The sequence below is a fragment of the Mesoplodon bidens genome, assembly GCF_964165515.1.
Source record: "Mesoplodon bidens genome assembly, chromosome: 6".
Classification (NCBI taxonomy): domain Eukaryota; kingdom Metazoa; phylum Chordata; class Mammalia; order Artiodactyla; family Ziphiidae; genus Mesoplodon; species Mesoplodon bidens.
Window position 1 is genome coordinate 93,711,358 of NC_138162.1, and position 72,089 is coordinate 93,783,446.

The following is a 72,089-nucleotide window of genomic DNA, read 5'->3' on the forward strand; positions in this document are numbered from 1 at the left end:
GACTTGCCCTGGAGCCCTCTACCATACCTGAACTCCTGGTCTAAGATCTTAGGCTAGAAATCCTCATGCCCACTCTAACCCCTCTCTGGCCTGGCTTTTCCCTAGAAGGATGATGTTCTATACTTTTCTGAGAGTTCCCATCTCAGGAGTCTCTCTACGTGGTTTAGAAAAGTGGAGGAAATAAGAATAAGAAAAAAAGAGAGAATCTCTGCTGGGATTAAGCCAAAGGTTTCTTACCTTCCTGATGTTTCTATGTTTCCTAGGTGGTGCTAAGAATAGATTACTCTGGAAGCAGTGGAGTAACATTAGGAAGAGCCCTAGTCCACACAGGAATCCAAGGATGATATCAATCACCCAGGAAGTTGGGCTGGATCTCAGCCAGATGGCAACAGTGTTTTTCAAAAAGAGATTCTCCATCTTCTGGACTGCATTGCTGCCCTCAGGCAACAGAGCACTGGGAGTTCGCTTGATGGCAGAACCCCAGGCCTGCATCACAGAGCTGTGGCCTTGTCACAAAGGGCTCCTGAGTGTGGGGGAGGGGCAATAAGAGAAATAGGCTGAATCACTGCCCCTCCTTCCCATCCAGACCCACAGACACCTGCACCCTCCTGGGGCTTCCAGATCCTTCCTTCCAACTACTCTCATCCTGTCAGAGAGACCTTAGCCAATTTTCTCTTCATTCCATCTGGAACCTGGCTCCTTCATCCATTAGAGACCTTTACTTGAGGCCCACCAACTTGATAACTCTTGAACATCTTAAGCTGACCCTGGAAGACTAGCTGTTTCACAGACATTTTTACTCAGGATTTCCTTTGTCCTCAGCTCCAACTTTCCCGCATCATGTTTGTGTCTTGTGTAAACCCAGGGATAGAACTTGAATTTCTTTTACACTTATTTAGTTTTGTGAATTTTGAATAGTGTATGTTTTGCCTCATTTTCTATCAGAGGGAACTACACACAAAAATTAAAATAATTTATTTTTCAAAATTCATAAGTATGAAAGAATTATAAATAGCTATGTAATAGGGAAGAACAAATCTGCCTCCACATGAGATCTTTTTTACTTTAATCTTTATGCTTTGTTGCCTGAGCTAACTCTGTCCATCCCTGTGATCCAGGCTGGCTCTGCACTTTTTGTAAAACAATGTTGCCTAGAGCCTGAAATATACAGGATAGACTATTTCTAAGGCTCTGACTTTTAAGAGCCCATTCATGGAGATAAAAAGTTGCAGAACAGAGAATAATAATTGTTTTCTTGGAGGTTTACAGGAACACATGACCTGACCAGGATCTGACCCATCTGGCCAGCCTCTAGAACAAAGGATCCAACACCAAGATATTTGCAACAATTAGTCATGCCCCTCCCTCACCTTGCCTTTAAGAAGGCTTTGCTGAAAGCCTTCAGGGAGTTTGGGGTTTTTCCTGGGCATGAGCCACATGTCTTCTTGCATGGCACTGTGTAAACCTTTCTCTGCTTCAAACTCTGATGTTTCAGTATTTAGCCTCACTGTGCATCAGGCACACAGACTTGCATCTGGTAACAGTTAAACCTTCAAATGATGTTTTTGTAAGTTTGTAGTGTTTATAATTCTGGAGTTAGTAAATCTTTAAACTGCACAAAAACTTTTGGGACACACTGCAAACACGCACACACACACGTACTCATTTTCCTTAGCCAATCTAGTACTTTCAAATCCAATAATCCATACTTTTCTACTTAAAAAAAAATCTTTCATATGTTGTCTCAACCCAACTTCTTAGTTTGCAATGATAAGACAGTCCCCACTCTCCAGATAAATTTTGAAATATGTGGTCTTAATCCATTAGGGCTGCTATAACAATATACCATAGACTGGGTAGATTACAAACAACAGACATTTATTACCACAGTTCTGGAGGCTGGGAAGCCCAAGATCAAGTCACCAGTATGGCCACCTCGTAGTGAGAGCTCTCTTCCTGGTTCACAGCTGGAGCCTTCTCTCTGTATCCTCATATGATGGGAGGAGGCTAGAGATATCTCTGGAGTCTCTTTTATAAGGCACTAATCCCATTCATGAAAGCTCATAAGCACTTTTGCACGGCCCCGCCTCCTATCTTTAAGAGGTAGGATTTCAACATGTAAATTTTGAGAGAACATTAACATTCAGACATGTGCACTCATTCTATACCCGGAAGCTAGGAATGGGTTAGGGTGAGCCAAGGTCCTGACCCTAAAGGGCTGTAGGGTGAAGAGTAGGACTAGGGGTCAACCCTTGGGGCTGAGCCAGGTCTTGAGCAGCCTCTTCAGATATTCCTAGTGTGTTATGGATGTATTCTCTTTTCTGAGTGTGCCTTGACTTTCCTGCCCCATCCTCCCAGGCCCCTGAAGCTTCAAGTCCAGCCTGAACCATATAGAAAGGGAGCTTTGAGTCTTACACAAAATCCCCTTATGACATCCCTTAGCAGTAACACAAGATTCACTGAAGGATTCACATGGTAAATATGTCTTAATGCCCCATGAGGGCTTTAAAATAATGTGTATTCTCTGCTTGTTGGTCATAATTTTATACAGTTTTAGTGGGAACGTGGGCATGTGAGGTTATTTGGCTATATTGCCATGAATGTGCACTTTCACAAACATATCTCCTACATCTACTATTTTTCCTACAGTCTTTTCCTCCCATATGATATTCTCACCTTAATTCAACCTTTTATCAAAATTTAGACTTAGGTCTGTCACCATGTGGACATGCTTTGTAACAAAATAGCTTCAACCGAGGAGGTCAGTGGAAGGCCTGGACCAGCTATCTTGGTTCCATGATAGTAAGCAAAGGATCGCAAACTACCATGTTAAGCTTAAGCACAAAGCGAAGTTGATTTAAGCATAGGTACACTCTCAGAGAGGGAGAGAGAGAAGGAGAGAGAAAGAGCAGGCTGTTTCTGAGAACAGGCTATTTCAGCGAAGTTAAGCAAGCCCAAAGCAAAGTATATCGAAGCAAAGGTACACTCTCGGGATGGCGGGGGGGATGGGTGTACTGTTTCTGCAAATTGAAAGCAGAATTCCTATAAAGGCTTACGAGCACTTTTCTTTTTTTTAAAGAAGATGTTGGGGGTAGGAGTTTTTATTAATTAATTGATTTATTTTTGCTGTGTTGCGTCTTCATTTCTGTGTGAGGGCTTTCTCTAGCTGTGGCAAGCGGGGGCCACTCTTCATCGCGGTGCGCGGGCCTCTCACTATCGCGGCCTCTTGTTGCGGAGCACAGGCTCCAGACGCGCAGGCTCAGTAGTCGTGGCTCACGGGCCTAGTTGCTCCGCGGCATGTGGGATCCTCCCAGACCAGGGCTCGAACCCGTGTCCCCTGCATTAGCAGGCAGATTCTCAACCACTGCGCCACCAGGGAAGCCCCTTACGAGCGCTTTTAAGGAGCATTTTGCAGAGAGGCGGGGGTGAGTGACAAGGATCATTATATGATTGACAGTCCTGAGCTATGTAACAAGTTTTCTGCTGCGCATGCTCTCATCCTTGAATCCCCAAGAAATGCCTACTGGGTGGGGGGAGGGGCAAAACCACATGTAATTTATTGTACTTATGGTATAATGAGTTTGGATTTACTATAGGGTATACGCCTGTCTGGTCTGGGCATGCAGAGCCTGGAGAAGTCCCCTTGTGTTACTGTGCCTCTCTTTATCAGGATAAGCTGCCCACCACCAGACCACAGTGTCTCCCGTTCTGGGTGGAGTCAAGGGAGAGTCCCCAGACGGCTGCGTGTGACTCAATTTCTTCTTCTTGTCTTTCTCACCACCCTCACCTCCTTGCTGCTAACGTCTGACTAACTACCTAACAGGTCTTCTTTGCATTCATATTTGCTCCCTAAATTTTCTCTATTACTTTATTTTCAATATGTTTTGTTTGATGGGGGTTTTTTTTGGAAATTTAAAAATCTTATGATAACATTTACCTTGATTTCTTTAATTATTGTTCTACTGTTATTGATTTCTGCCATCTTAGTTTATGCTTTATTTTCTACATTTTCTTTATTGTTTCTTTTTTTCCCTTCTTTGGCATCTTCCATTTTACAGGTCAAGGGTACTTATGTTTGTTTGACATTTGGGAATTTTTAATATTGTAATGGTTTTATACCTTGAATTATGTTAATTTTCTCCTCAATTTCTTACCCGTGGATGAAAAATGTTCCCTGCCATATCAGTAGACAAAGGATGTTGCAGTCATCAAGTCAGATGTCAAAGCAGGAACCCTCAACTGTGCACCTTGAGGGGATTCGGGATGGAGAAAAACAGGGTACTGATTCTAGAGTTAAGGTGCATATCAAAGGAATGATTTCACGGAGCCCAGATTCTTTCATCTTCTCATACATAGAAAAGTGCTACAGTCCTTAACTTGAGATGTCTAGTTTTCTTTAATTAATAGTAACCTTTTGATGTTCTGACTACCTGGTTTTGGTTGACTCCTCCCTTAGGTCTTCTGAGCAGTTCCTCAGAGTGATCTGACAGGCTGTGTTCTGGGCTTAAGTCCTCAGAAAATCTGCCAAATAAAACATAATTCTCCTTTTGGGTTGTGCATAGTTTTCAGTCAGCAGTCTTGGCAACCAATGAAGGGGCCCAGAGCAGACTTTTCTTCCTTGCCTGAACTCTATGAGGATCCAGAGTCCTGGCACCAGCAGAGGCTTCTTGGGCCTGTCCGCTTTCTCAGAGAGTCCAGACAAATTTGGGTGAGTATCTCCTGGTTCTTGGATCTCCAGTTTTGGTTGATGATCCTAAGTTTTATTCAGTGGTGTTCAACTCTTCTCTTGAGTAGTAGGTTATCCTTGAAACTTGGTTTCAAGAAGAAGTACTTGGGTCATCCTCAGTGAAAGACACTGGGAAGATTTTTACTCAGTTTAAACACTGAGAGCTTATCCTCAGTAGAAAAACACTGGGAAGACTTCTGCTCAAGTGGGTTAGCCTCACTTAAAAGACACTGGGAAGATCTTGCTCAGTGTAGACACTGTGGTTTATCCTCAGCTGAAAGACTGGGGAGACTTTGCTCACGTGAAAGACACTGAGTAAAAGTTGGACTGGGTAATTAGGTGGAAGACTAACCTGTCTTCCTTGAATTGGCTACTTTAATAGAGTTTGTCAAAATAAAAGTGATCTTCACAAATTGAACTCAGAATGGGGAACTTAGCTTTCAATACAAAAGAAAAGGGAACAACAGATTTCCAGCCTCCAACGGATATCCTGGCCAGGTTTATGTCCATACAAAATTTACATTTACAAGTGCTTACTTACTTGGGACTTAAAGAAAATCTTGCCCTAAAAATGACTAAGATAGGACTCTTTTATTGCATATGCAGTTAAGTTAGAAAAAGCTGGCTCGATAAAAACATCTTTTCAGAATTCTGACTTCAAAAAAACAAAAGGCTTTCTAGGGGAAACTTGCATTTCTCTTCCTGTGTCTTTGAAATGTAAGTGTTCTGATATTCTTCTGTGTGTGTGTGTGTGTGTGTGTGTGTGTGTGTTTTGAGAACTTGGTCACTACCATCCAAAAGTACTTATATGGTGTACATTTGGCAGCCAGTCAAATAGACTGGGATTCTGAGCAGTCTTTTGTCTGACTGTACAACTCTCAGGGGCTTTTTGCCATCTTAACCTTCATTGTGTCAGCCTGTACAACAAAGACCATTACTTTCTTAAACTACTTTTGGGAGTAAACTTTCTGCATCTTATTTAGCCAGCATCCTTTACACTCTTTTGTGGGGAAGCCTCTTGCGTCTTATTGGTTTGAGTCACTATTAAGGTATACCTCATTTATGGCCAGATGATGGATCCTTCAAATTGGAGAAACTTCTAAATTGGTAAATTTTTAGAGAGCTCTCATTATAAACAGCTGTTTCATTGGCTCCTATGGGGGGGCGGAAATGCTGGAAATTAGTCATATAATGGTTAACCTAAAAACTCCTTTAGTTTCAAACAAACCCAAAAAATTGGTTTGGGAAACCTTATTTGTGGTCTCTGCTTCCCCTAAATGGGTCTTACAGATGCTAATAAAAACATTAGAATAATTATTGTTAATTAGGTTAAGTAACAGGGAAAAACACTGAAGGAAAAGCCTAAAAACTTTTTCCCAACAAGGTGGAAATTTTAAAGGGACTTCTCCTAAATGAATAAGAAATCTTTAGATGGTTATTTTAAAGTGGGATAAATAAAACAGACATTAATGAGATAAATCAAAGATTGGATACAATACTACCTAAGATTGGATGGGCCAAAGGGATCTCCTACTTGTCATCAACATTAAAGGGCCAGACCCAAACAAGTCTGCTCTATTTACCCCAGTTTAAAGTACGTATATTTTATTACATGTAAATTTTATACACGTAAAATTACACTGAGATACCTGACCAACAATTACTTGGGGCAAAAGTTAGACCAATTAATCAAGTTAAAAGATTGACAAAAGTGCCTGAGTCCCTTGGTTCAACCACTCTCTGGGGACCCCAGAGTCTTTATAAAAATTGGTATGTTTAAATGGGCATTGTGTAAGATAATTACCTCTCTTTTGCCTAATTATATTGTGTGGGATAGACATGTTTCACTGGGGAATTCTTCCCCTGCCTGATATTATAAGACGGCATATGAAGGAAATATTAATTAAACATACTAAAGGAAACCAGTGGGATTACCTGAGCCTATACAATATAAAGTAAGAACTGACAGCTAATATTTAAGGGATAATAAAAATAAATAATGGAGACTTTACTCTGGGTCTAACCTGTGCACTCAGAAAGAGGGTCTTTGTTGAATGCCTTATGCAAGTTTAGAAGGTATGATCAATTAAACCATAAAGTTCTAGACTATAGAATTCTGAAATTTCAGTCTAGTTGGAAATCTTCTCACTGATACAGAAAAGCAAGTTAAAGAAAACGTAGTTGGGCAAATCAATCTTTTAATATTATTTAGGTGACAGGCCAGTTCTTTGGGGAATTAAAAGCAACTGTCTTTGTCTCGCAAATCGGTACAAATCAGAAATGTAAATACAGACCACAATGACCTGAGACTGAGCCTAATTAGCTAAATTAGGTAGAACCTGAAACCAAGGTTAACAAAGGGGAAAAAGTGGCCTTTTAAAACTCAAACTGCTGATTAGTCAGTCAAGAAGACGGAGGAGTAGGAAGATGTGGAGTTCATATCTCCCCACAAATGCATCAAGAATACATCTACAAATGGAACAATTCTCCCAGAGCACCTGATAAACACTAGCAGAGGACCTCAGGCACCTAAAAGGACAAGAAAGATCCCCACGTAAGCAGGTAGGACGAAAGAAAGAAGAAGGGAAAAGGAAGAGCAGATGAAGTGGGACGTGACCTGTGACCCTGGGTGGGGGAGCGGAGCTGAAGGTGAGAAGAGGTTCCCCGCATCTGGGGAAGCAGCGGGGAGAGAAGCTGGGGCAGAAGGAGAAATTTGATGGCTCAGAGAACAGTGCAGCAACCAGTCTGTGGCAGGCAGGAGAGAGTGAGGCCTACACAAGTGGTCTGGCCACAGCTCTGCATGCCCCAGCCACTGGGGACCACTGGTGCACACGGGGGCTGAGTGTTGGAATGTGGGGTTTGAAGAGCAGACCCAGGAAGGGGAATGATGTTGGCTGTGAGGAGACAGCTCAAGGGGATAGGAGTGAGGAGCTCCACAACAAGGAATGCTCCTGGAGGAAGCCCAGACCAGCAGAGAAGCAAAGTGCCACTGCTGCGTGATGCACAAAGGGCGGGGCCCCCATTGCAGCCTCTCTCCTCACGCACTGGCCCCTGCCTCCACAGGCACTAGGAAGGGCTCCTGCCAGAGTGGCTCACAGGCCCCCAGCCATCATCACCTCAGCACTCTCCTGCTTGGGTGGCCCATTTGCCCAGTTTGCCACCTTGACTCCCTCCTGCCTGACAGGCTCGTACATCCCATAGCCACCCAGCACCCTCTCACCTGGGCAGCCTGCCTGCCCTGATTGCCGCTTCTACATCCTCCTGCCTGACAAGCTCGTGTGCTCCAGCAGCCTTGGGAGCAGACGCCAGTGGGTGGCCCACATGCAGAGATGGGGCTGAAGCCACAGCTGAGTTCCAGGGAACATGCAACTAAGGAAGAAGAGCTGAAATCTCTCCTCATGGCTGTGCAAATCATGGCATTACACTTCCTCTGATGGCTTCCTAAATTCAGCACCTGGGAACATCCCAATGGACAAGTGCTCCTGCAGCTGAGACAGGTCTGGCTTTAGCAGCTGTGGGTTTTGTGGGCACATACATGCTGGGGTTTGGCCAGGCCAGAGTCTGAGCTGCCTCCGTATCTCACATAGTGGGTCCAGGTACATAATTACTGCAGTCCTGGGACCTGACCTCAGTGGATCTGGGCCAGTGGCCTGGTGAAAATGATGCCTGAGTCACCAGGGCCAGTTGCCGCCATAACCACGGTTAAGGTGGGACTGAGAGCAGTACCAACAGCAGTGTACTTTGTAAGCCTACACAATGGGCGGAAAGGAGACAAAACAGAGCATACCCACAGGTGAACACCTCCAGAGGAGGAATACTCAATGGCTTCTATCCCAGTGGGGGTGCTCCAGTCCTCCCGACCTCACACCGCAGATCACAAACACAGCTAAGAAACAGACCTGAGGGCCTCTGCTCCAACGACTAGGGATCAGAACCCAACCCTGACAAGGCAGTGACAGCCACAGAGGAAAGGGAAACTTCTGCTGAATAAAAATCAAAATTAAGAAAATCAACAGGAAAGATCAAACTTGGAAAATGTTTGCAATATCAATATCTGGCAAAGAACTCATATACAGATTAAAGAATTTTTACACTTCAAAAATAAAAAGACAATCCAATGGGAGAAAATGGCAAAAATATATTTATGGATATGTTTTATATATATAAATGTAAAGTATATGTATCCATGAATATATGCCTATTGGCTATTTGCATGTCTTCCTTTTATTTTTAAGTGCCTAATTACATTTTATATATATATACACACACTATTACATATAAAATAGGTAACTAATAAGAACCTACTGTATAGCACAGGGAACTCTATTCAGTACTCTGAAATGACCTATATGGGAATAGAAACTAAAAAAGAGTGGATATATGTATAACAGACTCACTTTGCTGTACAGCAGAAACTAACACAACATTGTAAATCAACTATACTCCAAAAAATTAATTAAAATATTTACATATATTGTATACAACATATATATTAACTATATATTATTTATATATATTAGAGATTGCTCCATCAAAGACGTACAAATTATAATTATGATGAGATACCACTACGTACCACTATAATGTCTAAAATTTAAAAAACTGTTAATATCAAGTTTTGGTGTGGACCTAGAGAAACATGAATACATTGTTAATGGGCTTGTAGCATGAAAGCTTTAAAGTTAAATATACATTTACATATGACCAAGCAATTACCTAATAGTTCATACTTATCCAAGAGATATGAAGTCTTAGGTCACACAAATTTGTTCACAAAAATGTGTAACACCATTATTCATAATAGGTAAAACTGGATATGACCACAATATCCAAGATTTTTTCTTAAACATCTTTATTGGAGTATAATTGCTTTACAGTGGTGTGTTAGTTTCTGCTTTATAACAAAGTGAATCAGTTATACATATATATATGTTCCCATATCTCATCCCTCTTGCGTCTCCCTCCCTCCCACCCTCCCTATCCCGCCCCTCTAGGTGGTCACAAAGCACCGAGCTGATTTTCCTGTGCTATGCGGCTGCTTCCCACTAGCTATCTATTTAACGTTTGCTAGTGTATATATGTCCATGTCACTCTCTCACTTTGTCACAGCTTACCCTTCCCCCTCCCCATATCCTCAAGTCCATTCTCTAGTAGGTCTGTGTCTTTATTCCCATCTTACCTCTAGGTTCTTCATGACCTTTTTTTTTTTTCTTAGATTCCATATATATGTGTTAGCATACGGTATTTGTTTTTCTCTTTCTGACTTACTTCACTCTGTATGACAGACTCTAGGTCCATCCACCTCACTACAAATACATCAGTTTTGTTTCTTTTTATGGCTGAGTAATATTCCATTGTATATATGTGCCACATCTTCTTTATCCATTCATCCGATGATGGACACTTACGTTGCTTCCATGTCCTGGCCATTGTAAATAGAGCTGCAGTGAACATTTTGGTACATGACTCTCTTTGAATTATGGTTTTCTCAGGGTATAGGCCCAGTACTGGGATTGCGGGGTCGTATGGTAGTTCTATTTTTAGTTTTTCAAGGAACCTCCATACAGTTCTCCATGGTGGCTGTATCAATTTACATCCCCACCAACAGTGCAATAGGGTTCCCTTTTCTCCACACCCTCTCCAGCATTTACATGGTACTGGCACAAAAACAGAAATATAGATCAATGGAACAGGATAGAAAGCCCAGAGATAACCCCACACACATATGGTCACCTTATCTTTGATAAAGGAGGCAAGAATATACAGTGGAGAAAAGACAGCCTCTTCAATAAGTGGTGCTGGGAAAACTGGACAGGTACATGTAAAAGTATGAAATTAGAACACTCCCTGACACCATACACAAAAATAAACTCAAAATGGATTAAAGTCCTAAATGTAAAGCCAGACACTATCAAACTCCTAGAGGAAAACATATGCAGAACACTCTATGACATAAATCACAGCAAGATCCTTTTGGACCCACCTCCTAGAGAAATAAAAACAAAAATAAACAAATGCGACCTAATGAAACTTAAAAGCTTTTGCACAGCAAAGGAAACCATAAACAAGACGAAAAGACAACCCTCAGAATGGGAGAAAATATTTGCAAATGAAGCAACTGACAAAGGATTTATCTCCCAAATTTAGAAGCAGCTCATGCAGCTCAATATCAAAGAAACAAACAACCCAATCTAAAAATGGGCAAAAGACCTAAATGGACATTTCTCCAAAGAAGATATACAGATTGCCAGCAAACACATGAAAGGATGCTCAACATCACTAATCATTAGAGAAATGCAAATCAAAACTACTTTGAGGTATCACCTCACACCGGTCAGAATGGCCATCATCAGAAAATCTCCAACAAGATTTATATGGGTGAACCAGTTGTGGTCTATCCATACAATGTCATATCATACAGCAGTAGAAGGATAGAATTATGAGGAATGCAAGAAGGATGAATCTCAGAAACACTATGCTGAGAAAAAAGCTAGACACACAAGAGTATGTACTTTATGTTTCTGTTTATATGACTTTCTAGAAAAGGAAAAATGAATCTATGGCGACAGAAAACATATCAGCAGTTGCCTGTATCAAATATGGAGTAGAGAGTGACTGCAAAGAGGAAAGGGAAAACTGCAAAGGGGGGTAATAGGAAAATTGTCTACCTTGATGGAAACAGAGTTACAAAATATTTACATTTGTCAAAATTCATTAAAGTGGACATTCAAGTTAGTATATTTTTTATATTATACCACAATATATTTCTTTTAATAAAATAATTATGAAGAGTAGGTAAGTGGGCAAAGGACCTGAACGCCAGCTTTAGCTATGTTAGAGCTGTCAAATCAAAAAAAGATCAAGTTGCCCCTAATTTAAAAACCAAGAAAATGCATAGAAGTTGAGGAAGAGAGATTTTAACTTATTTTAAGAGTGAGTTTTCTAACAATTCGAGCTTCCTAAAAATGAAACAAACTTATTTTGAGTTGGCAATTTCTTTCTCAGTGAGGACATTCAAGTACAGGATGACGATCATTTTTCAGGTATGTTGTAGAAGTGCCTTAGAGATTGAAATTTGCATTAACCAATATTTAAGATGATTCAATAACATCAGAAAATATGCTATATTTATATATGCTCTTTTATGGTAGAGTTCTGTCTATAATGTTTTCTAAAATATCCTTTGAATTAATATTTCAATAGTAGTCTCCAGTGCTGCAAATGTAGGCCAGAAGGTTAGATCTGTGCACAGTCTATTTTTTAAGAAGCTTGTAATCTGGAAGAGAAGATAGACAAAAACGTTGTAGCAAAATGCAGTAAGTTTCATAATAGAGATATCCTCATGCTCTTATATGACATGGAAGCAGTGTCACATTCTTAATATGTCATTTTTCTGAAATACTTCAGTATTAATTTCTAACAATGATAATAATTAATTAAGGCATAAATTATTTACGGAGAGATACTAGTTATTCCTAAAATATTTGGAGATTGTTTTAACATGAAGGTATTTCTTAGAATACCTCCAGTAAAGTTCCAAAACGTGTCTTTCAAAGCCTAAATGTGTTTGTACGATCCTGAAAACCTCAAGGAAAAATGTGAATGTTGCCGATTATCCACCATTTAAAGTTTTCTAGGCTTTGGCATTTTTCTGTAAGTATAAATAATTGACTATGAACTATGCAGAGAGTTGTTTTACCTGAATTTCTTTGAGATCCATCAGATGTGGCCATTAAAATGAGCCAATCTCCTCCATTACAACTACTCACTGTGCAGGCTTCTAGTCAAGCATTGGTGGAGATAGCGCAGCTCAATTTAAATGTAAAATTCAAGGTAATGTAACTAAACAAGTTAGTCCTATCCTTTTCCCCTTACTTTCCCTTAGAGAGTTTCTGAAGTTAGGGATTTGTAAAATGAAAGTATTAAACCAAATTTAATAGCAAAATGTCATTGATATCATGAGTGAAACCAAGCCCAGTTTCCATTTACCCCAAAGTATAAATTGCCTATCTGAGAAGCAGTTCAAATTTAAGTCATGTCAGATTGGTGGTCTTTCTGAGTTTCAGTTTGGAACTCTTATTTGAAGTCATTGTTTCATTCAAGAGCATCTCAATATCAATAGCAGGTTTTCTACTTCAGCAAAAGCCTTGATGTACATCAGTGCCATTGGGTCCAGAGGATAGCCTCTTTGTACGTTTTTTTCTCCCAGTCTCACTGCAATGTTAAAGTCACTGATATCACAGAGCACATTTCTAATCCTAACTGTATGCCCTAATTTGGGCAGAAATCCACTCCTCCACTTTTATGCAATGTATTAACAACCAGAAATTTAATTGTATTTGTTGAGACTGTAATATCAACGTGAAGCATTCCTTTTTTGAAGCTCAAATTCTTAACACTTGCTTTCCCCTTTGCAAGAAATACTTACTCCTTTACTCCCTTGTCCCCTTAGGCTACCTACGTCATAGTTCAGTTAAGAAGACATTTCACAAGGGATGCCTTTCCTCATCCTTCCAGGTGAGAAAGGCTCCCTGTTCCATGGCTCACAGTACCCTGTCTATATTTACTACAATTAGTAATTCTTCTTTAGACTGCAGGCTCTAAGAAATATGGACAATGCTTGCTTTTCCACACCTTGTATTACCAGCACCTAATGCAGTGCCTGGGACCTAGTAGAAGTTCTATAAATATGTAATGATTGCTGAATGAATGAATGAATGAATGTGTTAGTAACAAGATAAATGCATAAATCGTATTTGTAAAGCACAATACAAAGTAATTTCATTAATATTCACCCACTTATTTGTACCTTTATACCCTTCTCCTCATTTATATATCTTAGAATTACTTTTATCAGCAGGGATACAGGATTTAATGATGAAATTTTGAGGAAATGTATTAGAAATATTTGTGAGTGAGTAAGCACTATGCCATGGTGAGAGAGAGAAAAAAATAAAAGCTATTGCTATATTCTTGACTCAAGTCATACTCAATATTATTTGTTACATATTATATTACACACACAAATGCATTCTCACTGGCATGGTATCACCTACATTATTATAATTTCCATTTCCTTCCCAATCCCTCTAAAGCCCATACCTGACCCTTAGACTTATTAAATTGCATTGTTTTAAACCACTTCTCCAATTTGTCAAGGTCATATTACGGTCATGTTGAATTTTGATCTTGACAAAGTATTAATCAGTCTTATCAACTAAAGAGAACTGTAAATGACTAAATCCACATGCTTTTCTATGATCCTAGACTTGATGAAAATATTAAATAGCCTCTGTCCCAGGACTGACCTCTACATATAAAACTTCTGTCCACTTTGGTTGAGGAGGAACTATAAATGAGTTTCATTGTTCTACCTACTTTGTTTCCAATAAATAGGTCTCTGGTGCTGATCTATTTTTATAAATTTGTGAATGAATTCCATTTGTAATATTTTTATAATATTAATATTTAATGTCTGATTTCAAGTCGTGGATGAAAAAATGCTAACATCAATGAAAACTACCACTTGCCCAAATAGATTAATAATAGTAAGAACAGGTAAAGTAGATTTAAAACCTACTGTCATCTTTATTTACTTTCCTGAATTGTTCCCACTGTGCCACTTCCTTACTTTCTGAATATGACAGGTTCATGCATGACGTCCTCCTCTAGATGCTGTGCCATTAAGAAATCTCACTGATTATAATAGGTGATCATCTATGATGGATAATAAATATGCTTGTGCATTTTCAATCACAAATCCACGTCTTGCACACTGAAATGATTTTACTTGTTGCTTGATCACGGGGACTTCTTCCTCTGAATAAATAAGACTTGACTTTGCCTCTTTATGCAGTCATCTGTTCACAGTTCTGCCTCTCTCCAGTAGACTGTGTCTCCTTAAAGACAAATGAATATTCATTCATCTTTGATCCCCTTTGCTTAGCATGCATAGTAATTGTTCAACAAATATTTGTTTAATAAGTTAAACACCAATATGCCGTGAAGTAGGAAAATCTGGAGATGTGAGTGGTCAAGATGGGGGGTGTGATTAAAGGACCCCTCTGAATTCTAAGAACAACATACTTAGGAGGGAATGCATGAATAATCAACGGGGCTGACTACTTGACAACTAGTATGTATTCAACTTTCAAATTCTATATTATAAGCATCCCTGAGTGTAATTTGAAATGGATAGACAGGAATTTTTATTTTATTTTTTCTAATGAGGAAGCAGTGTAGGTCTCTATTCTCATGGCCTCTGTTGCTTCCTATGAATATTTCTCCAATATCTTGACATAATCATTTTCAGGAAGCCAAGAGAGTCCAAAAGAAAATGACAAACAACAGAAATTGCTTTCATTTTCTAGTGTTTGGAAAAACATAAAAATAGGTTTAAGTTTTTCAAACATACTTAGATTTCATGAGATTTTACTTGGTTTATAATCAATATGATAAGATGCATATATATGTATATAGAATCATCATTCATTTTAAATTGGAAATAATGTGTATCCCCATGGCTGATCTGCAAACTGTCCATAATAAGAACCAAGCTTATGTCCTCCTAAGTCTTTTGTAGCCCCATTTTAACACATTTTCTGAAAGTTATTTCACTTCAACCACTCTAGATACTTTCTAAAACAACAATAGATGACTTTTTAAAATTTTCCTTTCAAAATGAAAATATTAAAATATGCTACAAATTGGTGCAATAATGGAAGCTACAACTTACCATGTAAGTTTGTTTGTAATTGAGCAAAATATGTTCCAATAATTTTTGCATTGTATTTGCCTTTCTCTCTGTAATTACTAACCCTTTTTCTTTCACTATGGAATGTGAATTTTGATTTCTCATCTTCAAATTTGCCTTTAAATACATTTCTACCCTTATTTTTCTTCCATCTGGAAGCTAAGTTTTCAAGAGAAAATTTGTTGCCACAAATACTGAATGTCTTCATATTAGGAATAATTCTAATGCAACTAATTTGTACTTGGAAATGTGCCACTGTGTTTAGGAAGGCTAAACACATACTTTTGGGTAAGTTCAAAAAAGATTACTCCAATGATTCAACCAAGTATATTTCAAGCATATTGATAAGAAATTTCAAACTAATTGTGTGTGATAGCCATCAATTAAAGACGTAAAATGAATGCCTGCTATTTTAAAACATAGTTAAGCCAAGGAAAAGCTGTGCATAACTAGCATGTTCTGTAAAGATAATTGGCTCACTAACTAAATTCTACCAGCCCATTCACATTTCTAGATTTTAATTGAAGAATGGATGGAAATAGTAAGGTGAGCTCATTGCCCAATACACATAAGCATGGGACAATTTTAATTTCTGCAGAGATGCCCATATTGTGTGAAATCTTCTTAATATTGTGATGGAATACAGTGAATCATGCTGTGAAAGAAGCACACATTTGCTGTACGTGTGTTCACACACACACACACAAACACACAGATACACACACATTTCTTTTCTCTCCTCTCTATTCTCATTTCAGTCCCATTTTTCCTCTTCTTAGATAACTGGTATCATGAATTGAATATAAATACTTTGAATCCATGCTTGAACTTTTTACTATATGCAAATGAATCCATGAAAAACACATGATTGCTTTGAGTTTTAAAAATTTGTAGACATGTCATCATGCCAAATATGTAATCTTAAAAATCATTTATCATGTATATAATTAATTATTTCGAGTGAAGTATTGCATTGCATCTTAAAAATAGTTTATATATGTCTTTTGTAAGCAGCATAAACTGGAATTTTTAAATTTATTTTTATTGTCTCTGTGATCAAATGTATTGTGATTATTGATCTATTTCTCCTTTATTTTTCCATGTTTCATCCCTCCCGGTACTAACTTCGTTTAAACACATTTTTCATTCTCTTTTTATGGTCTACCTTTCTATGAATCATATATGAAGTATTCATTATTAGTGTTTTCTGAAAAATTTGACATATATTTCTAACTTGAAAAAGTCTAAAACTAATTATCTCATCTTCCTCCTAAGCGGTTCATGGACCCCTCAAATTTTAAATCTGATCTCCAGTATTTCAGTATATTATCTAGTGTTTTAGTTTTACTTTGTACATACCCCCATTGGCTATTATGTTTTACACTCAACCGTTATTCAGATTCATTCCAACATTACAAATTTCTTTGCTGGTCACTGTTCAGTGCACCTTCCTACTTCTTTTTATTATGCTTATTTTCTTTCTTACTGAAGAACATTCTTTGTACAATGGTCTCCAATCTTGCCTAAAACACATGAGAATTATGTGAGAACTTTTTAAAGCTCCCATTATTGAAACACCGCCTAGATCACTGGTTAAAAAAAAAAAAATCTCCAAGTATTGGCTTCAGGCATCAGAATATTTTTTAATGCCTTCAGACAATTCCAATAGCTGCTGCTACTGCTTTAGTCATTTTGTTGTTGTTGTTGTTACAGTTTGTGGGTGGTAATTCCTCTTTGTCTATGAATGAAAATTTCTTTACTTCTTGTTCTTGAGTAGTTTTTTAAAATGAGGTGTAGAATTTTAATTTGGACAGCTATATGTGCTCAGTACTTTGAAGATATTATTCTATTGTTTTCCAGCATCTACCTGTTTTCTGATAAGACAACAGCATCTACCTGTTTTCTGATAAGACAACAGATATTTAAAGCCAGCCCTCAAAAACAAGGCTTATTATTTCCAGGGCCCCCTTGAATTTCTTGGTTTCAACTCCTCCTCACTATTCTAATGTTGAATTTGTTTTTTCTCCTTAAATCCTGAGACTGGGGATCCCCCCCCCCATTTTTTGTAAGCTTGTTCATTTTCTTTTTATGTGTTGCTACATGTAAAAGCAACATATAAAAGAAAACACAAGTATAACAAACTGTGTGTTCAGATTGCAAGAAAGGATTCTCAATATCAGTTCAGCCTATCCTATTGACTGAAAGCATTTACCTTGTTTCTTTTACAACTAACTTGAATATTATGAGTCTTACATCTAATATACAGTACTCTTCACCCTTCTTGGAACGTCTATGCTCAATAAGGACATTAGTTGATTTGTCACTAATATTGCTTTCCCTACATGTGAGTGCATTCAGAGTTCTATCCTGTCCCATATACATAGCATAATCTTATAGTTTGTATCTAACTGGCATCAGTTTTCCTTTTTTTTTTTCGATTTACCTTTAAGGTTTACTTTTAGCAGGACTGTACTGAAACACTCTTACACCTTAATAGATCTAATTGTCTGGACTTAAAATAATAGATTTCTCTATCACAGGGGCATTTGTCTGTACAGATACTGATTTCTGTTCTCTGCACATGTTTTCATGTTATATGCCCAGTGTAATATGAAGCGAGTTAATTTATTGTTTTGCATATAGTAAAGAATCCAGCAGAATAATGTTATTTAGGGTTTTTTTTTCATTATTTCTATGAATAAAAACAACATCAACAATAATAGTAATAGAAAAATAATTTCTACCTATAGCAAGTCTCAGTTTTTTCTTAAATGCAGTAGAAGGCCCTTCACACTCTATTTGTCAGCTTGGCTTCAGGTTTTCATATTGTTGGCTAGAAGACAGATAAAGGGGATTATGGACAGAACTGAGCCTGGTTTCTGCTAATCTCCAACTTGAATTCTTTCAAGGGTTGCAAAATATGATTCAAGTATTTCACAGGCCTTTATAACCTTTGTCATCTGTCTGGTATATGTGCCATCATGGGTGGATTTGGAACTGACATTTTATATCTCTGATCTCAACTGTATAAATATTTGTTTAGACTGACTATCAACATAGAACACAGACATTCTCTTCTGATGTATGGATGATAGAATAGTCCTTAACTGGGCCCCTAAGGATGGGGCAGGCACAAACTAACAGAGGGCAATGAGGCAAATTTTCAATGAACTCAGATTTTATATTTTCCTTTAGGTAAAAGAGTGGTTGCTTCTATACCAAAAAACTATTTCTTATAATTTGGGTTACATTAAAAATATCTCAGATATACAACCATTTATCGGAATCTATAATAGTGACTTGGTTTTCTCAAATACATTATATATGGAGTCCTTTAGACTGGAATTAAATTAATCATGGTTGTCATTTTTTTTTTTCTATAGACTTCCCAGCTATTTTCCCCTAGGAAAACTCTCTTAAATAATCAAGAGAAATATTTTAGGCAACATTATGTAAATCATCACCCTTATTAGATGAATTAATATTCTTGAAGTTATAGCTCATTTCATGGAAATCAGATTAACCTGATGTTATGGGCATTGTCATTTATCAGTAAGTTATTTGTTCATATGCTCAGTATGTGACATAAAATATGTAACTTTAATAAGAGAATGGATCACCTCAAATAATTTAGCAAATCTTGAAAATGATAAGGATTAAAATTGTGGATGTATAAAGGACACAGAAGCTTGGAGAACTTTAAAACCATCTATTTCTCTCCTGTTTCCCTCACACAAGGAAATGAAGGCTGACACTTTAGCATGGTTTGGAAATCCTTCTAAAAATTATCTGACTTTCTCTTAGAATTAACAAGTAATTTAAAGTTTTAAGAACTGCAGAACTGATCACATGAATTACCATAATTTAGTCAAGAATTTTTTTGAATATCCACCTTTTGACAAACATTGTACATATATATATACCAGGTTGTAGAGATGAATAAAATCATCCTTAGTCTCAAATAACTGAAAGAAAAATCCCCCAGTATTAGTGAATACTGAGGAATTAAGGATGATGCTATGAGAAAATTTTTATAATGTGAAATTTATTAAGTTAAATAAAATATTGTGCTTTTGAGATTAGAATGACTTGGTTTTGTTCTAATGATACTGATGATAGACAGTGGTTGTATTTTGCAGAAGTTTTATGGGAGCAAAATAAAAACTTGATAATGTGATATAAATTTGGTCCCCCAAGGCGATTTTTATTGTTATTTCTATTGGTGTTGTTAATGAGAGAAATTTCTGTGAGCTATTAGAAAAAAAATGTGGATATCAATATCTAATCAAAAAGAAGGACAAAATAATGGATAATTAGAGAATATATATAACCAGTAAGTTAAAAATATACTCACATGCTAAGGAAGCACAGTGGTGGAAGTTTTGCTCATCATAAAGCTTTAACAGTGAGTAGAAGGTATCTTGGTGTCTTGGGTGTGGGAAGATATGCTAACAACCAGTGATAGATCCGTTGTAAAATTTGGAACTGTTCCTTTGGTATTAAATTTCACTTAAGACCTGTGCTTCTGGACAGGATGGAGTAACAGGAACTGGATTTACTCTCCTGGCTTAAACTGCTAAAAGTAAAAAAATATATATATATTAAACAATACTTTTAGACATTGAACAACAAACAGCACAAGACAACGGTTGTATAAAGCTGTTAATTATAATGATAACCCATAAAAACCAGTGGCATAATGTTTTGTGTAATACAGTTAAATGTTGGTGTTTGAACAAGTCCCTGGTCACCTGTGAAAAATAAAGGTGGATTCTCTTTTCATATTTATTAACAAAATGAATTTCATAGGGATGCAGTATTTAAATATGTTAAAATACTACAATTACTAGAAGAAAACATTTTTGTTTTATTTAATAAAAGTTAATTTTTAAAATTTTTTATATTTTTATGTGTTGCATTTATTGCTTTAAGATTATACAAATATGTTTTGATATAATTTAATACATGCAGCATCAACTAGAGTATTCAGTACACAGAGTATTCAATGGGTATAGGCTTAGTAGTGGGACCAAATTAGCCCTAGACTAAATTGTTTCACTTGCAGCCTAATAAGGCTTACAAGGAAGCCTCAAAATGATCAAACTATTTCTTAACTACCTCTTTGAGCAAAGTTACAAATATTTACAAAAATACAAATACGCCCTGCAACCAGTAAAGTAAAATTCACAATATCTGACATGCAATCTAGAATTACTAGGGATGCAAAGACGAAGGAAAATATAACCCATAACAAGGAGAAAAATTAATTAATGAAAACAGACTGAAAAAGGGTACAATCAGTAAACAAAGACATTCAAACAGTTATTATAACTAATTTTCATAGGTTCAAAAAGTTTAAAGGAAAGCGTCAACATCTTAAATAGACATACAGAGGATATAAAAATAACCCAAATTGAGTTCCTAGAGATGAAAAATATAGTTTCTGAGATGAAAAATAAACTGGATGGGATTAAAAGAGATGAGGCAATGCAGAAGCAAAGATTGACCTCCCTGCAAAAGCAAAATTTTGTTATTATAATCTGTCCCACTGAGTAGTCCAAATATAAAGTCTGAAAAGCAAAATGCCTGCTTGGTCATCTTTTTCCATTTCAAGTTTGGTTTACCCTTTCTGGTTTGTGCTTCCAAAAATAATTAAAGTATAAAATTATGAAAATTGTATTCAATGGTATTAAAATTAAGCATCTATCCATTTTATGGATTGCCCTGCATAATGCAAATATCTAAAATCTAAATATTATGTGTATATAAACATATATGTATACGTACATATATGGATATATATCTCACTAGCAGAATGAAAAGAAAATATGAAAGTACAACACAAGTTGTGGAGGAATATAGTAAAGGAAAGTAAAATGATAGTATTTTTGTTTTTAGATATAGTTGCCCTACGCAGTGGAAAAAGGATATACGGATTAGCATATTTTATTTTCTGAGAAGCATGAATCAATTTAAAAGATGAATTTAAAGAATCATTAATTTAAATACATAATCAGTCTTCAATTTTTTTGTTACTGACAACATCCCCTTTAAGATTTTCAAAATGCTGAAAGGTGGGATTCCAAGATTTTTAGTTGCTATAGAAGCAATTATTAGCAAATCCTTTCTTCTAATCTCATTACAGAAAATAGTGCCCTTTGTGCCCAGAGAACTCCCATTAGAACAGATAGCTAGTGGGAAGCAGCCACATAGCACAAGGAGATCAGCTGGGTGCTTTGTGACCACCTAGAGGGGTGGGATAGGGAGGGTGGGAGGGAGGGAGACGCAAGAGGGAAGTGATATGGGAACATGTGTATATGTATAACTGATTCACTTTGTTATAAAGCAGAAACTAACACACCACTGTAAAGCAAGTATACTCCAATAAAGATGTTAAAAAAAAAAAAAAAAGGAACTGCATTTCGGAGCAGCTCAGAACATAGGGTGTACCACTCTGGAGCTATCCGACATTTCCTGTGTCTGATTAAATATTGTGTATATATGCTATGTATTTATATCTCCATCTAAATATACATCTGTATCTCCTAAAATACTCTCTCACATATAATGAAGTCACAGTTTCCAGATAGTTGTTCTGGTAGTCATTAGACAAAATATAGTCTCATTTATTTAAAAAATGTGAAATGAGAGAAATGTATGAAAAACTTGATCCATCTTCTGACTGAATTTGTGGTATTGGTACCTTCAGAAGAGGAAATAATTAATTTATTGTAAATTATTTTATTCCTCATTTATTAGAGAGGAAATTTATAAACTGAAACTGTTAGGGCTTAAAGGGTTTTTTTCCAGAAGATAATATCTGTGGTTCTCACCTTACACTGAGCAGTATATCACTAGTAAACAATCAGACAAATAGGTACATTATTAAGTTATTTTATTTTCACCTGGCTTTTTAATACTATCATCTGATATACATCATATTAATTGACACTGCAATTTCTTCCTTGATTTGTATATTTTTTTCTACAAACACTTTGCATTCCAACTTCCACGTATCTGATTTACTCATCCCTGTGATGGTCTTCATCTTCAGACATCTTGCTGTCTGGGCTGTTCAACCCTGTGACAGTAAAAGCACACTCACTAGGGACTAGGAGTTTGAGAAGGACTTAGAAAATTGTTTGGAACCTGAAAAAAAGGGCTCCAGAATATGAAAACAAATCTGCAAAATGGAGATCAAAACTTGTGTAATTAATATTTTCAACTAATATTACTACAACAGCAATGTTACTCAGCTTTCATATAGTTATCTCTAAATTATATTGGATATGTGACTTGGGCACATTTTAATGCATTTGATAACATTTAGGGTAAAGCTTCTAAAAGGGCAATTGCCTAGGACTGAGGAAGGTTTAAAAATGGCCCTGCACAGAATGAACTAGAAGTGACTTCAATGGGAGGCTGAGGCAGAGATGCTGGACCCGGAGAGTGACAGAGCAGGCGTACATTGGAGAGAGCTTTCCTATATAGGAGAGCCAAGAATGTGTTACTTATTGAGGGGGGAGCATGAAGGTAGTGGACCCTATAATGAGAATCCTAGAATTGCTCCTAGATTTCTAACTTGGATAAATGACAGGACGGTACTCTTTGGTGAATACTAAAGGAACAGCAACAGCAGCAAAAGTCTAAGAATGGAACTTTAACATATCACAATGCCACCTTTAAAGTAAATTTGGCATTCTTCCCTTTTTGAATGAATGAAAATACATTAATTAAAGACATACACGGGCTTCCCTGGTGGCGCAGTGGTTGAGAGTCCGCCTGCCGATGCAAGGGACACGGGTTCGTGCCCCGGTTTGGGAAGATCCCACATGCCGCGGAGCGGCTGGGTCCGTGCGCCATGGCCGCTGAGCCTGTGCATCCGGAGCCTGTGCTCCGCAACGGGAGAGGCCACAGCAGTGAGAAGCCCGCGTACCACACACACACAAAAAAGACATACACATTCACACACCTGCTAATATCTGCTCTTCTGCAATCGTGTTTTCTGTATAGTGTCTAAATATCTCTTCCAGTTGAAGTAGTGCTTAAACACTTCAATATGCCTCTTTTCAGCCAAAAAGAAAAACTGTCTATGACTGTTTCAACATATTTTAAATATATGTATAATCATTGCCAACTTGTCTGCTTTGCAGATTCTAGTTTCCTATACAATATTTAATATCTCCCTTTATTGAAAATGTCATTGCTCAGTATTATGATTGTTTTTCATTTTGATTATATGTCTGAATATTAGAATTATTGATTAATCTCTTTATTAATGGAATAATCTCAGCACAATGTTCAATACACTTCTTCTCTACCATTATTATATGTTATTTTAAAGATTTTCCATACAGTTACTTTAAATGGGATTTTCAGATTTTTCAGGCTTTTTGAAGTCAGTAGGATAGGCTCCAGTGAGTAAAAGAAATGCTGAAGAACAACAATATGAATTAAACAAATTTAAGTAGTTAAGAAAGCACTAATCTAGTCATTGGGAAATGTATACTAATATTTACATAGTATGTATATATAAATCAATAGTTTCTAAATAAGATAATCTACTGAACAAAATATCTTAAAATATGAATGAAAAGATGTTGTAAAATCTCTATATGATTAAAGTACAAAAATTTTTATAAGCTTGGAAGATAAATAATAAGTGCATTTTTGTCTGGGAGACAAGTTGTTATCTGGGAAACCTCAAGACATTTTGTAGATTATTGAAATCACTTTACTATCAATCTTGAGCATTTCTCCTATCAACTCTATAATTAGTATTGGAAATTACCATGATGACTCTATTTCACTATCAGGAACATTGAAGAAACTATTTAAAGTGCTAAACATTGGTTTTAACAAATAAAAAACAATTCATCTGAAGAAGATGTTACAATGAGCTGAGGAATTAAAAGATCTCAAAGTAGAGAAATTTCACTGACTGCAGTATAAACAACTTGAGGGTAGAGAGTGTCTGTTTTTCCTGTTTGCCCTCCAAATTTGGGAACAGTTTTATATGCACGGTGCAGGGTAATAAGCAAATGTTTAACAAATGAAAAGTACTGAATTCATTACCTTGTGGTACAAATTAGGATTTCTTTTGTACTGTAACTAGAAGATTTTAACTTCAGCATTATGAATTATTAATGTCTTTATCTGATTCCCAGTTCTGTGTCAACCAAACTTATTTGAGTGATAATTAGAGGACTTCATGTTTATCCTATCTTCTAGGATTTCACTTTTGCATATCTGTTAATTCATAATTTTGACATTTTTATAGCACAACCAAAGACTATAAAAACACATAGAGCAAGCACTTGCCAAAGAACTCTAAATAAAACACATCTCAGATATGAAATTAGATCCATGCTTGGTTCTACTTCTAAGTGCTTCATCTAAAGAGAGACGTGCAACACTGCTGCATGAATTAATCACCTAGGGTGACTTTTAAACCTACCAACAGCTGGCCCCTCTATCATATCTGATTTTATTCAATAGTCTAAGTGATAATAATTTCTGGATCAAGAACTTTATTTTACTGGTTGTAAAGGTGGGCACATGCACACGCACACAATCCCCAGTGCTTTTAAAAATTGTGGGACAGAATTAATCATAACTATTGAGTTTAAATGCCATTTATCAACTTATTAAAGTGCAAGCATGCAGGGAAAATAAGCTAAAGACAAGACTTTCGTTTTTCAATTTATTTTTTAAAAGTCTTGTAGAAATCTTTATGAAATTAACACAAAATGGTGGTACCAAAAATCTTTTTGCTTTGTTTATTCCCTAGTCTGTGGCAATGTAAAGAGTGGAAGTTAACCTGGAATTTAAGTTAAGGAAAGCTATATTGTATTAAGTTTAACCAAAATTCTCTAACTTGCCATATTTTTTCAAATAAATAAACTTTCTATTCTCTTCCCTCTCTCCTCATCTCCCTTAAGGTATGTCAACTCTAACCCCGCCCCCCCATACACACACCTTGTTGCCTCTGATATTATCTCCTCTACTAGAGGCGCTTTTGTACTTATTGCTACACGATAGTTCAACAATAAAATGTGATAAATGCAGGCAAAGGTGTTTCAAGAAAGAAGGTAAATGTCCTTACACGTTTTCAACATAGAAACAAAAAGTTTACAAAACAGCAAAATTAAAAAAAAATAGTTATAGATAAAGTTTGCAGATAATGTTGTCATCCCTCTTAAAAGAAGAGGGATAAGGCACAGAAGAAATGTAGTGTTGAGGACAATGAAAATCAGCAGTTATTGAAATCTATTTATGCTGCATTCAATGGATTTAGAAGACAGAGGCTTGAGTGCTGTCGTTATTACTTGTTTGCCATTTGATGGTGGGCAAAATATTTAATTTCATTGGGTTTCTCTTTCTATGCCTCTAAAATGTGGATTCCCAGGCTAAGAAAATATTTCACATCTTTTCTAGGTCTAAAAGTCACAGACCTTAGTGTACCCTTTCTAAAGGCCACATTTTCACAAAAGATAGCATTCTTGTAAAACACCTTTATAGAAAGAAAAAGCTATAGTTAGAAAGCCCACTCAGTGTCCAGGGTTTTCTGAAGTCGTACTGCTGTTTGTAACCAGGTGTAGGCCAGTAGGACAACACATTTGCTTTAATAACTGTCCAGATTTCTTGGAGTTAAAGATAAGTGTTTCATTATTCTAAGTGTTGACCTAAGAAATTATTGAAAATAAGAATTGTTCTAATTTACTTCTTGAATTGCCCAGTTCTTACATGGCCTGACACGAAAGGCGATTTAAAAGATTGCATTTAAGTTTGGACATATAGCCTTCATCCTGCTGTTTCATCACAGACCTCTTACAAGATAAACACGTGCAACCATTTTGAGTTTCTGAATGGGAGTGCTCCTTATAGTATTTTCCCCTAATAAATTTCTTGCCAACTTACTCCAATTTGAATGCAGGTAGAAATGTATAAATTTCTCCAAGAACTTATTTTTATTTTTATGAATCTTACTGATTTTGTGTTAATACCGAGGACTTTATCAAATTCATAGACATTTGATAGAATAAAAAGCAAAAGCATAATTCGGAAAAATCCAAAAACCTCAAATAGAAAATAAGATGCTATGTTGTTAGTAACAGAAATTAGCACAAATAGACTGAAAAACTGACCACCATTGTAAACTGAGCTTTTAACTATGGCAGTCGCCAGGAAAAGGAGGGTTACTCCTCTTTTTTTTGCCTTCTTTTAACAATCTCGAAAATTAAAGAAAGATTGAAATGACAATAAAAATAATTTATTTCCCAAACCATTTGAGAGTAGTTGCTAACACAATGCAATGTCTCCCCCAAATCCTCTAGTATTTCCTACAAACACATATCCAAATATAATCATGAAAATAAGGAAATTAACACTGACACATGACACCAGAGCTACTAATCCTCAGACCCCTTTCAAGTTTTGTCAATTATCCCCATCATGTCCTTCATAATAAAAGGATCAGCCCAGTGTCACATGTTGCATCTAGTTGTCCTGTCTCTTTAGTTTTTTAATCTGGAAAATTTTCTCAGGCTTCCCTTGAATCTCATGAACTAGAAAGTTTTAAAGAATATGGATCAGTTATTTTGTAGGATTTAGCTGTTTGTATTTGTCTCATGATTATTCAGGATATGTGTAGTTGGCAGGAATAACACAGTGGTGAAGCTCTGTTCTTCTCACTGCTTCCTATCAAACAATTTTGGCAAACTTTTAACCTGTAACCTTACTGGAATATCATGTGACTCATTTGATTAAGGTGTATCACCCAGTCTTCTCCATTGTAAAGTTATTTTTTTCTCCTTCATTATTAATAATTTTTGTGGTAAGGCACTTTGTAATTATGTAAATATCCTGTTCCTCATCAAACATAATTTACTCAATTTAATTATTTAAATCAGTATGAACTCATAGACTCCTATTTTATTCAATTGAGTATAATACATTTCTGCCATTATTTATTTTGAGGCTGAGATTGTTCAAGATTTGTCCAGTGGAAACCCCTTCAGTTTGGCTTCTATATCCTTTGATGTTTCCCAATTATTCTGTGATAACTCCCTTCTTTTTTTTTTAACATCTTTATTGGAGTATACTTGTTTTACAATGGTGTGTTAGTTTCTGCTTTATAACAAAGTGAATCAGTTATACATGTATCCTCATATCTCTTCCATCTTGCATCGCTCTCCTTCCCACCATCCCAATCCCACCCCTCTAGGTCACAAAGCACCAAACTGATCTCCCTGTGCTATGCGGCTGCTTCCCACTAGCTATCTATTTTACGTTTGCTAGTGTATATATGTCCATGCCACTCTCTCACTTTGTCACAGCTTATCCTTCCCCCTCCCCATATCCTTAAGTCCATTCTCTAGTAGGTCTGTGTCTTTATTCCCGTCTTACCCCTAGGTTCTTCATGACTTTTTTTTTTTTTAGATTCCATATATATGTGTTAGCATACGGTATTTGTCTTTCTCTTTCTGACTTACTTCACTCTGTATGACAGACTCTAGGTCCATCCACCTCACTACAAATAACTCAATTTCGCTTCTTTTTATGGCTGATCCCTTACTTCTTGAAACAATAATATGTTCTAGGGTCATCTTATATTTTCCCTGTAGCGGTTCTAGAATCAGCCATTTCTCCAAAGACCTTTAGTTCCTTCAGTTGGAGAGCTGTATTTAGAAACCAAGATCTGGACACTAGGTGTATTCATTGCTCTTGGGAAGCAGTGGTCCCAGGTACTCTCAATAGGCAGAGCTAGGGGATTTATGTACATATATACATACACACATATGAAAACACATATTCATAACCATTTACACATATTCACAAACACATTCATAAACATATGCATACATATAGTCTATGTTTTTTCTATAATGTCTCTATATTGAAAATCATGTGTTCACATTAACATCCTCCATTCCCTTTCAACACCCTTTCATTCTAGTTTTTGCCCTTTTCATATTTTAACTCCCTCCACAGATATTAAAATAACACTGATTACCATATTCTTAATATCCTTAATTATTTGATCAATCTTCCTGTATTTAAGTAAATTCTTGTAGCTGCCACTTTCCCACCCACACATTTTCTCCACCTGGCACGGGTTAGGACAATCTGTACACAGTGGTTGCCAAGGCCACTTCCTCATGTGGATGCCCTTTCACACGAATCAGACTTCAGCAGTCAACTCCAGGCTCCCTTATGCAGACATCCTCTCCCCTTTCTCAGACTCTGAGACCCAATGCCAAGTCATTTGGTCCCTTGAATGCCCACCTCCCCCATGCTGACAAAGGGTTATTTTACCTCACTTAATGGACTAATTTGTTCAAGAAGGGAAGGGATCACAACACTATAAAGCAGTTATACTCCAATAAAGATATAAAAAAAAAGGGAAGGGACAAGGAAGGGGATGAAGAAAGGGAGGTGGACAGGGATGAACAGGTATCTTTCCTTTCTAAACAATATTTGAAGAGGCCCTTCATTTAGAAGTTGCAAAGACATTATGAAGTAGCAGCTGAAGAACTGAAACAATGACATATTTACACATCTGTATCCCTACATCTATGACACACAATGTACACCTAATTTTATAGCAACCAAAATATAATTTAACAAAACTTATGATGCTTAGCCATACACTTTAATACTCAGCAACTTAAAAAAATGTGCAGTGCCATTTGGCTGTTAACTATCATCCATTTATATGAATGGATGTGTAAAACTCCTAGCCAAGAGTGCTTGGGATAGCGTCTCTACTGATCCTTACTGGATCCTCTTCTTCTTTTGTCACTCTTTTCAGTCATTTGTTGATTCTCGATTGTATCTCATTGGTGACTTGCATGACCATTGGTAATCATATCTGGGCAAATACCCCAGCTTGGTGTCTCTCAAAGGGCTGACTGAAAACCACCTGCAACAGAATCAACTGTAGTACTAGATAAAATTCAGGTCCACAGGCCCTGTTCTGATTTCCTGCTCAGAAGCTCTTTAGAGAGTAATGAGTATTTGGAAAATACCTTAGCTAATTCTCACACATTAACACTGAAACCATGGTGGAGTTTGCATGTCTACAATTCCTCAAAGTTCACGGTTTAAAACACATAGGTCTCACCAACTACAGTTCTTTTATTTTAGCTTCATCAATTCACATTTGTTATTTAACCAACTTGGAAATTGCCAGATGTGTGAATAGCCGCCAAAGTAAAATGTATCTATCTTTTGCAAAAATGTCTTCTACCAAATGTCTCTACAAAATGAAATGTAAATACCTTCTAAGATCTTGCTTGGAGGAACCTTACAGATTTTTTAAATCTTCCAGGTTTTAGGGAATAGCAAGTGCAAAGGCCCTGATGTTGGGAAAGACACTGCAGAAAGAAAATCTGGATGTGTGTGTGAGAGAAGAGTAGTAGTAAACGAGCTTGGAGAGTAGGGCAGAAGAAATACTGAATAAAGCATGTGGGACAGGTAAAAAGTTTAATTTTTATTCTAAAGTGATGGGAACAGGTTTTGGGAAATAATGTGATATGATTCATGTTTTTTTGTGATTATTCTGGCTCTTGTATTGGTTATAGACTATAAGGATTGGGGCAAGAGGGGAGGAAGCAAGGAGGTTGTGGAAGAGGCTGCCTATTGCATTAGATGAGGCAAGCAATGATGGCTTGGAGTAAGTAAAGACGGCAAGAGTAAGGTGAGAGGTAGGTGGATTCAGGATGTATTTTCAAGTTAGACTGGCAAGAATTTCTGATGGACTGGACACAGGAATTGTGGGAAAGTGAGAGTTCAAGGATGAATCTAACATTTTTGGCCTGAGCAACTGGATGAGTTATGGAGCCAGGAAAAACGGGAGTGCAATGGATGGATCAAAGCAAAATATTTAGTTTTATTTGCTAAGTTTGAAATGTCTATTATGCATAGATTGGAGATATTTAGTGGGAAATTGGAATTAGGAGTCTGGAGGTTAGGTGAGTGCTTAGGGCTAGAAGTACGAATTGGGGAATCATAAGTCATCTTCCCATTCAAGTAATGGGACTAGATTAAAACTCATGAGTAGTTAAGGTAGATGGAGAGTGAAGGGGGCCAGGAATGAGCCTTAGGGCATTCTAAAAGACATTGAGGGATGGGAGGCATCACCAAGGGAGACTGCCAAGGAATGGTGAGTGAGGAGGGGAGAAATCTAGGAGAGGATGGTGTCCTGGTAGCCACTGAAACAAAATATTCATTCTGAAAATGATGAGGTTCATTTCCCAAAGTTTCTTGAATTGATGATCATTTGAAACTTGGTATTTTAAAAAGAGCTTTAGCAAACAGAAAAGAGAATAATTTTCTATCATGAGTGATTGATTGCAGTAGCATGGGGAATGGAAAAGTTGTGAAAAGGGAATCAAGAATCTATGTAAAAGACAATTTTAAACAAAAGTATTCATTTAAAAAACAAGTACACAATATTTAGACATTATATTTTGTCTTTGTGTCAACAGCAGCTACAGCATGCTGTAAGTGAAAGATGAAGGATTACAGTTTAATATCAAATCAGGGAAAAAGGTGAAATAGTTGAATTCTTTGTAGATTTTTAATAGATTTCAAACCTCTATTGGTTTTGAAGAATGCCATATTTCAAACATACTTTTCTAAATAATCATAACAATTTTAGAATCAGAATAAACCTTATATAACCTTATATAAAACTTATTTAAATGCACATATAGTTCATTTTTACGGGTAAAACTAGGACTCTGGTCTTCTGATTACCAGTACTATTTCTTATTGCAACACACTGTTTAAATGTATAGATGATTGAAAAAAAGAGCATACCAGTGATCTCTTAAATGTTTTACAAAATATTAAGTAATTACAATTAGGGGAAATAAAGCTCATGAGGATTAAATTACAGGAAGAGTTTATAAGAGGGCAAACAAGTAGGAGATGTTTTTCCACACAGATAAATATGAGGTTTTAGTAGAAAATGACCAAAACTGCATTTATAAGGTCATGATACTAGCTAAATGAAATAAAGACAACCATCATGTAAATAACATATAATTTTGAAGGTGAATTTTGAATATGGAGACTGGTACAGATTAACATCTGATTATAATAAAAATCAGACAGGCAGGGTAACAAGGTCTTCTTCATCCAATCACAGCTTATCAGGAATAAGGGAACCTCTTGATACTTTGGTATGTGCCATTTTAGGACAATGAACTTGGTACAAAGTGAACACCTGATACAAGAAATAGTTTAGAAACATAAATATGATTCAAGAAATTCATGGATGGTGAAAGCTATGTTGCATTATTTCAAAAAGTTTTAGACAAGAAATATGCTGTCATTGGAATTGGTGTTTCTCAATAAGTAATGCATCGTTTCTTCCTGTCCACTTTCGAGATTTTTTTTGTCTCTACTTTTCAGAAGTTTCGTTGTAACGCGTCTTGGCAAGGATATCTTTACGTTTTTCCTCTTTGGGTTTGTTCAGATTCTTGAATTTGTGTTTATGTGTTCTAAAAAATTGGGAACTTTTTAGCCATGATTTCTTTGAATACTTTGTCAGTCCTACTTGCCCTGTTTTCATTCTGGAACTTTGATGATATGAATGTTAGTGCTTTTGTTACTGTTTACAGGTTCTTGAGATCCTGTTCTTTCTCCCATCTTTACCCCTCAGTCTATTTTTCTCTGTACATTTGGTACATTGTATTGATCTCTTCTAAGTTCATGATTCTATGCTTTGTAATCTCCAGTCTACTCTTGAGCAAAGTTTTTTTTTTTTTTTTTTGAGCAAAGTTTTTTGATTGTTGTATTTTTTAGTTCTACTGTTCTCATTTGTTTTTATTGTTATAGCTTCTAGTTCTTTGTTTACATTTTCTATTTTTCCCATTTCTGTCAAGGAACACATAATTGCTAATTGAAGCATTTATGTGACAGCTTATTTAAAATCCTTGTCTGATCATTTGAATAGATGTTTTATCTCAGTGTTGGTGTATGTTTATTGTCTTTTCTCATTTATTCTGTGATTTCCTGGTTCTTGGTGTCATAAGTATTTTTCCATTGTATTCTAAACATTGTGAGTTATTATATGACTCTGTAACCCATTTAATTTTATTATTACTTTTTAGAAGGAAGTCATCCTATTTGAGGTGTAGTATGAGGACTGGGGGATTACGTACAGATTTCCATTGGGCCCTACTGACAATACCCCAGCAATAGTGGGCACTTACATTGTCTCACTGCAGACAGATCAAGTAGAAGTGCAGCTATCCTACTGGCCCTTCTGACACCTTCCTCCCAAAAGTGGGAACATTAGTATCATTGTGTTGCCTTTTAGTAGGAGTGGAAGTTCATCTCCCCAGTAGATTTCTTTTTTTTTTTTTTTTGGCAGTATGCGGGCCTCTCACTGTTGTGGCCTCTCCCACTGCGGAGCACAGGCTGCAGACGCGCAGGCTCAGCGGCCATGGCTCACGGGCCCAGCCGCTCCGCGGCATGTGGGATCCTCCCGGACCGGGGCACGAACCCGCGTCCCCCGCATCGGCAGGCGGACTCTCAACCACCGCGCCACCAGGGAAGCCCTCCCCAGTAGATTTCTTGACATAGGGGAGGGGAGAAGTGAAGTGTTTGCTGTCCTTCCTCCCACTTCATTCCTTCTTGTTGATGCCGGGTGTGGGTAGAGGGTCAGCTACGTGCTGGCCCCACTGACACCAAGGTAAGAGGAAGAGAACTGCCAACTAGCCCTGCCTCAGGATGGTTATGGGGATTCAGCACCCCACTGGGTCTCACTGACATCATGTGTTGGGGGTTAGTGGGGTGCCTACTCCCTCCAACCTGTAACATCCTATTCTTATTGATGTCAGGGAGAGATGGACGCTATGTCCCACCATTGGACCCCACGACTGTGTGAGGGCAGCCCAGTGTTTACAAGCCTGTCAGGCACCACCTTTTTTTTTTTTTTAATAAGTAAATTTATTTATTTATTTGGCTGTGTTGGGTCTTCATTTCTGTGCAAGGGCTTTCTCTCGTTGCGGCGAGCGCGTGCCACTCTTCATCGTGGTGTGCGGGCCTCTCACTGTTGCGGCCTCTCTTCTTGCGGAGCGCAGGCTCAGTGGCTGTGGCTCATGGGCTCAGCTGCTCCGTGGCATGTGGGATCTTCCCAGACCAGGACTCGAACCTGTGTCCTCTGCATTGGCAGGCAGATTCTAAACCACTGCGCCACCAGGGAAGCCCAGGCACCACCTTTTAAAGTCTGTTTGCTAATGGAAAGGGGTGGAGGCTCAGCTCACCACTGGACCACACTGAAACAACCCTGGTGGGGAATCAGAGCGCTGGCTCTTCTGGAGGGCAGGAGTGGGGTGGTGTGGAAGATCAAATCCTACCTTGGCCCAACTGAAACGACAGGACATAGGGGATGGGTGCAATATTCCACTGGCACTTGGCTCGAGTAGTGTGTATATTCCACTGGCACTTGGCTCGAGTAGTGTGTATATTATTGCCCAAATGGTCTTCTGTCTTTAGCAACCCCTTTCCTCATACTTTGGCTAGGGGGAACAGGGTTTTGTGTTTTTTTCGGAAGCTTTTTTGTCTGTTGTTCTGTTGGTGGTTATTGATTGGGGGTTCCTGTAATACCCTCTCCAGGATGTATGGGAAGCAACAGGAAACACAGGGGACTCATCACCATGTTATTCCTCAAGTCCCAAAGTCCCTAGTTAAGTCTGCCTTCTCATTTCCACCTTTCAGCGTCTTCCTATGTTTGTTTGTTGTTATGTTCAGGGTTTTAGTTTTAAGTGCGAGAACCTGGGAGAAATGGGCTACTTCATCTTCTTGGAAGCAGAGGTCTGGAGGCCTACTGATGTTAAAAAGTACTGCTGACTGTAAGTTAAAATTTGATGATATACACCTTGCCCTTTAAGAATTATTCTGCTAGATGATGTGGCTTCCCAAAGTTGCTACGATTTGATTTTCATACTTCTAAAAGCCAAGTGTTTTGCTGGAGTTGAAATTTAAAGATAAGCAAGAGATGAGGCTAAGATGATCTATGTGGTAACAGATTAAAGTTGGAAACATCAATATACGTTCATGTTTAGCTTAATATTGCTTCATATTACCTTAATACACATGGTTATGTAGAGAGATACTTATAGATATGTGCCTATACATGGGTCATGTACACACATATTATCTCTTTGCTCTGTCAGCTGAGAAGATCTAGAAGCAATGACATCCGAGCAGCAATTAGCACACCCCACACCCAGATCCTGCTGTCTAATACCGTTCTCCACTAAAAAGACCTAGTTATCCTTGAAGAAATAGCTGATTCTAGGACTAGGGCAGTAAATATACAAGATTTATAGACAAGACCATCTTATAGTGTCAGAAAGTAAGGAAGTTCCAAAAAAAAAAAAAATACAGGATGGGGATACCTCAGAGTGGCACAAGAGCCAACTGAAAAGAGTTCTCAAGGGTCAGGACTAGAGCAATTTGAGGAACTAATTCTACTAAAGTAGAATTAGATTATAACCCAAAGTATAAAATAAAAATCCATGAGTTCTTCTGATATAAATAAATAATTGGATACATAAATAAATGCAGGAGAATAGATACATCTCCAGTGCAAAGGAATTCCAAATAGTTTATGTAGTACTCCATCTGAAGCATAACTCCCTATTCCTTAGTTGTGGGCTGAGCATATTGACTTCCTTCCAAAAAGTACAGCATGAAAATGGGAAAACAGTAATCTTACAATGGAGAAACCTGAAAAACACTACCTCAGCCTGGTGATCAAGGTCGACCTCAGCATTCAAAATGCATATTGATACTTTGTACACTTGATGTGATCTGACAGAATGACCCTTCTACTCTGTGGTCTTCCTCCCCAAAACACATAATCCCAATATTATCATGAAAAATGCATCAAACAAATTCTAGTAGTGGGTATCCTACAAAAAACTAACTACTCAAAATTGTCAAGGTCATCCAAGGAAAATATGAGAAGCTATCAAACCCAAGAGGAGCCTAAGGAAACATGGCAACTAAAGGTAATGTGATGTTTTGGATGAAATCCTGGAATAGAAAAAGGACATTAGGTAAAAACTAAGGAACTGGACTAATGGATGGGCTATAATAAATGATAATGTATCAATATTTGTTAATTGATTGTAACAATGTAACATACTAATAGAAGTGGATCATCATAGAGGGAAATGGGTATAGTGTATATGGAAACACTTCTTCTCAATTTTTCTGTAAAATTAAAACATTTCTAAAAAATAAAGTCTATAAAAACATCGTGTTTCTTGTTTTATGAGTATGTGCCTGTACTTCCTAAAAAATATGTAAATTTGCTTTACCTTCCTTGATACTCATATTAAAGAAAATACTAAGTAACCCTGAAAGAATTTGTAACTCCAATTCAACAAGCAATAATTCTTGGTATTAACTTTTTGGAAGAACCCACTGAATAAATCAAAGCAAATTGTCTTTAAAGGCTGAATTTCTTTTCAGTGTTTAATCTTTTATATGATTAATGCATACCACAAGCATGATTCTGTTTCAAAGGGCAGAAAACGTTGATTGTAGGCAATGTCTAAAGTACAGTGAAATATTAACGCCTGATGCTATAACAACTTTAATGTATTTAATGTTTTCAAAATGATGAATTGTTATTTCAGTCAACAAAGTATTCACTTTTATACATTTCCTACCCACCTTTTCCGAAAACACCCACAAGAAATGATACTATCCTCTGACATTAGGTTCATCAAGTTAAATTAGCGTTTTTGGTAGCTGTGGTTGCCAATGGTACTGGAATGTGTGATACTTTTACAAAGCCTCTCCATGGCAAAATCTGATCTTCACAAGGTAAATCACAGTAGGTGCCTAAAGCCAAATGACATATAGCCAAATGACATATAGCTTTGTAGCTAGATTACCAAGCATTTTACTTAGAGGCACAATAGAATGTAGAAAAGGCCATTTCTCTTTCTGTCTTTTTCTGCTCAAAGGTCACTCACCATCTTACTTTTTATCAGCCATCTCAGAAGTTTTCCACAAAATTAGACTATATAATGTCACTTAATGTGAATGTAGCTCAACCTTCTGTTTTAGTACAGCTAATCTCACATTATTTTATTGGTGCTAAATATGTAAATCATCAGCAAATTTTTGTACTTAACTTTTCTTTTGATGTGGACCACTTTTTAAAGTCTTTATTGAATTTGTTACAATACTCCTTCAGTTTTATGTTTTGGTATTTTGGCTGCGAGGCATGTGGGATCATAGCTCCCCGACTAGGGATTGAACACACACCCCCTGCATTGGAAGGCGAAGTCTTAACCACTGGACCGCCAGGGAAGTCCCTGTACTTAACTTTTAAAAATAATTAAAATAAGCTATTCAACACATTTTCCCTTAAAAAAAAAAACGCAATTCTTCTTAGGCTGGCCCTGGGCACATATGTGAGTTTGCCATTTTTTCCATGGACTATTTTCTAATCTGTTCTACTGTGTCACATTTGTTCTACCTTCTCAAAAAGAAGCATTTAAAAATTCATCTATGCATTCATGCATTCATACATTTATTAAATAAATCTATTGAACACCTACATACGGCACAGAAAAAAAGGCAGAAAACTAATCTGGGTTGCACAGAAAGTAATGAACTCAGTTAAAATTTTTGGTGAAAACAGGTGTTAATCTACTGGAAATTACGTTTCATTATGGGGACTCACAGACTCAAGGAAAATCAAGACCTAAATAATAATAAAGTGATAAAAGCACTAGCCATTTACTGAGTGCCTGCTTGTACCTGACTCTGAAACTCTAAAATCATTACGGATGTTTTGAGGATTGTCTGATATGATTATAATGTCCATTTTACAGATGAAAATAACAAGGTTCAGAGACATTAGGTTACTTGCCTAAAGTGAAGTGGCCCAGAAACTACAGAACTGGAAATTGAACCTTAGACTTCATAATGCCAAAGTCTGTGCTTTTAATCACTGTGTGTGTGTGTGTGTGTATGTGAGAGTGAGAGAGAGAGAGAGAGAGAGAGAGAGAGAGAATGTGTTTAATAGAGAACTTCTGAGTAATGGCAAGAAAACTGCCAGGTATCCATAAAACAATAATTTAGGAGCTTCTTACTATACAAGTAATTGTTAATCATATGGCTGGATTAAGCATCTCTCACTTTTGAACTAAGAAATGAAAAGCTTCCAGAAGTTGAGTCTAAATTTTACACTTACATAAGATACTTCATACAGAATGCTCAAGTATAATAACTAAAGAGCTCTGAAAATACTGGAAGCATTCATATTAGTATGGTTTCATATTGTGGATAATAGAGGATTTAAGAAATTGGCAGAGGCAACTGCAGACTCATTGGTTATCATTTCTGTGAATAACTGAATAAAATGCCAAAAATGAAAAAAGAATGGCTAGCAATTTTAGGTAGTTTGCTTAATCTCCATACTAGGAAAGACTGAGCAAAAAAAAAAAAAATTCTCGAAATTTTATTTTGAAAGCACCTACAAGTGTATATGGTCTTTTTATACCAAATAACTTGGAATTATGAACTGTCAAATAAGTCTAATCTTCTCTGATGATAAAATTGCTGACTTTATTTGAAACTATGAAATGAAAAATGAGGTAATAATCAGAAATTCTTAAGAAAAGGAGTAGAAAAAACAAAATTATAAGAGTTATGTTAAAAAATATTTTGAAAGAAACATAAAATCCCCATTACTGGTACAGAGCTTTTAAAACCTTATTTTGGTTTTAAGTTTTAATAAATATTTATATGTTTACATAATTACTGTCATAAGGAAGACACAATTGTAGGTCAGCTTTCTTCATTCTTTCTTTATTAAGCATTATTCTATTTTGCTCCATCATCTTGTAATTATACTATAGTAACTGTGTAATTTTCTACTAAGTGGATATAATTTCCTAAACTGTTTTCCTACTGTTAACAAGTAAAGGTGTTTCTAATTTTTTGTTATTGCAAATGACATGACAATGAGCATCTTTATATAATAATTTTCTGGATTATAAAGTATTTATTGGCATAAGCATCCAGAATTAGAATTAATGTGTAAAAACCTATTAACATTTTTATCTTGCTAGACATTGCCAAATTACTTGTCAAAAGATGGAACCAAATTATATTGCAAACATCTTTGCCAACAGAAGACATTATATAAAATTTTTCATTTTGCTAAATTAATAAGTGGGAAACCTATGTTACATTTCTTTGAATTCTTTGATAACAGAGTGCTGCTGGAGGCTGGGAGGGCAGCCATGTCCATGAAGGCTCCCCAGAGTTGGAGCTGGGAAGTAGAAAAAGGTAAAAAAAATACTAATTGTATTTTCCCTCGATTGTTATCTCTCACTCTCTTCTGCCTCTGTGTAACTTATATCCAGGTAGCTGGAGAAAAATCATGTGGCAGGGCAAATTGGTATTCCAATAAATTAATAATCACCAGCTTCAAATGGATTTTCAAGACTGGAAATAGTGCTCTGACTTATAGTACGTTCTTTCTAATTCTCCTTAAGGGCTATTTTCTGAGAAGCTTTACCTGCCCTCCTCAAATGTTCCTCCATCCTCTCTACTTCCTTCATTCTGAGCCGGTGAGGTGCTTCATAACTCATTAAGAACACAGAAGTCAGTAAATAGTCCACTGCCAAATCCATTAATCCATTAGCATTTGCATTGATCTTTGTATTCCCTTTTACTACAGGAGTTAAAGTTAAAAGTCCATGTGCACTACAGATAGCATTTCATTTCCTCTCATCTTCTCAAGTACTTCACAGCACTGCATTTTCTACAACCCATCTACTCCTTATGAATGATTCTTGCCAAAATTCAACCTCATTCTAGACTAGTAACTCCAACTTAAAATGTTAAAAACTATACGTGCAACATGAAAGCCTCCCTCCTCCCCTAATCCCTGCATATCTTCTTTAGCCAATTCATGTCTGAGCTTTTCAAAATTGTTATCTTCATATATTGTTTCCATTTCCTCACGTCCCATTTACTCTATAAGTTACATCCATCTGACTTCTCTCACCGTAATCTCTTTGCCCACTGTCCTGAAATTTTACTTATGGAGGTCACCAGCGATCTCCATGTCAGTATAGCCAACGAATAGTTTTTGTCCTATTTCTAGGCTTTTTCCTTCTTTAAAAAAGAAAAACAAAAACAAAAACCGTTTTTTTTTCTTCTATGCTTTTACACTCTCATCATCTTCTGTCTTGGTATATTTTACTGGCTTTCTGTGTTTAATCTGATTTCTAATATTCTATTAGTTTCCTTTATCTTCAGTGGAATAAAGCAGTATATGAAGGATTATTCTCAACAGTTAGTTCTCATAATAACAGTACTAGTAGCAGCAGTCAATACTCTGTAATGCTTATCATGTGCCAGACACTATTCTAAGACACTGTTTAAATACATATATATAGACACACACAAATATATATGAGGTTTTCCTCCTCATAGGCCTATGAAATAAGCCTATTATTATACCCATGTTACAAATGAGAAAACTGAGGCAATGAGAGGCCAAGGTCCCATGATCAGTACATGGTGAAGCCCCGCCTGCGTTGATGCTGGAACTTTAGAGTAGACAGGATAAATAATGTCTCACAGATTGGCCTTAAAAGTGAGCAACATTCAATTAATGACTTGTTAAGTATCAGAAAAAAATGGAACATTTTAAATTGAATGGGAACTACTGAGTCATGTATCAGTAACTAAGAATGACTCTTATTGAATGAAATTATTTTTCATTATTCTTTTGAAAGAAGAATATTCTTGTGTAAGTGTTTCACAGTTGTTTTTTCATTCACATATTTATTCAGTTATTGGACCCACATTTCCTACACACCTTCTATGTGCCAGTGTCTGCTGCCAGCTGTTTTGCAAAATCAGAAGAAAAGGAAAGGTAATTCCTTCTCACCATTGCCTCAGCCAGTATTTCTTCTGTAAATTAAAATTGAAAGCTTTCCCCAACAGGTTCTCAGAGGCTCTCCCAGAGGAACAGATTTCTCTTTTCCTGTATAATTAAGCACAAATTGTAAGGTGCAGGGCTTGGCCATAGAGGGATGGATGGTCAGAGGTGTTCCGTGCAAGGCTGGGGGACGCTTTTGTGTTTGGTTAGCTGTTAGGAAGTGCTAATTTCCTTTTCTCTTGTCATTAGGCACTAATTCCCTGCTGTGCCAGAATTTTTTTACAGGCTGGGGCCAGAAAGGTGAAGGGAGCTGTACAGCACAAATGCCAGAGAATCACCTGCACCAGGAAACTGCTGCTGGGCCAGGAAGGTGATTGTTCACCCAGCGTTTGTGCCAACAATGTACCTCAAAACTCCTTTTCTTCTCGTCCTTGGGAGCAGGCCTAAGAGTAGGTACTAAATTCGGTCTCTGTCTCAGGTCGCTAAGCGTGTACCCTACACACGAGGTTCCAATAGCAATTAAGCACCTAATCAAAATCTCCTAGCTCAGGAACAAAAGCCAAGGCTTAACTCTTTCCTGGGCTGCTGACTGCAAGGAGATCCGTGTTGCCTGCCCGTCAGAGCCACGTGTCTGCCCCCCCACATCTACTGCTCTGAAGGGGAGACAGCCCACAGCAAGCTCCCAAGCCCTACAGCACAGATACCCTGAAAGCTCGCGGAGGCCAATGTGTGTTCCTTCTGCTTCTCACAAACACAAGGCAAAACGGGCTGCACCCACATCACCCTAACACCTCTGCCTCTGCAGGTCTCATCCCAGAAACGCCCTTTCCTTTCAAAGAACCAGGTGGCCAGAACTGTGACCACAGATGACAATTTTTCTGCCATTTTATTTTAGCCCTATGCAAAGAGCCTCTAGCGTGGCCCTATGACTCTGTTCGCCTGGTGTTGACACCTTGTATGATCACCACCTCCCTCTGAGCATAGACAGGACCTGTGACTTTTTTCTAAACAATTGAGTATGGCAAAGGTGAAGGGGTTTGGCAGATGTTATAAAGGTCCCAAGTCAAAAGGGTAAATCAAAAAGGAGATTATCCTGTGTGGCCTTAATCAGGTGAAAGCTCATAAAAGAGGCACCGGGCCTTCTACAGGCCAGAGACCCTCCTTGCTGGCTGAAGCAAGCAGCCACACCGAAGCAGCCCACAGGGAGGAACTGCATTGCCTCTAGGATCTGGGGTGGCCTCCAGTGACAATCAGCAAAAAGCTGGGGACCCCAGTCTTGGAGCAACCAGGATATGAATTCTGCCAACGACCTGAATGAGCATGCAAGTGCATTCCCCCCCAGGCTGATGTCCACATGAAAATGTGGTCCACCCAACACGTTTATCAGAGCCTGGTGAGACCCCAAGCAGAGGACCCAGTGCCTGGACTCCGGACCCATAAAACCTGGGTTGTTTTAAGCCACTCATTTGTTACTCAGCAAACAGATAACTAATACAATTCCTAAGCATTCAGATCCTACATTTTTAAATGACTGGTGACTCAGCTGTATTGCAGCCATGGTCTTCATCATTAATATCTTCAAATCACCAGCCAATTAATATATTCCTTCTATGCATTGCCCCTTGGGTCCATGGTGCATATTTTTTGAGACCATTGAGCTCTTGAGATCTTCTGTCAATCATTTCTCATTTCTTCTCAACCTTGCCTTTTTAGTCACTGAGAGCCCATATTGCAAAGAAAGATCTTAAAGTGAGTAGAAAACTACATTAAACAAAAAGATATGGATCCTATGCTTGACACACAAATATTACAAAAATATATTCTTTTTCTTTTAATCAAGCCTTCACATGCACAAAGAGAACATCATATTTTATTCCTGCTTGTCTTAAGCCTCATGAAGCCTTCAGTTCATAAACTTCTAGAAAACTTTCAAAGTTCTCAACAAATATGTTTTGTAGTTCAGATCATTTTAGAAATCAACTGCCATATACCAATAGGATTTTTTTCCCCATGGAGTTTGACAAGCTGAACCTATTTATATGGAAGAGCGGGCCAAGAAAGGCTAGGATACGTCTAAAGACTCCAAACGCCAGATATGAAGAATTATTATAAAGTGATACTTTATAGTATATTATAAAGTATGATGTTGGCACAATGATTTAAAAAAATAATAAACCAACAGAATAAAAAGAGGTGCCCAACACAGGCCCATGCATGTATTGAAATCTGATATATGGAAGATGGGACATTACAAATCAGAGGGGAACAATGTTCTATATACTGAATGGTACCCCATGATAGGTTCCCAATATAGGGGTGGGGGATAAATAAAACGGAAGAAATCGTCATTTAGGAATTTAGTTAACTACCAAACAATGAAAAGAAAAAGAGGTAAAAAAAAAGGTATAAGCCAGTATTTTTAAACTATAACACAGTAAACAGTTATATAAATCATGTTATTCATTGTGTTTTGCAATCATTTATCATTTTAAAACAATCTAGGATTAAGAGAGGCTGACTGACCTTTTAAAATATATTAATTACTGCCTATGATTCAGCTCTTAAAAATATATGCTTAATTTGTGATTGAGAAAGGGGATTCATTTTAAAAAATAGCTTTAACATGCCTTTGGCCTAACAAAAGCCAAACATGGGATGTATTTCAAAATCATAGGATTATGAAGATTGGACGCGAGCATGATGAAACAAGATTGGTCATGAATTGATAAGTACTAAAGCAAAATAATGGGCATCTAGGGATTTATTATGTATGTGTGTGTTTGACATTTTCCATAACTAAGAAAGTATTTTAAAAAAGGAAAGAAAAAGAGTGTTTGGTAAAGCATCTCAAGTAAGAAAGTTAAACAATAAGTCCCCTACATACAAATGAGTTCCATTCCGAGAACGCGTTCCTTAAGTCCAAATTGTTTGCAAATCCAACAAAGTTAGCCTAGGTACCCAACTAACAACTCGGCTATATAGTACGGGACTGAAATAGGTTTATAATACTTTTCACACAAATAATACATACAAAACAAACAGAAAAAATAAAGAAAACATTTTTAATCTTACAGTACAGTACTCTGAAAAGTACAGTAGTACCAGCTACTTTACCTATGCTTTTACGCTTGCTTCTGGACAGCCTGGGCTTGAAATAAAGATACTGTACTACTGTCCTCTATACAGTTCTGTAAACTACACAAAAGCACAACCACTCGTAGAAGATGCATGCACGTGACAATTTACCCCAGACACTTGAACTTACGTGATTGGACATGCGAATGCATGTTTGCATCTTTGAAAGTTCACAACTTGAAGGTCTGTATGTAGGGGACTTACTGTACAGAACTTGTGTGCTATTATTTTAAGAAAACACACATGTATATATGTGCATATATATGTGTATATATAGGCATAATAAAATGTGCATAAAAAGTTATGTTATATATATATACACACACACACACATATATATACGCATATATACATAATTAACATAACTTTTGGGGGCAGGCAAGTCTACATTCTTACACAGTCATGTTACAGGTGAGGATCCTGATCTCTCCTGGGTGGTTATCTTCTGTTTGCCCTCCCAGGTCCCCTCTCCACCCTTCTCTGGTGAACTGGAAGGGTGAGGTTGACAGGATCCCAGCCCCTGAGACTTCTAGCTGGGTCTGGGCCATGGAGAGCATCAGAGAGATGTGAGGGAGGGAGGGAGGAGGAAAGTGAAGGCAGGGGATTTGTTTCCCTGGCTTTCTCCCTGCTAGATAGCCTCCAAGTGGGCTAACTATGACCTTTTACTGAAGGTTACTGTACCTCTCAAGAAGACCAATTCTCCAGGGGTCCTTTTTCTGCTGGGGTCCTGAAACTGATCCCTCTCTTCTTCCCTTTGGACATAGAGATTGTCTCAGCTCAGCTGCTCCTAGCCCCAGATTCCTGCACAATCCCTCCTATGGGGCTGTACTCACACCCTTGTAACAGTTTTGTGTGCCATCTGTTATCTATTAGGACCCTAATTACCACCCTCTTCATTAAACAATAGATGGTACACAGTTATTATAAATAGAGATGGGGAGATTATTATTCTCTACATTTGCAAATCTTTCCAGTATTGCAGTTATGTCCTAGGTGATTCCCAAACTGGACACAGCAGACATAGGAATAAAGGAAAAGAGAGATGTGCAATTGGGGGTTATCAACTAGATACTTACTGGTCCACAAACCAGTTCCTTTTGCTAATAGACATGGAGGCAACTGAGAAGACAGTCCTTTCTCTGAAAAGCCCCAATTGTGAGAGCAATTCAGCTCTTCTAACTTTCCCTATATCTGAACCTAGACTCAGTGCTATAGGACTATTAGAGCACATCAAATATTGCACTATAGTTACCTGGATACATGTATTTATCTCCTCCAGTAGGCTGTGAGCAATTCAAGGAAAAGAGTCCGTCTCATTCAACTTTATATCCTTGCCATCTAGCACAGTGTCTGGCATATAACAGACACAGTAAATGTTAATTGAATGAATAAATGCCTGCTTGAATAAATGAATGCCAGTGGGGCCAGTGTGTTCCATAGCAGGGCTCTAAACAGAGGCTCTTCTCACCTTCCAGTCGCCATCTGGCTTCCAAAAGCAGCACCAAATCCAAATGTGACCTTGGTACCATGGAATAAAGAATCTTTCTCATCTGAATCACGCTGGCTACATCTGCCTGGCTACAGTCAACATAAGGTCTTGAGGCTGAGACACACCTTCATTTGTTAAAAGGGGGAGGGGAGCAGATGGCAAATGAAGGTACTAAAGCTCATTAATTCCTAATGGAGTTGTCCTCCTGGATGTAATTAGAACAACAAGAAGAGCCAAAGGAGGAGGGCTTGGGAAATAAAGTAGGCAGCTGGAAGAGGTTTATGAACGGTATAAACCCTCAGGGAGCTTTCCATTAGAGAGAATAATAATGTCCACACTTCACAATGGCATAGTTCTCCTCAACCAGCAAAACACATCTGCATACATTATTTCAATAGCGTCTCAGGAAATGATTGTAAGACACAGAGGAGAGTTTTATTTTTCCAATTGTGTAAATTTAAAAAGTTAAACTTCTCCTCAGAGAAGTTAAGCCACCTGCCCTGAGTAACATGGCTAGAAAGTTATAGAATAAGGATGGATTTCAAACATTCTGACACTGAATTTGGTCTCCATCCATTCCATGGCTATAAATGGAGAGAGTGACCTTCAGACCAATTCTAAAAAGCATGTGACACTCCACCCAGCCCAGCTATTCCACAGCATGCTCCTTTCTTCCATGCCCACTACCAATCACTTAAAGACAACCAGTTGCCTTCTATTTTTGATTGGCAAGTGGGACACAGAAGTTCTTATGAGCCTAGAGTTTTTATTTCTTTATGTCCCCATGGAAGACCTCAAGCCAAGAGAGAAGGGAACTCTTCCTATTAGACCTGGTTAACTGATTCCATTTCTTCCCACTGTTCCCAACACAAAATAAATTTATTCAAATATGTAGTTGCATTGAAATTGAGAATTACATATTGTACTTTGATCTTATAGGAAGTGTGCAGCATAAATCTGAGATATCAGCATTAAATGCAGAGACTTTATAACTAAGGGCTTGCTAGTAAGCCTGGGTTTTCATACTCAGGTCAGTCTACCCAAAAAGAAGTACGTTACTTGAAAATTGACTCTTTGCATTAAAGTAAACTTGCCCCTTAAAGTCTTCTTCTTCCTCTCTCAAAGACACACAGCTGACTTAGTTCAGAAGCAAGCTGAAAAGAGTAAGGAAGATGTTCTATTTAACCAGCATCAATTGCTTATAACTCTCCTGTTCTCAGCATCTTTTCCCCCCAAGGAAGCATTCAGCCAACATTTTTATTGGACTGATGCCCAGATTGCTCCATTAATTCATGCAACTACCTTTGTTGGAGTGCTCCAGGCATTATTACTCATGAATCCTACAGAGCACAAATATATCTCTAGAAATAATGTCATTTGTGTTACATATGACCTTAAAGCATCTTCATAAATTATACCTTCAAAGCAAACTAGAGAGCACTGAAGTCTTTTGCTATGTTAGTCATCTTAGTTTCACTAGACCCATTGTCTTTTCTTTACATATGCAATGTGACTAAATTGGTTTTACTGATCTGGGTCCTTCAGATTCATCAACTTTATCTTAAAGTGTATAAGATATATGATCTTTAAATCAGTAATGGTATCTTTCTGCTCTGTGGGTTTCATTGGTTCAAACTTATCTTCCAATTATGTCTTCCTGAGACGTATTCTAGCTATGATGGGGGCTTCTAGGCTGTGGTTTGTTTCTGGTACTGTATCTATTAAGTAATCAAACCAGAAAAACAACAAAAATTGTGCTTTGGCTTCATATACATTAGACCATTTAACATGAAACCTGTCCATTTTCAGAGATTTGGGCAACAAATATAGTCACTTAATTATTAGTTACCTTATCCTAAACAATTGTCAGTAGCCCACCATGGTAATAAGAAAGTTCTTTCTCAAAATAATTACCATTTGATTCCCAATTGCTTATAAAACGAGCACTGTTTTCTACCCCAAATTTCCATGAAATCTTTTAATAAATATTCTTGTTTCATATTAGGAGTTTAAATGTATAAAGCATTATTCACATAAAAGAAATAAGTACTTTGATCTACTACATTATTTTCAAAAGGAAAGTAGAACCACAATGTATGATGATATCCTGAACATGATCTGGGACACAAAAAAATCAGTATTATCTGTGAAACCCTGAGCAAAATTTCTCTCCTTTGCGGACAGAAAGCAACAATGTCATTCAGCTATTTACATATGGCCCAGATACTAATGAGGAACTGTTTCCTGCTTTCTGTGAAGGAAAAGTGAACTATGAATAAATATCACTGGGGTCATTATCACCTGCACACACAGGTAACTGGTGGCTTGCAACAAAAGAGTGTCAGAAGCAAAATGGATCTGTAGCAGGAAAATCTGTCTTAAGGCATGATTGGGGGTAAAAGACTAACTGTGGATAAATATTTGTGGTGCCTGGCAAAGCTCTCCAAGTTCCAAGATGACGAAAGACCTTTCACACATATATGGAACTTTCCATGAGAGTTCTAGAGCCTTTCAACCTCAGAATATATCTGGCCTATCCTCTTTTCAAAAGGTAAACTGACAGGATCTTGGAGAAATGGGAGTTGAACCTGCTCTTAGAGATCTTCAGAGAAGAGGAATTTCAGCTTCCTGGCTTAACTATGTTGCTTCTATCTAGTTTATTTTACATGGCACACTTATCATGCTTAAAAATCAGCCCAAGTCCACCTGTTATTTTTTTTTAGCAGCATTCACTCATTTATTCAATAATTATATACTGAGCACCTCTTATAGTCCAGGCACAACTTTACTAGCTGGGATTCAAGAGAGAACAAAAGAGACCATAATTCTTCCTCTTGTCGTCTTTATTATTCTAGCAATAAACTGTTCAATTCCCAGTAACATCCTTATTTCTTGTATGAAATTGGGTCAACTTCTTTGACCAAAGCTAGTTTTGTTAGAATTTAATTCCTTTAACAAAAAATTCAGCGACATGAAAACCAACATTAGTTTTGTACTCACAATTTGACAGCATTTGGGGCTGGTTCTTTTTTATTATTTGTCATTCTCATGTTTCCTAGAGGGGTACCCTGAACTGAAGAACAGTTTCCCTCCATCCTGGAAGGATACCAGTTCAACCGCATACACATCCCTGAGGGACACAGGCGGAATGTGAAGAAAGAGGGGGCCTAGCCAGCCATATGGCCAATTCAACATTGGGGAAAAATGGAATTGCCTTTACATCAAGTTTCCTAGGGAGGATATAGGGAAAGCTTGTACAGAATTACTACTCCAGCTAATCTGTAGCTCTTGCTACTACTACCATTGTCCTTTGACCTCACGTACATTAGAATACTTGGTCCTCACAGCAACTCCATGAGGAACAGATGAGAAAACAGGCTGGCAAAGGTAAGTGACTCGTCTACAATTAACAGCTCTGACAAATGGCGGTGCTGAAATTCAAACTTATTTCAGGGGTCCGTCTCATGAAAAACCTATGATGTTAGTTATCTAATAAAACCATAGAAAGGGAGGAAAACCTAGGCAGAACACTCTATGACATAAATCACAGCAAGAACCTTTCTGACCCACCTCCTAGACAAATGGAAATAAAAACAAAAATAAACAAATGAGACCTAATTAAACTTAAAAGCTTTTGCACAGCAAAGGAAACCATAAACAAGATGAAAAGACAACCCTCAGAATGGGAGAAAATATTTGCCAATATTTGAAGCAACTGACAAAGGATTAATCTCCAAAGTTTACAAGCAGCTCATGCAGCTCAATATCAAAAAAACAACCCCATCCAAAAATGAGAAGACCTAAATAGACATTTCTCCAAAGAAGATATACAGATTGCCAACAAACACATGAAAGGATGCTCAACATCACTAATCATTAGAGAAATGCAAATCCAAACTACAATGACGTATCACCTCACACCAGTCAGAGGGGCCATCATCAAACAATCTAGAAACAAGAAATGCTGGAGAGGGTGTGGAGAAAAGGGAATCTTCTTGCACTGTTGGTGGGAATGTAAATTGATACAGCCACTATGGAGAACAGTATGGAGATTCCTTAAAAAACGAAAAATAGAACTACCATATGGCCCAGCAATCCCACTACTGGGCATATACCCTGAGAAAACCATAATTCAAAAAGAGTCATGTACCACAATGTTCATTGCAGCTCTATTTACAATAGCCAGGACATGGAAGTGACCTAAGTGTCCATCGACAGATGAGTGGATAAAGAAGATGTGGCACATATATACAATGGAATATTACTCAGCCATAAAAACTAACGAAATTGAGTTATTTGTAGTGAGGTGGATGGACCTAGAGTCTGTCATACAGAGTGAAGTAAGTCAGAAAGAGAAAAACAAATACCATATGCTAACACATATATATGGAATCTAAAAAAAAAAAAAAGGTTCTGAAGAACCTAGGAGCAGGACAGGAATAAAGACACAGACGTAGAGAATGGACTTGAGGGCACAGGGAGGGAGAAGGGTAAGCTGGGTGAAGTGAGAGTGTGGCATGGACATATATACACTATCAAATGTCAAATAGATAGCTAGTGGGAAGCAGCCGCATAGCACAGGGAGATCAGCTCAGTGCTTTGTGACCACCTAGAGGGGTGGGGAAGGGAGGGTGGGAGGGAGACGCAAGAGGGAGGAGATATGGGGATATATGTGTACGTATAGCTGATTCACTTTGTTATAGAGCAGAAACTAGCACACCACTGTGAAGCAGTTATACTCCAATAAAGTTGTTAAAAAAAACACAGAAACGAATTAAACTTTAACCATCATTATTTCATCCTATAGAATGACATAACCCAAGAGAAAAAGATAGAGGTGTTGAATATCACTCATGCATTTTCAGTTCCTTCTGTGAATCTTAGCTACTGTAATAAAAGCATTGTTTTGAGCATTGTTTTAGATGCATCCTCATATAAGACCACACATGCCTGTATCGATTAAAATTTAAAAGAAACAAATATTAACTGCAGATATCTAGTTCACTTACCTTGAACAAAGTAGCTTCAGGTGCTTCCACTTTTGAAGCTGGATAAATATCAGACAGGAACGAAGTTCACTTTAGTTTGGTCCAGGAAGAAAAAAGATTCACAGCTCTGAGAATAAAGAAAGAATCAGACCTTGTCAGGGCATTTGGTTCTAATTAACTAGTGACAAAATGGTTCTACACTGCAACTATGTAAAAGTGGCTGAGTTATTTGAGCTAGGAAAGGTCAAAAACAATGATTATGATCAAGATGTTGTTATTGCATATACTTTTGATTATTGGGAGTGAATCTTCCTCTCTCTTTTCCTCATTAAAATTTTATGGTTTATCAATTTAAAGTTAAGTGAACAAGATAATTTAACATTATTTTGATAATGGAGCATATTCCTTGTAAAACATAAATCCCTGGAGGCTTTCTCAATTCCCCTTCTTCTATCCCCACAAAGCTGCCTCTGTCTAGTATTGAGCCATGGCTTTGCTCAAGAAAGCAAAACAAAACACAAATTATCTAGTGGTAGCAATCTGAAAGAAGACCTGGCCCAGAGGACAAAAAATGTGATTTAACATAAAATAGGATGTCATGATCTAAACTACTCATTTGGCATTTACCATAAATCCCTGAGTACCATTAGTTGTCTTTTCAGATAAATTCAATAAAAATTTATTGACTATTTTCCATGTACAAGCGCTTTGCTAGATATTAAGAAAAAGGAGGTGAATAGAAGACCAGACTCTCTTCTCTGCAATCTATCTTTGAAGAAAGGAATATATGCAAACAATCCTGAATAATTTCAGGGATAGAGAGAAAAAATAGCATACTTTTGAAGAGTAATGCTAACTTGATATGATTCTATTTTATTCTTTCTGATCTATTGTAAACCCTTGGAAACCAGAAATTTGTATTTTTCAGAATCTTTGCACATGTGAGTATTTTAATCAGTAGTCCTTTTTAGTGAAGGACAGAAATTGTGTATGTTCTAAGGTACACGTGTAGCCTGATATCAGCTTCAGACACAGTTGGATCAGGCTTTTTTGTTTTTTGTTTTTTTGCTACGCGGGCCTCTCACTGTTGTGGCCTCTCCCGTTGCGGAGCACAGGCTCCGGACGCACGGGCTCAGTGGCCATGGCTCACGGGCCCAGCCGCTCCGCGGCATGTGGAATCCTCCCAGACCGGGGCACGAACCCATGTCCCCTGCATCGGCAGGCAGACTCTCAACCACTACGCCACCAGGGAAGCCCGGATCAGGCTTTTTAAAGGGACATAAGAATTTCTTTCTCCATTCCTTGGGTCTGGTTTTCTCTATATTGGCTTCCTTCTTCAAAGATCCTCTAATAGTGGGATTAAAGATAGCCCCAGAAATACTGCACCTGGTTAGTAACCCTGGGAGAAAGACAGCTTCTCTTCCCAACAGTTTTAGTCCAAAGTCATGGAATTCATTCCTAATGGACTGTTTCATGTTGTGTGCCCATCACCACACAATTCACTGGGGCCAGAGAAATGGACTACACTGATTGGCCAGTCTGAGTCATGTGCCCACTGCTGGAGCTCTGCTGCTTCCAAAGCACATGACTGAGAGATGTAGGGAGAGACGCCCCGAAGGGAAACCTAAATGTAGTTACCATAGGAAAGGCAATGTCTCCTGGGCAAGATAAATATCATGTGCCACCACAAAAAGAACTCAGCAAATATTTGTTAATTGATGTATTGATTAGTAAGTCTGGGATAAGTGAAATGATGATAAATACAATGTGTGAAGGGAAACACAGCCAAGATCAATTGTGAAATGGAGCTACAGAGGTGGGCAGTATCCTACGAGGCCTCTTGGAAACAAATCAACAAAAAGGAGCTGACCTTGACTGTTTGCACTGTTTGAGAAGAATTAACTGAGTCTATAATCAGTAAACAATCCTGAGGGCTTGGTAAGGTGAGTTCTGCCTTCTGTGATATGAAAATTGTGTCATAGGTATCAGAAGGTGAACATGGCTAACTGTCTGTGATTGCCACAAAACAAGAAAAATAAAATGAAATAGAAATCTTAAATCAGTCCTTGAATCACAACAGATACAATTATGAAAACTAGATTATATATTAATCAGATTTTCATGTATTACTTTAAAAGACTTCCCTAAAAAGCCATGAGGAAAAGGGACCTCTTATTTGAACTATGGAATGATCTGAATTGGCAACAATATACCAGTGCTTCAAAAGAAAGTCAATTAGTCCTATAAAAACAGTGTCTAGGGCTTCCCTGGTGGCGCAGTGGTTGGGAGTCCGCCTGCCGGTGCAGGGGACACGGGTTCGTGTCCCGGTCCGGGAAGATCCCACGTGCCGCGGAGCGGCTGGGCCCGTGAGCCATGGCCGCTGAGCTTGCGCGTCCGGAGCCTGTGCTCCGCAACGGGAGAGGCCACAACAGTGAGAGGCCCGCATACTGCAAAAAAAAAAAAGAAAAAGAAAGAAAACAGTGTCTATAAAATATGTGTAACCTTTGATAATTCATTATATTTGCAAGGCAGAGGAACCTTTAAAAATGCATCATTTTTTTCCTAAATGACTTAATTTTCATTATTATACTACTTTAAACAAATTTTAATGAATGCATTAAAAGCTTTGAGTAGTTCTTACTTTAACCAACCAGCAACTAGAACAAGTTTCAAGAAGACTTCAAGTCCAGCCACATGCCTCCAAGAAAAGCTACACCTACAGTATCACAGACATATGGCCTCATGTGTCCATCTTGGCATGTCAGAATTCATGTCACTTGCCCAACTCCTTGCAAAAGTCCGTTTTTACATGGTAATGATTCATTTAAGATCATTAGAAAGCCATAAGTTTTCACTTATTCATTCAGAAGCAATTTTTAGTTCCTACAAGCACTGTGCTAGGAAATAGGATACAAAAATGAATATGTCTCTTGCTCCTAAGGAACTCACAGACTGAAGACACCCAGGGGAGCCAAAATTTTCCATACAATCTCATGAGCATGGGGACAGGGGGACATGCAAGGTAAGAGGGGCTACAAACCTTATCTGTACCTGATCACACTATTTTAAAAGTTGGCCATTCCGAACTAATTCGGAGTACGTTATCTCCAAAAGTTTATATGTTCCTAATTTCTCCATCATTTCCACTCTTAGGCATTCCCTAATTGTACCAAAGGTAGAGTGTGTTTTATATGAAAAAAACTGCTACAGGGCAATCATTGACAGCGATGTACTAATATAATACCCGACCAGAGAAAGCACGCTTTGCCATGATACATTGTTCAAACTATGAGGAGCAGTAGGGCTGAAATGAATCTAGTCGTGAACAAAAAAAAAGATTGAATGGAAACAGTTTGTATAAAAGGATACACTTGATATTTTCACTCTAGACATACAGATTAAGAGGCTGTCTATCAAGGTAAATCAATTTGCAATTTGAGACTGATTTTCTCCACCCTCAAGAAATGATTTGCAGGTATTTGTGGCTTTTCGTTTTGGTTTGACTATTATTTCATATTTTACTTGTAATTCTTCTTATGGAACACTAAGAACATTTATTGGTTCTTCGGTCAGGTTTATTGAGGTATAATTTACAGCCAGTAAAATTCACCCTTTCTAGCGTACAGTTCTAAGAGTTTTGACAAATGGATATAGTCTTACAACCTCCACCATAATGAAGATAGAGAATAGTTCCAGCATCCTGAAAATTTTTCCCTGCCCCTTGGAAGTCAACCTGTAGCCCCCTGACAATCACTAATAAGTTTTCTGTCCCCATAGTTTGACTTTGTCCAGAAAGTCATATAAATGTAATCAACAAGTATGTAACATTTTGAGTTTGGCTTCTTTCACTTAGCACAAGGTAAGTGAGATTATCCGTGTTGTGTGTGTCAGGAAATGTGGACTGGCATATTGTCCTTTAGAGTTTCCCTTATTTTTCCAAAGCCAAAGTCAATATGCAAAGCCTGGATCTCTTGCCATTTAGTTTGTCCATGGTTAGGAAGAAACCGAGTTTTTACTATGGCTGTTTGTTTTCAGCAGAGCAGGGAAAGAAGAAACACTCTCAGGGAATAATCATAATCTGTGGTTATTATAGGCACTAAGTCATATGTTTGTAAGACCCATACTTTTGTTAGTCAAATGACTGGGCACTAAAATTAATTCGGAGACTCAAGGCAGAGTTTAAGTGTGGTTTTCCTTATCTTTTCATTATTGCAATAGCAACGGAATACATATTTGTGACTTAATGGTACAACACATTAGTTTTCTTATCTGACCCATCTTTAACAAAGTGGAATTACTGTAGAGGCAAAGGAATCAAGAAGGTAAATCTCTTACCAGGAGTAGGAGAGAACGGATAGAGGCCCCTGTGACCTAAACCTTAGTCATTCGAGTGCCACCTTCATAATTGTGCCTCTACCCACACGTTACCCATATCATTATTTATTTAACAATTATATGGGTCACAGTTTTACTTAGATAAATTTATTTTCAACAGGACATTCTTATTCCTTACTCTTTTAAATGGAAATCCCTTGCCATAAATAAAACTATGAAAAATATCCAACAGTATAAAACTCTACCTATATGAGTCAATGTACCTCCCCAAATCATCCTGAGTTCTTGAGTATCACTGGTGGAGCCCATGTACACACCCACACATGCTTTTGGAAACACAGCAACGAGAGTAGCTGTCCCATGCTTTAAATGCTTTCTCCTTGACCATGTAGTCTGTGCACACCAAGGCAAAGAGTCTGCTCAGAGATAGAGTAAAGCATTAAAACCTATTTAAAATAACAAAGTACGATATGTCTTTCTACCTATGTCAGGCATTGGAAGCCTGCAACTTATTTGCCAAACAGGTTACCAGGGCTGATTTTTATGGAAAGACGGACCAGATGCACCTTCTTCCTCATCTCTTCAAAGTGGCCCTTCTGAGCAAGGCCAAGGCCAGTGTGATTCAGCAACACCCACGTTTGTTAGGGTATCTCCTTACCCTAGACTAAAAAATGGAACAGAACCTTGGCCCCAAAAGACTTAAAGAATTTATTCACCAATTCATATCTTTATGCTAGTATAATCATGTATTTGATGGTTGCTATAGAAATCTATGTAGACAATCATCACATTTTTAAAGGAAATACATTACTGAAATTTCTTCTGACCCGTGGTCACTATGCTCTTTGACAAGACAGTTGACCTTCACGATGTTAATCATCTCATCTGTTTGAAAGGGACTAAAATGTTTGCTCTGCTTCCTGTTTAATAAAGCTATCAAGAGGATTAATGAGAGAAAACCTCTAGAATACTCCAAGCTCTTTCCAAAAAGGCAGCAGTAAAACAGCAGGTGCCTCTTGTGAACATACACTTGTCTTCATGGAAACTCATCCTGAAGGACATCGGGCTTCCAGCTTATATTTAATTGGCTGATTATGTTGACACTCTTGAGCTCCTTGCCAAGTTACAGGGAAGAGTTTTCTTGGAAACCAGAGTTCCCCAACTTTCTCCAGCTATGCAGTTTAATTACATCTAGCAAAATGACAACAGAGCTCATAATTAGCCTGGAGATTAATTACTGCTGAATCAGTCCAAACACCACAGCTACCAAATTCAACACAGGTGCTTAGATGAAGAGAAAAGAGTTTTCTCAATACCCAACAGAAGGTGGATATGGAAGATATGCTTTATGACTCTCTTCCCATGAGCTTAAACATACAACCTGTGCAAAATGCCTTGTGTCTTTACAGCCAGGATGCCCCTAAGTATTTTAAAAAGAACCAGACTCAAAAACATTTCAAATACTGATATCACATATCTTGAAATGTGCAGTGACTGGGGCATACTTTCTTTCTATGCAAATTTCTTCAACCTAGAGCTCCCTTTCCCCTTCTCCTTTTATTGAGGAGTCTAAAAAGCCTACATAATTCATCTACTGTTTCTAAACTATGAATGAAAGAGTGATATAGAGAAAATTATAAAGCAAGCGAAAAATCATGCTGTACCTCGTGTTCATCCTGTGACCTCTAAGAGTGACTATAAGCCTGTAGGGTGCGTACCACACTCCCAGAGAGTTATGAATGCATTGTCAGATCAAAGGCTTGAAAGCCAACAACCGCCCAAGGGAACCCCCTATTTTCTCTCTGAGAATCACCGAAAGAGGAAAGAAGCTAGATTAGGTAGGTAGAAAAAGGAAGGAGTTGATCCCATTTAACAGATGTTATCCGTTTCTTACCCCCTCTATGTACAGGTCACTTAAGGTATGTTTAAATATATGCACACCTAGAATCCAACAAAGACAAATTCAATCCCCAAGTGATTCTAACGTGCAGCCAGAGTTGAGAACAGCTGGTCTGGAGTAACCAAAAGGTCGGCCAGATGGTATAATTGCATGAGACTCAGGGAATGGACAGAACCAGGTAAAGGAGAAGGAAGGAGGCGGCCAGAAAGAATGAAGTGACAGATCAGAACTCCAGAAGCTCATGTTCCAAAGAAGCTAAAGGTGTGGGGCAACAGACGAGCACTCAATTCTTACACCGTGTAAGAAACAAGCACACCGTCCCCTAACTAGAGGCTGATGAGATTGTGTTGAAGAAGCACTTTTAATGGATTTGTAGGATGCGTCTGTTTGCTGGTTTGATTTTCTGTTGGCTTGTTTGTTTGTGTGTTTAGAGGAGTTAGGGGTTTTGCTGCAAATTTTTAAAAGTCATCCTAATATTGACTAAAAAGAAAAACCGTGTTCATACAACCCAAAGGGAAATCCATGGAAAGGAAGGAGGAAATTGACATCTAGGGAAGGCCTTGTGGAAAGATCCAAATAAGGAAAATGTATAAAAATGCACAGCCCTGATGCTTGTACCTTGCTTACACCAGGACTGAGGGGAGACGCTGCAAAGCCATTTGCTTGCACAAGGCTGGAGGAGAGATTACATGGCTGCCAGGAGAGGAATGTTGTCAGAGCGAGTTCGGAACCAGCTCAGCCATGCTCTCCAGTGCTGGGAGGCCCGACCACTGTGCACGCAGCCGCACCACCATCTGTACAGGGCTGCTTCTCAGTGCTGGGCCAAAGCCGAGCTACACCCCCGCCCCCACCCCACGAGAGGAGGAGCAGGCAACGTTCTAGAACACAGCTCTGTCCACTGGAGGGCAGGCGTATAAGAGCCACGAGGCGACCTCCTGGGACAGCCTCTGTGTGGGGGCACACGTGCCCACGTCCACACATGGTAGGAAACGGCTCTCAGAGAGATGTGTCCCCTTCACTCTCAGTTCTTGAGGTGGCATTGCTCAGGTTGGCTTGGTGCACCTGTGATTTGAAATCCTAAGACACGTGTTCAAGACTCAAGTCTACATCTCACTTCCTGGATGACCACTGGCAAATCATTTCTGTGAGCCTTAGTGTCACCATTTTGTAAGTGGAGGTAACAGAATTTTAGAGTTCATCTAGTCTAAGCATATCATTTTACAATTGAAACTGAGAACCAGAGAATCTGAAGTGAATGCCCACCTTCAGCCAGCTAATGGATGGCTAAGCAGAATTCACACTCAAATTTCCCAGCTTAAGTTCAGTTTTCTTCCCTAAGCACTGCAATCTTCTGCCTCAATACTTCCCCTGACTCATAGGATGGGTTTAAGAAAGGATGTTAGGCGGGTAAGAGCTTCTGATTCAAGATGACGGACTGAAGACACACATCACGTCCAATGCCTCCCGAAAAGCCCACGGAACTTATGGAAAAGATTTTTAAAAGAAGGAGAAAGGGGAAGAAGAGGATGAGAAGGGAGAAAAGGGTACCAGCAGTGAACTATGAACTGTGAACAAATCCTGGAATATTGCGAGCACATTGGGATCCGATTGGTAGAGAAAATTTTTCAAAAATAAAAAACCAGGGCCTCCCTGGTGGCGCAGTGGTTGAGAGTCCGCCTGCCGATGCAGGGGATACGGGTTCGTGCCCCGGTCTGGGAGGATCCCATGTGCCGCGGAGCGGCTGGGCCCGTGAGCCATGGCCGCTGGGCCTGCGCGTCCGGAGCCTGTGCTCCGCAACGGGAGAGGCCACAACAGTGAGAGGCCCGCATACCACAAAAAGAAAAAAAAAATAAAAATAAAAAAAATAAAAAACCAGTTTAAGTTAAAAAGGGTGCCTTCATCAATAAGAACATTATTAAATATATTATATTATAAATAGGATATAATATTAAATTTAATATGAATGTATTGAATATATATTTATAAATATGTAATATTAAATATATTTTAATTCATATATATATAATAGACTACTACTATGCAGCCTTTGGAATTCCCAGAAGTAGGGAAGATCTTTATATACTGACATGGAAAGATATTAATTATGTAATGTCAAATGAACAAAAGATGTCAAAACGATACAAATACAAACCGATTTTACGTGTGCATGTCGTATGTTCCTATAGTAAAAATGGCAAATGCTTACAGTGCTTGTTATGTAAATAACAAGCTATAAGCACCATTTTGTATGTAAGAAAGAGAAACATGAGAAACAGAGAGGTTAAGTAACTTGCCCAAAGTCACAAAGCTACAATTAAGTGGTGGGGCTGGGACAAATCAAGGCCATGTGGCTCCTGAGTTGATGTCTTTCCCAGCAACTCTCAGCCTGTCAGAACAGCATAGATAGCTCTGAAAGGATACACATCCAGGTATGAGTTAGGGAGGTGAGGAGTGAAGACTCCATTTTACTTTTACGCTTCCTATTGTTTAACAGTCTTCAATAAGAATGTATGTTTTTTTCACTTCGTTTTAAAACTTATTATACCGAGGCTTCCCTGGTGGCGCAGTGGTTGAGAATCTGCCTGCTAATGCAGGGGACACGGGTTCGAGCCCTGGTCTGGGAGGATCCCACATGCCGCGGAGCAACTAGGCCCGTGAGCCACAACTACTGAGCCTGCGCGTCTGGAGCCTGTGCTCCCCAACAGGAGAGGCCGCGATAGTGAGAGGCCCGTGCACCGTGATGAAGAGTAGCCCCCGCTTGCCACAACTAGAGAAAGCCCTCGCACAGAAACAGACCCAACACAGCAAAAATAAATCAATTAATTAATTAAAAATTTTGTTAAAAAAATTATGATACCATAAAATTGGCTCATTTTTGAGGTACACTTTTATAAATTATAGCACATGTATGGGTTCATGTAACCATCAGCACAGTCAGGATACAGAGCAGTTTCATTACACCCAAAAAAACTCCCCATTGCTCTCACTTTATAGTCACACACTCTCCTGGCCTCAAACCCCTAGCAACCACTGACCTACTCCCCATCACTATACGGATGACCCTTGAACAACATGGGTTTGCATGGCGCAGGTCCACTTATATAGGGCTTTTTTTTTCAATGGTAAATTCTACAGTACTACACGATCCAAGGTTGGTTGAATCTGCCAATGCAAAACCGTGGATGAGGAAGGCTAACTCTAAAGTCATATTCTGATTTTTGACTTGTGGGGGGTTGGCATTCCTAATTCCCATATTATTCAAGGGTCAACTGTAGTTCTGATTCCTTGAGAAAATCATGCTCTATGTAGTCTTTTGAGGTTAGCTTCTTTCACTCAGCATAGTGCCTTTGAGATTATCCAAGTTGTTATGTGCATCAAAAATTTGTTCTTTATACTGCTGAGTAGAATTCCATCACATGAATGCAGCAGTCTGTTTATTCACTTGCCCACTGAAGCCCACATTTAGGCTGTTTCTAGTTTAGGGTGATTATGAATAGAGCTACTCTAAGCATTTGTGTAGAGTTTTTATATCAACACGAATCTTCATCCCTCTTGGGCAAATACCTAGGAGTGTGCTTGCAGAGTCTTATGATAAGTATCTGTTTACCTTTATATGAAACTGTCAAGCCGTTTTCTAGTGTTGCTGTACAATTTTGCATTCTCACCAGCAATGGATGACAGTTCCTGTTGCTCTACATTCTCACCAGCATTTGGTATTTTTAATATTTTAATTTTAGCCATTCTCATAGGTGTGTAGTAAGAATATATCACTTAAATTGTTAAAAAAAGGAAAAGAATTGAACAACATTGGCAAGTATAAAACAAATAGGTTATCTCCTAGGCTGACGGTGGGAAGAAATACAAATAACTGTTTTGGAAAATTCCATTCATCCATTAAATATTTCTTGAGCACCCAATATATGTGTCTGCTGGTCTCCTCACAGGCATGTTTCAAAGCCTTAGGAATGTTCATGTACTTTATGAGTTTACTTTTCATTTTGTCATCCCTATTTTCTATTTACTTATAATACCCACAGTTTCTGTCACACAACACAAATGTAGTTTTAAAAAAGTAGAGTTAAAAAAAGATAACATATTTAAATTAATTATTATTTATATTAATAATATGGTATTTGGGAAAACATCATCCTCTACAGTTACACAAGATAAAAGGAAGTCCAGATAGAGTGTACTCAGCTATAGAACTTTACCTGTTTGTTCCACCCTGAATCTATCTATGTCTTGTCATCTATCAAAAGCACCGTAACAGGTAGAAGAGTTAGTTTATTCCCTACAAATGCCTTGCGAATGCTTGGCAATGAGAAATTAATTAGAGAAGATATAAGGGCCAATTGATTTTCTGGCCGCCAACTGTCCACTTTGCGGATTATTTATGGAAGCCAGAAGATAGAAAAAAGGCAAAGACGTATGCCTGGGCTGGAAGGCAGCAAGGGGCTGCCCAGGAATTCAATTACAGTAATCCCTGCTGGCTCAGGACTTCCTTGCATCTTTGCCATGTCCTCCTCACCAAACCTGGGCCACCTGGGCCAAGAGACTGAGTGTAATGCATTAGCGTCCCAAAGACCTCTTTCTCCTGGTTTTGTATAGATTGTCAACATCTTCAGTAGTACAGAGAGAGATGTGAGAAAGTCCATTTTGAAAATAAAAATTCATATTATGAAAAGGCTGACCGGGCTTCCCTAGTGGCACAGTCTGCCTGCCGATGCAGGGGACACTGGTTCGTGCCCCGGTCCGGGAAGATCCCACATGCCGCGGAGCGGCTAGGCCCGTGAGCCATGGTCACTGAGCCTGTGCGTCCGGAGCCTGTGCTCTTCAACGGGAGAGGCCACAAGAGTGAGAGGCCCGCGTACCGCAAAAAAAAAAAAAAAAAAAAGGCTGACCAACATGGCCCCAGACCGAAGGAAAAAAATCAAGAAAAGAAATTATTCTCAGAAATTACATTTACCCAAGTAAAGTATATTCAGGAAAAGACCTGCATGTCTCCCCAGGGTAGTCTCGTGTTGGTCCCTGACCCCAATTCTCCTAAACCAGGGGAAATTTAACTAATCGGTTAGAAATGCTTTTCATAATTCCTTTGTGTAGGGTCCTAATCACAGAGGCCTAGAATTTTAAGTTGGTTGAATATGTGATTTTATATTTTAGTTCAGATTTCATAGATGGGACACAGAGGCTTCGAGAAGGGGGCTGACAGCAACGTCAGAGCAGAACCACGACCAGAAGGAAAAGTTGTCAGATATCCGGTCTATAACATGGGTCAAACTTATTTACTTTCCATCACTGTCCTGCCTCTTCAAGGAGAGCTATTCAAATGCATTGCTTTTGGAGATTCTTGCCATCACCTATGACAAATGGTGTTTATAAAGACATTTCCTTGCAGAAATGCCCCTCAAGAAAGCAGAAGGAGCAGGAAGAGGAAAATCTTCCAAATGCACGTGAAAAACTACTGCAAAGTACTTGAGAAAAACATTTTTTCACTCAAGTAGGTTTTAAGCACAAATAGCTCATTCTTAATGAGATCCAGCTGATCCTAAACATTTTACAATTTCACTACATCATTTTCTAGCATTCCTGTCACATGGATCAAGATGCATAATACAGCTACAAATTAAGTTCAATTCCTCAGTCAATTTTTAAAGGAGTGAAATTCAGCCACAATACTTCAGCTATCACTATTTATCCAAGAACTACTGGTATGGACTTGGCCTTCCATGTACTTTCTATGAGTAAGGATAGAAAGGACCCAAGAAAATGAAAGAGATTTCTGGAAGCAAAGGTAAGTAATGGATTTTCCATTTCCAGGGGGTTCATTCCTTAGGTATATAAGAATACATTTAAGTTATGACTACTCAAAATCCTATCTGATTTTTGTGTTATTATCCATATTTAAGGTCTGGAGCATCTAAAAATAGTATGTCTAACTGAGGTGACCTGTCCTAGCAGAGTGATTGCCAGTGCTGGTTAAATCCTCCTGGTTCAGCTGCCTCTCCTTAAGTATCTGAATGCATACTTTTATTTCAAGACTTTATAATAATCACAACTAATAATTATTAAGCCCTAACTAGATGTCAGGTGCTCTTTTAAGCAAATAACATGTACTAATTCATTTAACTCTCAAACAAACCTCTGAGGTGAGTACTACTCTTATCCCCATTTTAAAGCTGAAGAAACAGGCAAGTGAGGCTAAGATACAGGTGGTCAAAGTCACACGGCAGATAAAAGCTGGGAAATGAACCCACGCTTGTGAAGAAACAAAACCTATTTACGAACAAATTATGTAGAGTTTATTCAAGAGTTAATTTAAGTGCACATGGGAATAGATAAGGATATGCAGTAAATTACTAAGAATTAACGTGGATGACCATGGTCTGGGTTTATTGTTAACTCCACCTCACTACAAAAGCTATGAGCAAAAATTGATTAGAAGCAGATCTTTATCCTGGACCACACCCCTGTCTTGCTGCCTGGTGCTGAGTGTCCCTTCTGCTTCCAGTAGCTCCACGTCTCACACTCAGCCATGCTGCCCTTGTTTGGATCATTCGGTGCCTTTTTTCATCGCAAGTAAATATACTGCAAAGAGTTTTAACTCCTTTCTACTACTGCACCATTTCAGTCCTTAAATCAGAGAGCTTTCTTGCCTTAACTCTAAAAATTTCTTGTCCATGACACAAATGAACATATCTACGAAACAGAGACTCACAGACAGAGAACAGACTTGTGGTTGCCAAAGGGGAGTGGAGGTAGGGGAGGGAAGTATTGAGAGTTTAGGATTAGCAGGTACAAACTAGTATATACAGAATGGATAAACAACAAGGTCCTACTGTATAGCACAGGGAACTATATTCTATATCCTGTGATAGGGACTTCCCCGGTGGCACAGTGGTTAAGAATCCGCCTGGGGGATTCAATGCAGGGGACATGGGTTCGAGCCCTGGTCCAGGAAGATCCCACATGCCGCGGGGCAACTAAGCCCGTGCACCACAACTTCTGAGCCTGTGCTCTAGAGCCCGCGAGCCAGAACTACTGAGCCTGTGTGCCTAGAGCCTGTGCTCCGCAACAAGCCACCACAATGAGAAGCCCATGCACCGCAACGAAGAGTAGCTCCTGCTCACCACAACTAGAGAAAGCCCGCACACAGCAACGAAGACTCAATGCAGCCAAAAATTTTAAAAAAAACTAAATAAAATAAAATTTATTTAAAAAAATCCTGTGATTGGGCCTCCCTGGTGGCGCAGTGGTTGAAAGTCCGCCTGCGGATGCAGGGGATACGGGTTCGTGCCCCGGTCTGGGAGGATCCCATATGCCGCGGAGCGGCTGGGCCCGTGAGCCATGGCCGCTGGGCCTGCGCGTCCGGAGCCTGTGCTCCGCAACGGGAGAGGCCACGACAGTGAGAGGCCCGCATACCGCAAAAAAAAAAAACAACAACAAAAAAAAAAAATCCTGTGATAAACCATAATGGAAAAGAATAGATATATGTATAACTGAGTCACTGCTGTACAGCAGAAATTAACACAACATTGTAAGTCAACTACACTTAAATAAAATTTTAAAAATTAAAGATTTCCTGTGAATTTCTATTTCTCTAGCTATTTGTTGCTATCTTCACCAGCACTGAATGTGTAATTCCTTCCACTGGCATGCCCTCTGCAAATGCCTTCTGAGAAGCTGTGGATATCCTCTGAATTGTATAGGTCGCCCTGGCTTTGATAGCACTTAGATGGGCATCTATAGGGCTGCCCATAGATCAAGAGTTTTTAAACTGGAATGTTCATATGAATCACCTGCAGATCACGTTAAAATACAGACTCTGACTCAGTATTCTGGGGTAAGGCCTGAGATTCTGCATTTCTAACAGGTGATTTCTTCCAGGTGACATTTATGCTGCTTCAAAGACCACACTACAAGCAAGGACCTCACAGACTTTTCTCTTCTTTATCAGTTTCTTTTATCCCACTATTACTGCCCCAGTATCCTTCTTCCATCTCCTGCTTTAGCCGCAACAGCTGGGTTATAGTATTTTCACATGCAACAGATGTTGTCTCATCAGAGTTTTTTTTTCCTGTTTCTATGGTCACCAACATGTATGTTTCTCTGTTCCCCTAAGAATATAATTGACCAAATAATCTAGAAATTTTCTCAAGGTAGTAATTCAGGGCAACTGAAAGAGTGAGGGAAAACATCACCAGTATTACCCTTAGAAATATTTAATGCATAAATGGATAGGCTTTGAAGTTACCCTCTTCTTAGCTCATATTTATTCTCTTCTAGCAGCTGAAAGTCTAACTTAGGAGGAAATGGAAAAGAGATGAGGAGGGCTTTGCCCAAGAGAGCTTTCATCAGTAAAGTACCAAAGTAATTACTGCACCTGACAAATTTCTACTCCTTGTTTTAACCCAGTTTTAATAAAAGAAAGATTCAACAGTGGTTTATATTACCTGGCATTGCCTTTAATTTCATCAAGCTCCAATATGAAGACTTGCCACGTTTACACTAAACTGCTTTTTCTCCTGAAGTTCATTTGTGAAGGCAGCTGCTGGGGCTTTAATCAGCTTTTCTCCAATCTTTCATTTCTAACACACTGTGAGTGATAATGGCTCTCCCAGGCGCCCCCGTGCAAACTAGGCAAATTCTCCTTCACGTCACTCCCAGGTAGTCAGTGGTAGAGAAAGCATCTACTAATTAAGAACTGAAAGGCCATTTCAAATGATCTGGCTATGAAGACTTAGCATTTCACATTCACGGTGGGCCACATCCAAACGTAAGGTCCTCCGACCTGCTGGACCAGATTATATTTCTCCGAGCTTAGGAACAGCAGGCAAACTCTTGGCATTTCAGAAGTTCCGTTGAAATCGAGGGTAATAACATGCTGCTCATGTTTGAGAGCACAAAGCCCTTAGAATAACCTTGTCAGTATTAAGCAGATCACAGGAGTTCAAATCTCAATCATGGAGGCCCTACTGTGTCAAGGAGCACTTTGGAAAACCTTCACAATGTTTTACGCCCCCAGGATAATTCTTTTAGCATTGATACTACTTAAAAAGTTCCTTTCATGGGCTTCCCTGGTGGCGCAGTGGTTGGGAGTTCGCCTGCCGATGCAGAGGACGTGGGTTTGTGCCCCGGTCCGGGAGGATCCCACATGCCGCGGAGCGGCTGGGCCCGTGAGCCATGGCCGCTGAGCCTGCGCGTCCGGAGACTGTGCTCCGCGGCGGAGAAGCCGCGGCAGTGAGAGGCCCGCGTACCGCAAAAAAAAAAAAAAAAAAAAAAGTTCGTTTCCTATGACTTTCTCTAAAAACCTGTAGGCAGCAAGCTGTCGCATGATTTGAAGAGTGTTTAAAATTCAGTCTAGAAAAGTTCCGGTTCAAGATGGCAACATAAGAAAATCCTGAACTCACCTCCTCCCACAGACACACTGGGTCCACAGCTACATACGGAAAATTTTTCTCTTAAGAAAACCTAGGGCTTCCCTGGTGGCGCAGTTGAGAGTCCGCGTGCCGATGCGGGGGACGCGGGTTTGTGACCCGGCCGTGGAGGATCCCACATGCCGCGGAGCGGCTGGGCCCGTGAGCCATGGCCGCTGAGCCTGCGCGTCCGGAGCCTGTGCTCCGCAACAGGAGAGGCCACAACAGTGAGAGGCCCGTGTACCGCAAAAAAAAAAAAAAAAGAAAGAAAGAAAACCTAAAGTCCAAGTCCGGCTGAATGACCACTACACATCTGGCAAACAAGAAGGAAACCACATGGAAACGGGCCTACAATCTCGATATAAACGCCACCCCCAGCTCACCCCAGTGAGCCACAACCAGGAGAAAACTCAAAACCCGGAGCTTCTCCCCAAGAAGGAAAGAATTTGAACCCCACATTGGACACCTCACCTTTTAGGACCTGCACCTGAGAGACGAGCCCCCAAAAGCCCTAACTTGGAAAACCAACAGGGCTCACATCTTCAGACGCAGAGCTGTAGCTATCTGAGAGCCAGCTCTTAAAGCGGCCCTGTGCTCAGATGTACCCGCCCCCGGGCCCAGCTCAGAGGCAGCCAATCAAGCCCTGATTTAACGTGAAGGAGGCTCACCTGCTTATATTAGTGCTGACCTGAGGGGCAGGCATCTAATTTAACACACACCTCTAGAAGCCTGCTGGAACAGTCTCCAGGGATGGAGACTGGTGGGGCCATCTTCGCACTCTCCCTTTGCTGTGCTCCAGAGCACCAGTATCTTCTCCCAGAAGGAGCTCTTTCCATGTGCCTGGTGCCCAGATCTCTGTGGCTGCCACTTGGGGCGGGGGATACCTCTTGACCACCTGGCTCTGGAGGCAAGTGGAGCTTGCATTCCTGGTCCCCTGGGACTGTAAAAATCAGTGTCACCCAGAAAGGAGCTCATACCCCAATTTTTGCAGCTGATGCCAGAGTACACATCTCCATCACCTGGCTCTGGCAGGCAGAGGCGCTTACACTTGTGGGTCTCACACAACCAAAGGAGAAAGAATTCTTCAGCAGCTACCACCCCCGGGGCACAGCAAGAGGCAACAGACCCAGAAGCCTATCTTTCTGTGAAGAAGACCTATTAGCTTATCATCATGGCTGTGGCCTGAGGGGCAAGCTTCTAATTAAACACACATCTAGGGGTTGACTGTAATCCTTTTCAGAGGCCTTGGAGGGCAGGCACTGTCTTCATGCTCTCCCTCTGCTGCCCTCCAGAGAGCCGGTGTCTCCTGGAAGGAAGCTTTACACTTGGCTACTGCCTTGGTTTTTGTATCTGGCGCCCCAGTTTTTGCAGTTGCTGCCTAGGGGATGCCCCTTGATTGCCTGGCTCTGGTGGACAGGGGGCTTGCATTTGTGGATCCTACGGGATTGTAGCAAATCAGAGAGATGGTTCTTGGCAGGCTGCCAGCCCAGGGACTGAGCCGGAGGCAGACTGATGCACATACCCCAGTCATCTGTGAAGGAGGCTGCTTGGCTTATCCTGGAGCTCCAGCCTGAGGGGCAGGCTTCAGGTTCAGCACACATGTAATGGATTACGGAGCTGCTCTCTGTAATTACGGAATGAGGAATGCAGGCTGTGGATGCCATCTTGGCACTCTCCCTCTGCCTCGTTCCAGTTCACCAGTATCTCCCAGAAAGAGCTTATATACTTGTTTGGAGCCCTGATTTTTGTGACTGCCAGGTCACCTGGCCAGCAGAGCTTACACTTATGGTCCTACAAAACATGTATCTGTGTACGTTTTCATACTTTAAAAAGCCACTGCCTGAGGGTCTGGCTTCTAAACAGCCTGAATCTAGGGGCTGAGATCCTCCCATTAGGGATGCTGACAGGTCTTGGCACATTCTCAATTACTGGGAGTTATTAAAAATGTAATGGGCTGCTTGCATAAGCACAAAGGTTTGAGAGACAAAAAAGCATTGGGGCAGGGTTGAACAACAAGCTTCATCTCCTACACAAGGCCACTCCTTCAAGGCTGAGAGAGGCGATTGTTTCATCTACTGTACAGAAACCAAAACAGAGGGTCAAGAAAATGAAGAAACAGAGGTGTATGTTCCAAATGAAAGAACAAGATAAAACCTCAGGAAAAAAAAAAGCCTTAATGAGATGGAGGTAATAGGAGAAGAACAACAGGATAAGCATCTCCAAATAAGGGGTGAAAGTGGCAGTGGCCAGCTGATAAGAACCATCCTTCCTGACAATTTCCTCTTTATCCCCATCTGGAATGTGGGTAGTCAATGTCCTGGGAGAGAACTGGACCTGGGACAGGATTATAAGGGAGGATCCTGGGACAATGAAAAACCCCGATCAAACTTCTACTTCTTTGAGACCAGCTTGAGGTATCATCTGGTCTGCTTTCCTGGGGGCTCTCTGGCTTCCACAAAGGAGAGCCAGGTGTGTCATAAGGCGGAGTGGAGGGGAGTTTTATAACGATAAAGGAGTCACTCCAACAAGAGGATATAACATATGTAAATATATATGCACCCAACACAGAAGCACTTAAATATATAAAGCAAACATTAACAGACCTAAAGAGAGAAACAGACAGCAATACCATAGTAGGGAATTTTAAAACCCCACTTACATCAATGGATAGATCATTCACACAGAAAATCGATAAGGGAACATCAGCCTTAAATGACACATTAGACCAAATGAACTTAACAGGTATATATAGAAAATTCCATACAAAAGCAACACAAATACACACTCTTCTCAAGTACACATGAAACATTTTCCAGGATAGAGAATATGTTAGGCCAAAAAACAAGTCTTTTTTAATTTATTTATTTTATTTTATTTTATTTATTTATTTATTTTTGGCTGTGTTGAGTCTTCGTTTCTGTGCGAGGGCTTTCTCTAGTTGCGGTGAGCAGGGCCCACTCTTCATCGCGGTGCACAGGCCTCTCACTGTCGCGGCCCCTCTTGTTGCGGAGCACAGGCTCCAGACACGCAGGCTCAGTAGTTGTGGCTCACGGGCCTAGTTGCTCCGCGGCATGTGGGATCTTCCCAGAGCAGGGCTCGAACCCGTGTCCCCTGCATTGGCAGGCAGATTCTCAACCACTGTGCCACCAGGGAAGCCCCCCATAAAACAAGTCTTAATAAATGTAAGAGGACTGGAATCATATCAAGTACCTTTTTTCCAGGTACAATGGTATGAAACCAAAATTAATTACATGAAGGAAGCTGGAAAATTCAAAACTATGTGGCGATTAAACAACATGCTACTAAAACACCAATGGGTCGGGGCTCCGGCTCCGCCTCCCGCTTCAGCTCCAGCTCCTGCTCAGCCCAAAGAGCCTCCACCGGCCTCTGCTTTAGGAAAATCAGCCCCTCCTTATGTTTCAGCCTGCAAGGGACCAGAAGACCATAAAGGTTTAGGAATAAAAATGAAACCCAACACCCACAGGAATAAAAGTCTCAATGTCCATCCAGTCATAAAACCCAGTGGAGGTGCTGGGGAAACTGCCCAAAGGAGACAGCATTACAGACAGAAAAGAGAAGGACAACTAAAAAATCCACCTACTGGGAAACGCTTGTAAAAATCGGCTCTTTTTAGAGTTGCGAAAACTAGCCTAGTGCTAGTGAGAGAGGAGGCCACCAGCTGAGATGTCGGGCAAGTGCTACCAGACTCCATCAGTCCACAGGTCTCTCCCCCAACACCCGCAGCAGGCAAGGTGCTTCTCCTCCCTCCTGCTTGGCCTGACTGAACCCCGTTTGTCTCAACGGTCATTTTGGGGGGTTGATTACAAAGCACACGTCATGGATTCTAGATTTTTAAACGTTAAAAACTTTCCCCTAAGAGAGAACAACAGACCTTAAAGATGATCTCTTTTCACTCTTTTGATTTAATCATATATACCTTTTGACATTTCTCAAGAAAGAGCCTACAGACCAGATATTGTGTCAGGCCTATCTTTCCACGTAGCGTCGAATTGGATTCAATCAGCAGCCGAGTTTGTCATCCTAACAACATCCTGTGGAGTTAGAAGCTCACAATTACAAAGTGCTTCCACATCAGTGATATCGTTTGCTTCTCACAGTAAACCTTAAGGAAGGGAAGGGAGGTAATGTTACCCCCACTTTACAGATCAGTAAATTGAGACCTACTGCCACTTTGTCTGGCTTATTGGACGAGACAGCAGCTTCCTTGGAAGGCACAGAGGGACTGACTCTGAGGGGGGCGCATAGGAAAGTTTCCGGTCGTGGCAGCAACGTGTCTCTGCAAAACAGGATCCTGAAAAGGGGGTTTTCGGGTAAGGATGTGGTAATGAAATACTAGAGCGGGAAGACAAACACGACTTAGGTCACGCTGTTGCCTACGGAGAGCTCTGGGTCAATGGCTTCCTTCCCTAACTCTCTGCTTTCTCAGTCCTATCCATTCTTCAAAGCCAAACCCAAATCCCACAGATCCAGGAGCCGTTCTTGAGTATCTAGCACAGAGAAACCATAATAACGACACCTTAAGATTTCCATGTGCCTTAGCTCCTTACATCATGATAAGCTTTCGAGGTAGGCTTCGTAGTCCGTTTTACAAATGAGGAAAGTGAAGCTCAGAGGGGTTCAGTAACTTTTCAAGCTGACACAGCTAATAAGCAGCAAAGTCTGGATTTCAAACTCCATCACATCACAGCGGCCTCACCTTCCTGTACATGTATCACACCTTGTATATTGCCTGCCCACGTGTCCCTTAGTTCATCAGCCTTTTGTTGTAAGTTCTTTGAGGGCAGAGAGCAAGCCTTATACTTCTTTGTAACCACCCCCTCCCGTACTTAGCAGAGCCCCATGTACACAGTAGGTTCTCAATAAGCATCATATGTTAAATATCTATCGGGTAGGAACAGTAGTTACGGGATTTTTTTGGTACTCTGAATGTCAGGGTCTCTGCTGTATATAATTAAAACAAGAGTGAACATGGGAAAAAAAGAACAAAACAACCAATGGGTCAAAGAAGAAATCAAGAGAGAAATTTAAAAATACCTTGAGACAAACAAAAATGGGAATATGCCAAAATTTGGGGGATGCAGTAAAAGCAGTTGTAAGAGAGAAGTTCATAACAATAAATACCTACCTCAAGAAACTTTACACTTCAAGGAAGTAGAAAAAGAAGAACAAATGAAGCTCAAAGTTAGTAGAAGTAAGGAAATCACAAAGATTACAGCAGAAACAGAGACCAAAAAGACAATACAGAAGTTCAGTGAAACTTAGAGCTGGTTCTTTGAAACGATAAACAAAATTGACAAGTCTTTAGCTAGAGTTACCAAGAAAAAAAGGGAGGACTCAAATAAATAAAACAGAAGTAGAAGAGGAAATATCACAAATGGTACAACATAAATACAAAGGGTCATAAGAGACTACTATGAAAAATTATACACCAAGAAATTGGACAACCTAGAAGAAATAAAAATTCCCAGAAATATACAACTATGGAGAGAGAATCTTGATTAAGTAGAAAATAGGAACAGACCAATTACTAGTAAGAAGACTGAATCAGTAATCTAAAAGGAGGTCAACATCATGAGTCATCAGGGAAACGCAAATCAAAACCACAATGTGATATCACTTCACACCTGTTAGGATGGCTATTATCAACAAGCCAAGAAATAACAAGTATTGGTGAGGATGTGGAGAAAAGGGAACCCTTGTGCACTGTGGGTAAGAATATAGACTGGTGCAGCCACTGTGGAAAACATTATGGAGGTTCTGCAAAAAATGAAAACTATAACTACCATATGACCCGGTAATTCTACTTCTGGGTATTTATCCAAAGAAAACAAAAACACTAACTCAAAAATACATATGCACCCCCATATTCACTACAGCATTATTTTACAATAGCCAAGATATGGAAACAACAGAAGTGTCTATCAATGGATGAATGAATGAAGAATTTTATATACATTATATATACACACACACACACATACACACACGATGGAATATTACTCAGCCATAAAAAGAATGAAATCTTGGGCTTCCCTGGTGGTGAAGTGGTTGAGAGTCTGCCTGCCGATGCAGGGGACATGGGTTCGTGCCCCGGTCCGGGAAGATCCCACATGCCGCAGAGCGGCTGGGCCCGTGGGCCACGGCTGCTGGGCCTGTGCATCCGGAGCCTGTGGTCTGCAACGGGAGAGGCCACAACGGTGAGAGGCCCCCGTACCACAAAAAAAAAAAAAAAAAAAATCTTGCCATTTGCAACAACATGGGTGGGCAGCATGATGCTAAGTGAAATAAGTCAGAAAGAGAATGACAAATACCATTTGACCTCTCTTATATGTGGACCCTAAAACAAACAAACAAAACACAAAACAAGCTCAGACACAGGAAAC

At 39.0% G+C, this 72,089-nt stretch overlaps 1 long non-coding RNA gene across 1 annotated transcript; it reads right to left on the reverse strand.

The window, feature by feature from the left end:
- Positions 1-13,692: 13,692 nt before the first annotated feature.
- Positions 13,693-50,225, reverse strand: LOC308619364. The gene is made up of 3 exons (XR_014016162.1): positions 50,056-50,225; positions 19,834-20,055; positions 13,693-14,625 (listed from the first exon to the last, which is right to left on the reverse strand). It is a non-coding gene; the product is annotated as an uncharacterized lncRNA (long non-coding RNA).
- Positions 50,226-72,089: the final 21,864 nt, after the last annotated feature.